The sequence below is a fragment of the Melozone crissalis genome, unplaced genomic scaffold (assembly GCF_028551555.1).
Source record: "Melozone crissalis strain CALT ecotype California unplaced genomic scaffold, PUWL_Pcris_2 ptg000027l_1, whole genome shotgun sequence".
Taxonomy (NCBI): Eukaryota; Metazoa; Chordata; class Aves; order Passeriformes; family Passerellidae; genus Melozone; species Melozone crissalis.
This window is the reverse complement of record NW_026535805.1, coordinates 79,870,470-79,942,558: the sequence shown is the minus strand read 5'-3', so window position 1 is coordinate 79,942,558 and position 72,089 is coordinate 79,870,470.

The following is a 72,089-nucleotide window of genomic DNA, read 5'->3' as shown; positions in this document are numbered from 1 at the left end:
TATTCCAATGAGGAGGAGGATGTGCAGTTAACTGCTTCCGTTTTGCACATATTTGGGCAATTTTACAGGTATTGACAATTAAAAAAACCCAGAAATGTATCTGCCAAACCAAATGTAATGGAAGTTGATGGTTCATTTTTAGGGGTTTTGTTTGGCTAGTTTGTTTTTGTCCTAGCACTGAATTTATTTTTACAGCTATTGCTTAATTATTTTTATTTCCAGCAATTGTATATGTAGGGCCAAGGGCCTTTGGCACCCTGAGCTCAGGGATGTGCATCATCAGGGATGTACATCCCTGGGCTACACCAGAGCTGTGACTGTGCTCAGCCTTGCTCTGGCCACTCTCAGGTTCTGAATGGCCTTTGTGAATGGGTACCACTCCTGACTCATTACCTTGCCTTGCTGGGACTGTGGTACACCACACCCAGGTCAGGGAGAGAGAGGGATTGGCCTCGGGTGCTTTTCCCTAGGCTGCATTGGGGGATCATGCTTGGCCCCTGGATTGTGTTTCCTTGTGGAGCAGCCACATTCTAGTATCTGCCTGATCCTTGTATAGGTTCTGATTCCGTTAGACAAAACTGACAGATTTCTGGATTATAAACTTATCACAAGACACACACAAACACATAAAGAAAAGAAATTCAAGACTCATGTCCCACTGATTTGTTAATTAGTCATTTATGAGTAAATAAAACAGATTGCAGCATCTTTCCAATCAAGTCACACATAGAATTATTTTTTTAATGATTACTGAGCAAAAAAAAATTGCCTTTTTTCTTATTCACATTTTCAGAAATTAAATGTTCTTCTTGATATAATGATGATATAAACCACAAAAAAAATTTTAGTATCACTAAGCAACAGAAAATTAAGTCGGTCATTCATGACTACAAAGCATATTCTGATAAACAGAGATTGACCAGAACGGTAATAAAGGAATTTTAATGTAGACAATTGCAAGTACAATACAACAATCTACCTCACAGCATTTCAGTCTTGTGCAAGCTAATCTAGATGACCTTGCTATGTACGGAAGGTTGAACCAGATCATTTCCAGAGGTCCTTCCGAATTCCTCCTTTCTGTGATTCTGCAATTCAAAAGTTTCATAACTTAATAATATAATAGTTCCATAAAAGTTTCATTCCTCATCCTTTTGGTTCTTCTAAAACCACCAACCTTTGACTATGCACGTTTTACTTTCACCTCGGCGTGTACCGTGATGGATAAGTGCGTGTATATCTTTAGGTTTCAGGTTCTCATAACAAGCATATGTAAAGAGCTCTCCCCACATCACAACCTGACACTCATGTCAGCTCTCTGCACCTGATGTGCTTCTTTCCTGTTTTATGTCCCTACCCCCTCACATATCATCTCACATTCAGGACCTAAACATACAATTCCACTCAAAGCAAGTAGTGTCACAAAAAACTAGTGCAACCAAAGATAGAAGTTCCATTTTAGGATTTTTGCTGAGCTACAGATTGCTAATGGCTCAGTTTCCATACTACAAACATGTCACAAAAGGTCTTCCTTGTCCTTGGAAACCTGTAATGCCTTGTGGGGCTTTTTTTCCTACAGATTAATGTAATTAAAAATTATATATTTATATTTCTCCATGAGTATATATCTATATCCCTCTGTATATGAATGCAAGAATTGGATTCTACTGCTAACAGAATGCTGTCAGGGGCTCCCCCTCCCCCTAGTAACATTAAAAGGAAACACCTACAGGAACATACAGTTAGAGAAAATTTTAGGAAAACTACTTCATAAATTCCAATTTCTTGCCTCTATTTTAATTTCTTTTAAAAAACAATTTTCCCAAAATAATTTTATTTAATCTAAAGTGATGAAGATTTTGTCACCCTTGTGAAGTATTTTGCTATGTACAGATGACAATAAGAGCTATTATAAAAGATAGTAAATTATGTATGTATGTAGGTTATATACTAGGAAAAGGCTCTTCACCAGAGGGTGGCTGGGCACTGGAACAGGCTCACCAGGGAAGGACTCACAGCACCAGCCTGACAGAGTTCCAGAGGCATTTGGATAATGCTCCCAGGCACATGTAGTGACTCCTGGGGTGTCCTGTGCTTGGCCAGGAGCTGGATTTCAGTGATCTTGATGAGTGCCTTCCAACTCATCATATTCTATGACTCCATGAAAATCTTACATCTAGAGACAGCACAATTGTTTATGGGATTGTGCTTACCCCGTCCAAAATACCACTCAACCCATCACTTTATATACCCCATCTAAAATGGAAGCATGCAGCAAATTCCATCCCACTAACAAAACATAGGGTTAGAAGATTGTTTGCAAATAATGGATTCAGACTCTGAGAATAGGATTTATTTTGCTTAACATCTATTTTCTATGTTAAATATCAGTGTTCTCATTGCACAGAAGAGAAGGCAAAACTTTCCAATGCATAAGCAATCTCACTTGAAACATTTGGTCTTGGATGGGAAGAATAACATGGTAAAAGAAACAAATTTTCCCTCCTAAATGTGAAAAGTCTAGCCAACTAAATTAAATATAGGTGTGAATCTTGTAGACTCTTGCGCCTGTTCAGGTAATAATAAAATTACAAAGTGGAAACAAAATTGAAATTAGATTTAAAATATTTTGCAAGTATTTGTAATTTACTAGAGTGTGCCCTCTAGTCTTCCTTAGTGACTGTAGCATTCGCTGATTTCCAGTAGAGATGATTATACCACCCTAGTACTACCCAGTACTGAAATGCTCTATAGAATTACACGAGATATTGCAGATGAATGACATAAACCTTCATTCACTTTTTATAGGAACCACGTTTGAGGTACTAATGTGAGTGACCAATTAATGAGATTGTGGCTGAGTTCTATGTGACCTCCCAGATTCACTAGTGTAGAGTGCCTTAAGGATGACATTTTGACACCCCAGTGAAAAGAACTTCTGACAGGAAAATGTCATTAGTAATTTGTAAACTCTGGGAAAATCAAAATATACTTCTAGCTGGAATAATTGGCATTTCATTATGAATGAAAGCAGCAAAAATGTAAGCATCTGAATACTTACTCATGTTGTTAAACCTGAAAGTGTAGGAGATCCAAAATTGTGGTTAGACATCTTAGGTTCCTATTTGTGTGATTCTAAATATGCCTTATATAGCTCATCTTGACTTCATAAAATTTAAATAAGCAGCTGTTAAGAATGCTTTTGTACATTCTATACACAAAGGAACATGATTTATTCCTGTTGTAGCTGTATTTCAAATTGTTGAAGTTGCACTGATCTGATATTTCAGTATTGTTCATTTTTGTAAGTCTGTCATTAGCATATAATATGATTTTAACAACTTCCTTAGTTTAATTTTAAATTTGAATATTCATGGAATGTATTATAAATTCTAATCAGAATGATGACTATTGATATACTTGTTCACATCCCCACATGACTATTTTCAGAATTTGCCTTCATACGACTTATGCGAGGGACTGAGTGTCTTCTGATTTCATGCTCTGGCTGTACATATTCTATCATTAAGCATCTGACACTCTCCATTTGTAGTACAAAGGAAGTAGGTGCCAGATTAGGGACTGTGAATTCCATATGTTTTCAGAGCCAGGTGTCCAAAATATATATTCATCAACTTTAAGATGGTGAAGTAATAGACCACACATTTATGGCACATGGAAAAGTCATTACTTGAAACATCCACCATGCTGAGGGTGAATATTTCAAATGGAGAGACCAGGCAAAGCAGGCAACTGTTTTGATGTCTGTACTCCTGGTGGCTACAACAAAAGTCAATTGAAGCCTTTGGGTCCTTGAAGTACTCTTTTCTGAGGGAACTTGGTTGGTTAACACCAGAGTAATTTCTAAATGTCCTAGTCCTGCCCAAACAGAACCCCTACAAAGCCTGGGAGAAGATAAAGCTCCTGTAGTGAGAGATTGGGAAAGGCAGTGTAGATTATTCCTCACTTGTTTAAAGGCAAACAGCTGTGGGATTGTCTTCACTCAAGGACCTGGGTGTACTTCGTAAATAATGCAGAAGGATGAGGAGATCCAGTGCCTGCTTTCTGGAGGGTTTTCTTCTTTGGGAAGAAATAACCCATGATGTGAGTTCATGTCATAGGAAGTAACATAGCAGAAACTACCTGAACTGATGAAATGGGGGCTTCACAACGAACTGGGTGAGTTTGGGCATTCAGCAATCAAACATATTGCTTTTGTTGTCCTGAGCAACCACCATGAGGCATGAGTCTCAGATCACAGTCTGTTCTTCTGGACATTTTGTGGAGTGACAGAGACTCATAGAGTGGGCAAATTAGGTCTCTCTGCTAAGGCATGGGATGGTTAATCAAAATCTATTAATCATAAAGACAGTTTAAGGATGCAGCATAATTTCTAAGTGCTGGTAAAGGGGAATTTTGGGAATAAGAAACATACAATTGAATAGTCAGAAGATATCTAAATTAATCAGATTATGTGGGACCCGAGCATTTTGCAAATGGTATGGAATATGGGCAAGAGATTTATTAGATTTGGCTGTGATGGAGTTAACTTTCCCCAGAGAATCCTATGTAGCACTTTGCTTTTAGTTGTAGTTGGAAGAATGTTGATAATATTTTGACTGTTGCTTAGCAATACTCCTACAGTATCAAGGCTATCTTTCCCAAACTCCCACACAATAGCCACTAGGCTGGGTCCAGGCAAGAGTTTGGAAGGACATACATCTGGGACAGATAACACAAACTGTCCAAAGGCATGTCTCATATTATATGACTTTGTGCTCAGCAATAAAAGCTGAGGGGAAAGAGGAGGAAGGGGAGCAGTGTTTGTTGTTAAGGTGATGCTCTGCAAAGCAACTGCCACACGTACTCAGACTCTACTTGCCCAGAAGTCACTGGATGTTACCTGGTGATGGGAAGTAGACAAAAAATGATGTTTTGTTTTGCTTCTCTGCACAATCTTTGCTTTCTTTGCTTCCTTTGCTTAAACTGCCTTTATCTCAGCCCACGAATCTTTCATCTTATTTTCTCCCGCTGCCTTATTGAGGTGGAGAAGTGAGAAAGCCACCAGCCAAGGTTAACCCACCACATTTACTTAAAAAGCAGGTCCAGTCTTTGGAGTGAAAATATACTCCAGTGACAAGTCTTCATGCCTTTTGTAGATCTGGAAAATCTGAGTAGTTAACAAAAGAAACTTAAAACTTGAAAATTGAGCTGAACATAGACACAGAATGAAACTAAAACAGAAAGAAGACAGAAAGAATTTCTGTAAGACAGAAATTATCTTTGCAATGACTGAAGGAATTGAATTTTCATTGACTTCTATGGGATAAAAATTTTGTGCTGGTTTGTTTTCTTAAGTTCCACCAAATAACTTGGGTTTTTTTCTGGAAATCACTGGTTCTAAATACTTTTATACATTCATAAAATAGATTGATATTTAATCTTTGGGTAAAATGCATCTGTTAACATTTTCTGCAAAGCATTAGTGAGAAGTATTTCTCAATTAAAGTCAGAAGTTTTCAGAGGATATAATGGAATCACCACAGATATTTTCCAAAGAGCAGATATCTCAGCAGGTGGAAAATGTTGGGTTTGTAATTAACAGCATGTAATTATTGTTAAGGAAGGTGATTTTTTTTTAAAGCTGACAATTTTACTTCTATGTTTCCATTTAAATTTTCTACCAGGAAAAAAATACTGAAGACCAAATATGAATGGTTAGATAAATAAAGATTTTTTTTTTCTCATCAAGTACATGCAGTTCTCCTTTCCTTACTCCAGTGATACTGAATGTCTGACATGTTTTGTTTTTTTATATCATGACCCATGTTATGTTGCTTCTTGTTCCCATCCCTTTCCACTATTTTTTCTCCACACAAGTACTTGCTTCATTTCTACTAGCCTGCTCCCAAACATGAAAATAAGCTTATTCTAGTAGAGTGTGAAAAAATATCCAAAGATAGCATATCAAAATTTCCAAACAATGTTATGTATCATCAGAAGATGGAATTAAAATAATCATTTCTCCCTCAGCAGCTCCAGACAACCAAGGAATTCTGAAACACACTTCTGTATTTTCACAGGAGTCAGGTATGGTTGCATTTTTTGACATTCAAATAATTCCTCAACACAGTCTCCTCACACATTGGTTTTAAAGTTTGGAAAGGCATTCATGGGCATGAGGCCTTTCCTTTCCTTTCCTTTCCTTTCCTTTCCTTTCCTTTCCTTTCCTTTCCTTTCCTTTCCTTTCCTTCCCTTCCCTTCCCTTCCCTTCCCTTCCCTCCCCTCCCCTCCCCTCCCCTTCCCCTTCCCCTTCCCCTTCCCCTTCCCCTTCCCCTTCCCTTCTCTTCGTTCTTTATTCTCTTTTTCTTTTTGCTAAGGATTTGTTTTGATAACTACTACCTATATAAAATTGTGGTTGTGGCACAAAAAGAGAAAAAAAGTAAATCAAACTAGCCACAGACATCTAGTCAATTTGAGAAACTGTTAAGTCAAGTAATGGGTAAATCAAATAGAGCCGATGAAATTCCCTTTCTTAATTGAATATTAACAGCCAATATCTACTGGATCACAATGACTTTTTGTCACATAACTCATTAAATGCATAAATTGTATGGCTTCATTTCCATATTTCTCTTTAAATATGTATAAGGGGTAAAAGATTAGCAACGCATTTAACTAAGTCTGAATACCCACAAACTGAGAGCTTTTCTTGAGGAACAATGGCATGTAATTCCTGTGAAAAGCCTCTTATAAACCTGTTTGTTTTTCTGTTTTTCTATAATTTGCCTTAAAAATGTTAACACAATTCATCCTTCAAGAAGGAATTCCACCTGATTTCAGAACCACATAATGTAGGTGTGATAAAATTGCAGTCATCACCTCAAAGATTTTCCTTATATGGATGATGGGGGCCAATCAGGGAGTCCTGGGTGGATTACAAAGAGTAGTTGTGCCTCTAAAGAGACCAGTTTTAATCTAAAACCTTCAACAAAATGAACAAGATTTTATATAGAAAATACAGAGTTCTAATTCTCTTTAGCTAGACAATGTACAACTAAATTTAGATAAAATTACATGTTTTAATCAAGCCATGAATAATTCTGTGCCTGGTATGGGGGTTTTTTTGTGGTTTTTTTTTTTTTTTGTCTGTTTGTTTGTTTAATGTTTATGTTTGGTTTTTTGTGGGTTTTTTTATGGTTTTATGGTGTCTCTTGCATACTGTCTCTACAGTCTTCTCGAATTTGGAATTTTATCAGCATATCCAAGGACATCCAAGGATGTTCCTTCACTGATATTCTCTCAACCATGCTGTAGTAAATGGGTTCTTATTCAAGTTGTTCTAAAATTGCAGTTGTGTACCTAGCCTTCATTTTGGTAGTGCTAATATAAATGTCTCAGGACACTCTAATGAGATCAGTCTCATGGAGGGTTTATATCTTTGGGTGATACTGTACTTTACACCACTGATACTGTAGTAGAAGTAATTAAATAACTGCATTCTCTCTTCTACTTTCCTTTTTTTCCTTTGTAGCCTATTTTCTTATTTCAGATTGGTCCCCTACCCCATGAAATGCCTTCTTAAAATGATAATATCAATAAAAAGAGGTGAAAATATAGTTTAAAATAAAAAAAAAATTCTCCAAGACTATTTTTTTAGTTAACCTTATTTTTTTATGCATAATTATTTCAGGTCCTAGACTCTTTGCTGGGAAAACAGCCCAGTCTGATTTACAGTGTGCTCAGTTTTTCTCTAGCACTTGAGCTTTCAAGAGACTGATAAGTTTTGATCTCACATCTCAGCATTTGCAGAACAATGCCCTCAGAGGATGGGAGCTAGAAGGATTCTTTTCATAGCCACAAGGTACACGGCCCATCACTTCACACTTTTCTTCTACTTTGTTGATAGTTTTTGCTGTTCTTGATTTAAACACATATGGGGCTTCCTTTGACTTATTTTTATGCTTTCAGACAGGCAGAAATACAAAACTGAGCAAAAAAGGTCACAGATAATAGTCATTAAAATTTAATACAGGCATTTTCTCAGCTCTTCACAGGGGATTTTTATAAGCATAAACAAGGAAATCTTCAATAAGAGTGTTCAGCTCTGCATTTCTTCCTATAGCAGTATATGAAATCCTAGAATGTTTAATAATTATCTGGTAGTTGAAAAGCTATGTATATTTTTAATTTGCTGGTTTAGTGTATATTGAGATACTGATAAATAGCAGGTTGTAGGTAGTTAGGTTTGTTAATCATTTTCCCCTAAAAGCATTGAAGCATTTTTTATGTAAAAAATGTGAGGAATGTTTTTCGACATAGGAAATAAACAGAAAAATGAAACATGTAAAATTGCCAAATATAATTGAAATAATAAAATATTCATGAACCAGATAATGCAAAGTAGCTTTTAATGAAGTGGTTTTAACATGCTAAGACCATCACGTAATTTGGGTAATATTTTATTTTGATAAATATACTTTACATCTTAAAATACTAACAAGTTTTGGTATGAGAGTACATAATGAAATTCAAAATTAACTCCTTTTTCAAACTGAAATTACTCCATGTGAGTAATAAAAGCACTTAACACAGAAACATAAGGTGGAAGAATATAGTATTAAATATGACTATAGAAGCCAAAATTTTAAAAGGCATCATCTCACTATTATCTGTGTGCTTGCAGAACATGCAAAAGGAAATATTAGAACTTTTGGAGATGGTAAAGTTATGAATTTATCTCTATAAATGAAGGGGCATGTATTCTTTAACAAAATGAAAATACATATCTGTTTACTTTAGTTAATGCACCTTTTCCTCAAACACTCATTTGCACCTTATTGCTGAGTAAGGCATATAAATACATGACTAGTTCTTGAAAAGTTAAATGAGAGTAACTTTGGGGTACTTACCTTTCTCAGTGAATCTAAACTATAAGCTTAGAAGAAAAATTGGGAACAGTGTCAGGCCTAGTGGAGACACAGAAAGCAGAACTGCATCATCTATGTAAAACAGGAAAATAATCCTAGATACTAAAGAACTGTAGATGGAAATAAAATCAGAAATACCTTATAACACTCTACTTATATGCCATTCAGTTTCTGTTTCTATGTAAATGATAAAAGCTGCATCAGGTACTTACAGATCTGGAAACATGCATCATTGAATAGTCTGTCAGGAATCAAATTTATAATAATATACCTAATGAGTTTCAACTTCCAAAATCTTCATGTTTTGGATCTTATAATTTACCACAGACAAAGTCCTGTCCTTATGGCAACCTTAAATTAAATATTCAGTATGATGTGGTAGGTTGGCCCTGGCTGGACACAAGGTGCTCCCAAACCCACTCTATTGGTCCCATTCTCAGCTGGTCAGAGGACAGAAAATAAAATGGAGGCTCTTGGGTCAAGAAAAGTGCAGGGAGAGATCACTCACCAGTTACTGTCATAGGCAAAACAGACCTGACTTGGAGAGTTAGTTTATTACCAAGCAAATCAGAGTAGGATAATGAGAAATAAAATAAAATGTTTAAAAAATTTCTTCTTCCAACACCCACCTTATTTCTGGGCTTAACTTCACTTACTAAATTCTCTGCCTCCTTGCCCCTGGCTGCACAGTAAATGTGGGTTGCAGTTAGCTCAGCACATGCTGTCTCTGCCACTTCTCTCTCTTCAGGGAGATGGCTCCTCATACTCTTCCCCTGATCAAATATGGCATCCCTCCCGTGGGAGACAATTTTCAGGGACTTCCTCCAAATCCATGCCATAGACTTCAATTCTTCATGAACTGCTTCAGCGTGGATGTCTTCCATGGAGTTGCAAATCCTGCCAGCCAACTTGCTCCAGTGTTCCTCTCTCCACAAGATCACAGGCCCAGCCAGGAGCCTGCTCCAGCATGGGCTTCCCACAGGGTCACAACCTCCACCTTTGGGCATCCAGAAGTACATCTGCTCATTTGTGCAATTCTCCAGGAGCTGCAAGGGGATCTCTGCTGCCCTGTGGACCTTTGTGGGCTGCAGAGTCACCATGGTCTTCACCAGGCTGCAGAGGAATCTCTTCTCCAGTGCCTGGATCCTGTCCGCCCACACATTCTGCACTGACCTTGCTGCCTGCAGAGCTGTCAATCTCAAAATTATCATTCTTCTCTTCAGTGGCCACAATGGGTTGCATGAAACATTTTGTTCCCCTTCTAAATTATGTTATCCCAGAGGCACTACCATCATCATTGGTGGGCTCATGATGCCTTGGCCAGAGTAATTGGAGATGTCTGGCATTGGATGTCGAGGAAACTTCTAGTAGTTTTTCTGAGAGTCCATCCCTGTATCCCCCTGCTACCAAAACCTGCCACATTGACTCGATACACACGATCCCAGTGTTCCCAGGTAAATTAAAACAGTTCTTTCCGACAGTACACACACACACATATACATGTTTATTTTGGAGTGCTTGTGTTCATGAGTATGTCATTTTTCCATTGGCCTCCAAAAGGACTGAAAAACAGATCTTAACTCCTTTAACAGTTTTTTTCTGCGATTTCATTCTTCAATGCATACATTCTTTAAAATATTATATGTGGCATTTACCCAAATACTTTATGAAGCTACCCATCTAAATTTCCCTTGCTTGTACTTTGATCCTTTTGTCCGTAAGCTGCTTTTTTTGCTGAAATTTTCTATTGTCTGCTTTTGATTTAAGTTACCTGACTTACATAGAAAAAAGACAACCTGAAAAAAAAATCAGGAAATCTCTAGATGTTTTGAGGACATAAGTGTGATGATCTCTACAGGGAGAAATTAAGCTTTGCTATCTTGTGAAGAATTTTCACTGAAGGTATAGAGACTCTAGACTCAGGTATTCCCCAGTAAGTACTGAAAAGAGAATGGACATTGCACGAGGGCGTTCACGGCCCTAAGTCCGGCTAGCTGAAGGGGTGAAGCGGCCGACGCCCCTGCGCATCTGAGGCCAGCCCCCCCTTGGCATCCTGGCCTCGGGCTGGGCTGGATTGCGGACTTGGGTTCGCGGTGGACGAGACGAGAGAGGAGGCGACCACTTGCTGGGGGTAAAACGTCGGTTTATTGAAGAGCCCACATGCAGCACAGGGCAAACCAACAGGTGGAAAAACCCACAGCAAAATGGCCCCAAACAAGGGGGGAGACAGAGTTTTACAGGGAAGGGGTGGAGACGGGAGGGGAAGCCCAGCTAACCAATAGGGGAACATGTGGGGAGGTACATAAGAAAACTGACACAAGAACTTATCCAATAAACATAGAACAAAGGAGGGGCCCTGGGACGCCAGCCAACTACGACCCCCAGAGAGAAGAATGTTCTCGAAAGCAGGGAGGAGTGGGGGGTGATTGACTGGGCTCAGGGAGGAGGAAAACTTTACTTATATGGTGGGATAAGGGAGGAGCAGTTATGTAACTTGGGAGATTGACAAATAACGGGGGCAGGGGTAACCGTGGTAACATAACTGCCAAAGACTCTGTGGCGGGAAAACTGGAGGGGGAAGAACCATCTTACAAAGAACAGGGGGGGAATAATACATAAAATGGGGGAACAAAACAAGAAATTTAAAAACACACTACAACAGGACATAATTTCAAAAAGTGAGAAAGAAGGAGTAAAAAGTAAGCAGCTATGATTTGTAGCATATCTTGTAATCATTGAAATATCCAAAACTAGAGATAACCATGAATAAATGGTCAAGACTGGTCAGTGGTGTAAAGTAAGACAGAGACTGTTTAGGAACACAGGGGTCCAAAGAGAACATGTCATAAAACAGTTCTGCTGAAATTGTTTTTAGGATTTTTGTGCTACATTTTTGCTCTATTTTTAGCTGTAATACAGAACTGTAGATTTTCCATCCTAACTTCCACACCATTTTTCACATTGTCGTCATTTCAGCCATTGTCATGACATGGAACCATACTGTGAACTGTCATGCTTTGCTCTTTCAGCGGTAACAGTTTCAGAAAGCATATGAATTATGTCTCACTCTACTGGAAGACAAAAAGTTAGGATTTCTTTATTCTTTTAATAACTCTTAAATTATTCATTAAGTGGCCTTCATAATGGTAGCAAGAGGTCTTTTTTTCTGCTGTTTATTTGGATAGAATACCTTCAATTTAAACTTAAGGGTAAAGACATTTTTTTGTGTAGCCTAGTAATTGCCAGAAAAGAAGTTACCATTATTTTTTTAGCTATCAGTAAAAAGTTGTTATGGTTTTTTTTAAATGATCTTCTTTACCGGTAAGCCTAAAAATTAGAACTAATTCATAGCTGTAGTGGGTTGACCTTGGCAAGCTGCCAGGTGCCCACCAAACTAATTGCTTTATCACTCACCTTCCTCAACATGATACAGAGAGAAAAAATTTCTGGGCTGAGATAAGGACAGGATGATCACACAGAAATTACAATCACAGGCCAAACAGATTCAACCTGGGGAAATTAATGTGATTTATTGCCAAATAAACAGAGTAGGATGATGAGAAATAACAAACCCTCAAACCCCCAAATCTTTTCTCCCACTCTTCCCTTCTTCCTAAGCTCTTCTTCATTCCCATCACTTCTGCTTCCTTCCATTAAATGGTGGATGGGGAACCGAGACTGCAATCTTCTCCCTTTCTTCTTCATGACCTTGGTGCTTACAGAGTTGTTTCTCTCACATCTTCTCACTCCGTCACACAGAAATTTTCAAATATGTAACAAAAAACAAAAAAAACCCCTCTTTTTAAAATTTGATATCAAAAAAGAGCTAACAGCTTCAATCAGCAAACAGTTGAGTGTCTCAGCTTTGACCAAGAGTATCCATCCTGGAGCTAGTTGAATTTAGCTGTGCCTGATAAGGTGACAACTTCTGAAAATTTCTCACAAAAAACCTTCTCTGACACTCCTTCCATCCCCTGCAACCAAATCTTGCCTCCCAATAAACCCAATAAAATAGTTCTGAATAAAACCTTCATAGAGTATTTTCTGATTTTTGAGATAAGTTCCCTAGGTGTTAAACTCTAACTCTCTCTGAGGCATTTTTCTTTACCTTGATAAATAATTTTAAAAATGTTAATTTCAAGAAAAGGTGCTAAAAATTGTTCACCGTGATTTTACATATTTGAAAATTAAAATTTGTGCAAGAAATAAGAATTCCACATTCCTACCCTTTTTACTTCTCACTTTCCTATTTTAAACTGTCAGTCCTTTCCCATTGTATCTTTGTATGTTGATTTGCAGAAACAACTGAGAGAAAAAAAGCCACAACCAGCATAATGAATATATCTAAGTACATTATGCATTTTTTAAAACCAGCTCAGTCCCAAATGAAAATTGTTTTCTTTGCAATCAGCTCATGCGAACACATAGACTATAATTACACAGATGTTACAAATATATCATGACAAACAATTCTTCATGAGTTTCAGCAGAGAAAAAATTAACCAAAAAAATCTAATGCACTTTGAAAAAAATGTGGATTTTACCTATTTTTTTTGTTTATTTGAATTAAATATTTCATTACACTGTGATATTTTTAGAGCATGAAAAAATTACCCAAAACTTGAAAAAAATGCTCAAACAAAAGAGGTATCAAGGTATCATGGCTTTGTTATCTCATATTTCATAGAATATTTTGTTAAAGCCATAAGAGTATCAATATTTTAGCATCCTTTTTCTAACTGTGTATAAACGTTCTTGCATATAAGTGTGAATAAGCAAGCTGTGTCTTTAAAGTACATGCCTCGAGAAAATATATTTTCCCTAATACAAGATTTGGGCAATGACTCTAAATTAAATATTGATAACCTTGTGAAATAAATAAACACATAAATAAATAATATATGATACAGTATTTACAGAATATATATAGCGATAGTATTTTAGTTTTAGGGCTATTGTCTCAAAGAATCAAATTAATAAACAATTAATGCTCCCATTTTCATTTCACCATGCTTTTTACTGATTACTTCAATGAAGCATTTTGGTGTCACTGACTTTTTTTAGCGACATTGGTTTTAGCTGGACCTTAGAACATTATTTCATGCACAAAACAGCACTTAGTAACAACCCACTCTGCTTCCTCCTTTTAAAATAATATAATAGCTGTAGTATTTAACTTAGAAAGCATAAGACAGAATGTAATTTCATTGTATCTGAGATGTAGATTGTTAGAGTGAATTACGAGATACTTGAGTTTATGTGTGAAGAGTGACATATTTATTAAATATTCAATGTTACTTCTAATCTTATCCAAATACTGATACATTTGCCCATAATGAAGGCTGTTAGTTCCTTGCAGCTTTCAAAAATTAATTTTAAAGCTAAAAGCCTATTGAATTGATTTTCTTCATGTATGTAAAATTAGATTTTAAAAGATATCTGAGGAGACCCTGGTATTTTATTCCTACTTCTGCATTGAATAAGAGCCACCTTACTTCTAAAAACTGTTTGGATCTTTAAAATGTTACTATACTCTATTAAAAGTCCTATTGTCAAAAGTCCAGAATACTAGGGGCCACTACCAAGGCCAAACAGATTCAGGTTTGCATAAGTTTTTCTTTAATTAGTTTTAAAATTATTAAAATTAAAAATTTTTAAATTTTGGAATATTTTAGGTTAGACTAGATTGTCCCACCCATTGCTGAAAGCTGACCCAGTTAAGCATGTTGCTAAAGAGCCATGTCCAGTTGAGTCTGAAATTTTATTAATGTTGTGAAATCTTCTGAGGATTGGCTATAAAAATTTCCTGTTTATACATTTGAGAATATTTTGAAATTGTTTGCATGCAGGAAATGCTGCTAAGACACGTATAATTTTCCTATTGTATTGCAGAATTTACATCACTAATATTACTTCATACCTACATATTTATATGAGGGACTATTTGAACTGACGGTGCTTAAAGTCTCAAATAAGAGAGACTAGTTCTCTCACATTTATTCTTTAAAATTTAAAGATCTCATGTTAGATACTGGACATTAACATAATGCTATTGACCACAGAATAGAGAAAAACAGTCACCTGCTCATCTACTGGACTCACATCACTCTCTCATTCTCATTGTTTCGAGACCAATCAGATGATACAGTTTAGTGGAAAACCAAAAAAAAAAAAAAAAAGAATTCTCAAAGAACCTGTATTTTAAATGAGCTCTTGTAAATATAATCTACAATAATACTGCCTTGCTTACTGTATGTATTTCAGCACTTCTTTTTTTTTCTTTCTAAGTATTTGCAAGTTTCCCTGAAACAAAGGGAAAAGCAACTTCAGCTGTCATTAAAACAGTTCCATAGCTGTTCTCATGCCACGAAATCCAGTGGTTTCCACTGCTGTCCAAAAAGTAGATACACTGTGAAAAACTCAAAAAATGCTATCAATGACAAAGACAGTCACAGAATCACAGAATCACAGAAATTCAAGGCTGGAAGAGATCTATAAGATCATCAAGTCCAACCCGTGTTCTAACTATTCAACTAGATCATGGCAGCAAGTGCCACATCCAGTCTTTTTTTGAACTCCTCGAGGGATGATGACTTCACCACCTCACTGGGGTGAGATGTCAATGACATAATCCAAGTATTATTATGTTAAAACTGTTTATCAGATATAAATTTGTATTTTTTAAGTGCAAAAGTTGGATCACTCAATCTAGATTTTTTCCTGCTATTTATTTTTAATTGAAAAAGTTCAATAAGGTAATGAAAATTATTTAGAGAATCGATAAGGTTAACATATTTGCTAGTCAGTTTTTCTGTCATTTTTTTTTTTATGCCAGTGTTTGTGAAAATCAGTTTATAAAACTAATAATGAGGTATCTAGTCTAAGTTTTTCATTCATGTCCCACATGTAGCTCGTGCACCTGAACAAACAGCCATCTGGTAGAACTTGTCACTTTGTAAGGCGGCAGAGCAAAGCCAGACAGACCTTTTTGCAGTTTGTACTACAAGACTTGCTTTTATATGACCAGATTTGTGAAAGATGACTACTGGGTTCAGGGTTTCTTCATTAAAAAAAAAAAAAAAAAGGACTAGGAGGTGTTGGCCTTTGAAAACAACTTAAAAAAAGTGTTTTATTAGAACTAACTGTACTGAATTGTTGAGATTAAACAGAAGATTAATTTATTAAAAAGTTTCCATGATCCTCAATACTTATTTTATGCTCAAACAGACACATATCCACAGCAAATGATTCCATAAGCAGAATGGCATGATGAGATTTCTATCAGCAGAAATATCCTTCAATTATGAAAAATTCCACAAAAGATCTTTTGAACATGAACTTATGATATTATACAAAAATATTGTATCAAAGAGCACAAATGTCGAAGTGTGACAATTATTGAACACCAAAAGGATACAGAAAACATTCCTATTGTGTTTACATAGACTAATTATAATGAACAATTTTTTTCTTTCGTTTTCCAGAAAATTTATTTATTTATGAAGGGCATTGACTAACACTGAAAAATATTAACATTATAGTAAATCTTCCCTAATGCACATACAGGAAAATCAGGCAGTAAATCATTGTTTGAGCGTTTGTGAGCAGTGATTTATACAACTAAAATAATTCAGTCTTCTGATCAGTCACTTCATCTAGTATGAGTATATATCTGATATATAGACTGGTATCACTGTCTTTAATTATTAAGTGGAAGGCTTTTAACTTCAAACAAAATTTAGCTTTTGTTAACTTGTAGCTTCTGACTGGAAAGGTCAAAGTCAGGACTGCAGGGTAGAAAACAGTATCCAAAATTTTTGCATTAGTGAGTCATAATAAAGTTGACATAAGAGCAGAGCATATTAAAACTAGTTCTCCCAAAAATAAACTCAAGAAAAGGGGAATGAATGAAACAGCCAAGAGAGAGAAGGAAACTGTAGAATAAAAATCAGATCATAAGGAAGCATTTTCACAGCATTAGTTCATTGACTTGGTAAAATTGCTGTTTTACTATCTTTTGTACAATTATGCTTATCAGAATCAGCTTTCCTGGAATCAATGCATTTACAGTAGTATCAGCTCAATGAGAAGTGACCAGAAAAGTCAATAACTCCCTTTGGTGTTCAAATATACATTACAAAGTAAATTTCAGCATCATTTTCCTGTGGGAAAGGTAGAATTGTTTCTTGTAATTTACTGCTTCACTTTTACAGCCCTATCCATAGCTGTCTGCCTGCCACATTGGAGTCCAGAAATTTCCAAGTATTATAATTAATACGCTTAACAATAGGGGGTAATATAAAATTAAATTTGTACTACTTAAAGATACTGGGGAGGAACAAGAGGTTTATGCTAGGCTGAAGAAAAATTGTTCTTAAACAAATTATGTAAAACTCAAACTTTGAAAAATTGGGTGGCTTTTTTGTTTTTAAGTCTAAAGATGAAACATTGGGCAGAAGTTTAAAGAAGCTTGCCTAACATCTCAACCAGGTCACAATGGCACCTGGCAAAAAAAATTAGTCTGATTTTATAAAAAATACTATAGTATGACTAGGATTTGAAATGATCTTGCTGAAAGATCTACTTTTAATTATGCTTATAACTATTGCCAATCATGAAGAGAAAGTAGAAAAAAAAATTTTAGGCAGCAAAACTTCAAAATATTAAATCAAACTTTAAAAATCTTCCATGCTATCCTATAAAGGGATGCCTTCCTCAGACAGTTATAATAAAAATTATTCCAGTCCACTAAGCTTGATATTTAACTAAATATTTTTAGAAACACAGCGAAAAGGTCAAAAAATGTATTATATTTTTTACTGCTACTTCAGTTCCAAACCTAGCCTCCAATATATTGTACATCATAATCAAACTTCCAATTTTCTACATAGTAAGCAGTTAAGTAGGTATGGGACATGCCCATTGATGCAACTGCAAAATTTTTGAAAAAGAGTGAAGAATAAAAAAACAATTACTCTGTCATTAAATAACTCAAATTACCTCTCAGTCAAAGTTCAGTGATATACTGTCACCAAGGAGCATCCTCCACTCCTTTTTTTTTTGTTTTTACTTTCTTTTGCTAAGGCAAATATAGCCTACCACTTGCAACAAAGCAGCATAAATATTAAGTTTCTCTATTGCCCTCTGCTGAAGTGCACTAAAGACCTGCACATTCATTCCAATGTCTGCCCTGCTGTCTGACCTATAACTTAGATCAAAGAAAAGTACATTATATAATAGAGGCTTTCCAAATAATACTTAGGTTAATATTGACCAAGTATTTGATCATCAGTGCTTGATATTCAACAAGACATTTATACAGGCATTTAAATTATATCTTCCAATAGATTTAAATATAGTATTCTGATAAAAAGAAATCTTTAGTTCTTTTAAGTCTAAATAAAAAGTGTAATTTTTTAAAAAGAAAACTATTTCAATCTAATTTCTAAATTTGATCTAACTGTGAATTTTTAATATTTATATTATGCACAAAGAATTTTCATCAAGGAATAAACACTGAAACATTCTAAAATAATGACTTTGTAAATACTAATCATTACAAAAGACATCTTTGTCCTCTAATCAAAAGTTTAAAAATTTCAGATCTGTTAAAAATCAAAATGGTTCAAGAAACTATTCCGTTGTGCATCTAAGTTGAAAAACAACCACCAATTCAAAGACTGAATTTACAGCTCACTTCTGTTGTGCTCCTTGAATAGTACTTCTTTGATCCTCTTCATTTTCAACCATGGCTGGTGAAATACTCTAAATATACATCTTAAATAGTGAATGCATTAACTCAGATGCACTTCATCCGAAGATATACTAGAAATCAAAAATGATGCAGTAATCTGCACTCTAATATAGAGCTAAGAAATCCCAAGTTCCAATCCATATTTAAATGTATAACTCCTGTGTGTTATAGCATAAATTATTCCATCCTAGATTCTTCCATTAGCTGAGTCACTGCCTCTTCTTAAGATGCATAGGAGCTGATGTTTCCTTTCCTACCTTTGAAATGAAGTAAAAAACCCAAAGTTCTGTAGTATAGGAAAAATACTTACCAAAAAAGTCTTTAAAATGATAGTGAGAGATTTAAAAACTACTAATAGATGCTTGTGTAACAACTAAAACATGGAGTTTCTTACCTTCTCCACTTCTCTAGCTTTCTGTGTGTCCTGCAACACATTTATTAGGGCCAGTTAACTATAAACCAGATTAAGTTTTCAGCTAATATGGATGAGTTTTATCAAAAATTAGGAACTAACCAAACTCAGTGGAATATATTCATCTGAAAGTTAACATATACAATTCACTTCATTTTTATTTCCCACAAGATTTTCTTTACAAGATCAAGGAAAAACTTTTTTCCTGAAAGGACTGTCTAACATTGGAACAGGCTGCCCAGGGAAAAGAATGAGTCTCCATCCCTGGGAATATTTAAAAGCTACAGATGTGGCATTTAGGGGCATTTGGACTCATTAATGTTAGCTCAAGAGTTGCATCAATAATCTTAAGAATCTCTTTCAACATAAATGATTCCATTATTCAGACTTACTGCTTTATATTATCCATGCCCACTTCTTTTCCTTTCTCTGCTTTGTTTCCATTCTTTTCTTAAATAACAGAATTTTATTCCTTTCTTTCTTTTTGTCTCTATCTCTTAAAAGAGACCTGAAAAATAATTTGCTTTTTTTTCTTTATATCCAGTGTCTTTGAGTGTAGTCTGTTAAGATTTTGTGTTATTTAGGGATCAGAGATAAAAAGTCAGAACTCAACTTCTAGATATCTTTTTTCCATTTCTTAACACACATTATCAGAGTGTATGATGAGCTGCATCAGGTAGATACAACTAGAGCCTTTTTTTTTACTTCTTCTCCAGTGCCTAGTTTTGTTTTCCTTCTCAATATACATATACCGTTAAATTGTTTTCTCTGTTTCTGCTTAAGAGTCAGTAAATTTAAATATTTCTGTTTCCATGCTGAAAACAAAGGCCAGAGCAATGTATGCAAGACTTGTGATTTATTTTTACTACCTGAACCTCTGGAAAACGAAGAGCAGTAGAAAAATTGCAGTTATCCACTTTGTTTACTTCCTAATTCTCCCAAGAAACAGGAACCGTTAACATTGAGGCAAATAACTGTAATTTTAGGACTAAATCTCCATAATACATAAAAGTTGACCTTGGGTACAAAAAACCCAGTTCAAACCCATATGAAATTAATATTTCTTTCCCATAAATTTAATATAAATTGACTATGTTTTTCCCTGGAAATTTGAAATTGCAAAGAATTTTTACAAAAAATACCAATGTTTTATTTTCACTTCTCAATTGATATACTGACTTTAAGGATAAATAAAAACCCAATTCTCTGAGTACTAAAAGCACCTATTAAAAAAGCCAATAAAAGCAATGAGTTATGGGAAAATGTCCAGCTGAAAATTAAGCCCTCCTTCTACCCCTTCAGGCAAGAGAGACAATAGGCAGAGATATTATGAGGTAGAGATATTGAGGTTTGAGATAACAATTTACTAGAAACAGCAATGAGATTAGAAAACAAGTAATAACAGCAACAATGTAAATAACAACAGTGTATAAAAGAGAGTGATTACATGCAAAATGCTCACCAAGTGTGACCTGATGTGACCACGGCCAGCCAAAGAGACAAAGGACACAATGGCCCCCGGACCCTCTGTGAATATTTTTCCCTAAGCCTGAGACATAGAAAAACAATTGCAGACAAACCCTGCAGTCAGGACCAGCATTACCCCATGGCTCCATTCACTGCTTGCTCCCTGGAAAAGGACAAAATGTCTCTGGAGCCCTTCTTCTCAGAGGTGAGAATGCCCTGCTTCTGTGCCCAGGAATGATGTATGCGGAATAGAATAACAGCATAGACACACCCACATGGCTTCAGAGTGTGCCCCCTCTCATCCTGGGCTGAAATTAGAACAAGAATTTGGAAATTATCTACTTGCAAATGTTCTTAAATAAGCAATAATTATTATCAGTAGGTCTTTAGTCTTCATTAATTTGACACTAAATGTTGAGTCTCCAAAGAGAAGCAAACATATTTCTAGCTTCAAATTGTAAGATTAACAGAATCAAAGAACCTTGTTAATTAAACATAGTCACCTTGTCAATTACAAAAGTAAGCATAAAACACCTTTGGAGAGTGAAAAAGAGAACAGGATCAGTAAGCTTAAAATATTCACAAAGAGCTCCAAACCAATCTGAATAAGCTTTTTACTAAATTTGAGGGGAAGGAAAAAAAGCAAACAATCACTAAGCTGTAGGGTTTCTATAATTTTCTTCCCATCCCTGTGACCCTGGAATTGTATGAAAATCATTCCAAATGTGGACTAGAATCAAACCTATGCAATAAAAATACATATGATGCATAGGCACAATGGAACCATTGAACACATTATAAATGTATTTAAATAATTGCAGTAACTCTTGCTAAATAGCGGACCTTACATTAAACACAGTACTGAAAGACAAGCACTGGTTTACACTGAGCTAAAAGAAAAAAAACTGAGGTTAATATTAATTAAAACTTATTCATGTTTATATTTCCAAGTGTGTGTTTAACAAAGTCAATAAAAATTCAGGAATGTATCCAGTATAAATGGTTTACTTCTATGTAACATGTTTTCTCCATATACACCAAGACAAAGTTGAATCAGTGTAATACAGGTGATTAATATAATAAAAGAAATATTAATATACTTACAGATAAAAAGAAAAGGCAAATAAGATATTTACACATGAGTTATGTTTAAAGAAGGAGGTCTGGTGGTTAGGGCATTATTACTGTTATGCTTCTAGATAAATATGATCCTGAGTGTTTAGTTATAAATAAATTTTTATATAGCTCTGGATAAAAAGGAAAAAATAATGCCATCAGGCTCACAAACAAAATCTTTTTAGGTAAAGAATTTACCTGGGTAATCCAGTGTGTCAAATTACAACATTCAGTATTGACACAGTGCTTTTATTTCCTGCCTAAAATATTGCACTCAAAATTATACTATGGGTAAAAGGGGATGGTGTCACATGAGTATCAATGAAGTTACTGTAAAACTAATGCTAATTATATAATGATTGAACTAATGTCCCTTTCAGCAGTTTATCACTGTTATAAAGCAAATCCCTTTTCCTCTATTTACCCTTATTTCTCAGCTGCTATATTCAATCTTACACTGCCTAAGTCCTGAGGCTGATGATACCCACCTTACTTCAGATGGATACTGGGGGTTCCAAAGGGTTGGTAGTGACAGATATTCTTCACTGAGAGACAGCAGGTTTGATGGAGAGAGATTTCTTCCTTCTGTGTCTTTGATCTACTTAGTGTGACTTTCATATATTTGCTAATGCAGTCTTGCTCTTTCTTCACTGATCCTCTGCACAGATTTGTTAAACATTTATCATATATCAGATTCATGAATATAACCAAACTCCCAAGACAATCATTACCCAATCGTTAAGCAATTATTATGACAGCTTAAACAACCTAAACTTAGCTCACGCCAAATCTACACAGTTCTTCAGGCTTCAATGGTGGAAAAAGCCTGGGTCTTTTATTACCCATATCAATGATGTATTTTTTGGGCTGCAGAGCTATAATTTCAAGTATTAATTAATCCTTTAATATGCCATTTTTGCTTAATCAATAACCTCTATGGGAAAAAATAAAAGACAGAACTAGATAGCCCACACTTGCAGAGCATTACTCTGAGAATTTTATGGGATTCTTTTTCATACAGATAGTGCAGAAGAGAAGCAGACCTTTGAAACAGCCTTATTTAAACCATTATTTGAGTGGATTTGGTGAATTAAGGACATATTAAGTACTTTGAATTGAAACTCTGTCTAACCAAACATGACCTTCCTCACAACTTGCCTTGAATTTTCAGGTTTCTGGTAACAGATATGTATGTGAGTTAAATGGAAGTTTTTGATATAGTCTTACAGTGCTGGGATCATATATTTAGATATGCAAATAGACATAAAATTTTTACTAACCAGACAGAATGATTTATCCATCCCATCTCCTCTTCCATGTCTTTTAATCTGTGGACTATAGTAAGAAATTAATCATTAGGGATAATAGTTTATCTTATTCTGTGCACAGAAAATTTATTGGGAAAGATGGAATTTGTATGCTGGCATCTCAGGAATAGTCATTTAGAGCTGAATTACACTTTATTTTCTGTCTCTTCCTTTTACAATCACAGTTTCAATTCTATGATTGTTATTAGTAATTTTTGTACTCTTGACAAATTATAGACCATATGAACTCTAATCTCCAAATAAGATTAAAAAAAACTTATATAACTTAAACTTTTTTTCCCTACAGTTATACATAATTACATTTTCATGATTGACTTCAAGAAACAAAATTTAACTCTGCCACAGAATAAAGTTGTCCTGAGAATATGAATAATTCGGGAATCAGCAGTTTATGTGTTTAAAAAAATCTAGATTTATATTTCCGATAATCTCAAGATTTTTTACCTTAGAATTTCCTCTTTTTAAGTTACATAGTCATGAATAATTTTCTTTTTTCCATACTTTATTTTTTCTGGATAATTAGGAGTACTAAGACATCTTAGGAGTTATAAAATAATTCAAATTCAATGTTTTATTCAGGAACAGCTCCTGTGTTGTGCTGCACTGTTCACTTGGAAAATTTCTAGGTGCACTTTTATTTTACAAATATGAACATAAATTATTCTGATGAGATTCTTATTTACAGCCTGTCCATATATCCTTTGTTTCAAATAATTTCAGAGATGAGGAATCTATTGCGACTGGGGACCTATGTAAATTCATTCTGGCATCAGTAAGGTGTGAACTATATGGACTTTCAGAGACTGTACATACTCAACCATCCTTTTAACCTTTAGGATCACAAAAGATAGCTGGCAGAGGTCTTAAGAAAACATATTATTAATTTAATTATTTTTGCCAGAAAGCTAGTATATTAAGAATTTGTATTCAGCAAGCTCTAAGATCAGACCCAGGAACTGAAAGCTAAGTGTTTGGAAAATGGTTGAACAGAACAGAGTAAAGAAAGAGTAGATATTTAGGACTTTATTTATCAGTACAAGACATAAGCTTTTTGTCTTAAAATGATATATCAGTTATGCGAGATATAAAGACTGCAGCACATCCAATGTTATGTCCATAGGGAACAATATAATATCTCTGACAATGACCACTGAGATCAGTTGGAGAATTCTATGAAAGGCAGAAATGTGATGATATTTCACCATAAAGTTTTCTCACCTTCAGCATTTAGTGGATTGTGAACATCCAAAAGATCTTTCTCTTCTGCTTATTTGTCCAGCACACTTTTCAGAGTTCTCTGAAACTGCCTGACATCTTTAGGGATTTTGTTGTTGTTGTTGTTACTTTCTTTATATATATATATATATACTTATTTACTTTTAAAAATATATATATATATTTAAAAGTAAATTAAATTAAAAATATGATTTTAGAATATCTGTTGTTATTGCAGTAGAACATCTCTCTATTAAAACATGCTGTGGCATTTCATGATGCTCATTATGGGCAGTACATTTGGATATTCCTTTGTTTCCTGTATTAAAATTGTGGTAGAACTAAGCTATTGAAAAAATGATATTTAAAGTGAAAAAAAAGAAATTCAATCATATACAAAACCAATTAAATTAGTGTTAAGTAAATGAACATGAGAAAGTTACACTGCAGAGCTGCTGGTTTGTGACTATAACTGAGTATATTTCCTTAATGTGTTTAGCTGTGCATTGGTGAGGTAAATGGCAGAAAGTGGAAACAATTCATGCTTTGGAAAATTGTTTCCTAAATCCTTCAGTGAAAATTTCTGCATCTATCTTGAATGATGGCCACACATAATTTTTCTTTATGGAAGCAGAGAGAAAAAAGGCACAGCAACACAGAATAAAAGAAGCCCAAGAAGTTCTATGGAGACTCTGTAGTTCAATACACTCATGCTAAAAATAGGGTCGACTAGAGCAGCTTGCTTAGTTGGTTTTTAAATATCTCCAAGGATGAGGACTCTGTGGCATGTTCCTGAGCAACCTGTTCCAGTGCTCAACCAATCTTACAGTGAAAATGTTCCCTCTTCATTCCAATGGACTTTCTTGTGTTTCAGTTTGTGCCCATCGCCTCTTGCCCTGTCACTGAATACCACTGAGAAGAGTTTGTCTCCACCTTCTTTACTCTCCAATCAGGTATTTATGCATATTTCTCTACGCTTCTCTAAATTCCTTACAAATTTTAAATAAAATTTTGGTACCTTGTTGACAGGTGGTATTTTGTTGTTATTTTATAAAAATACCATATGGTTAATTTAAGCAACTCTCTCCTTTTGAGCTTAGGGAGTGTTTATAATATTTAGCAAGTGTGATGAGAAAATTATAGTGGTCCCAGAATTAAATCCTATAGACTCTTCATTGACTGGTTTTTTATATACTTGTTATGTATTTATGTACATTTATTAATGTTTTGGTTGGTCAGATGTTTGTTTAATAGTAATACAAATAATAAGCATTTAAAGAAAGTTCTGTGAAAAGCCTCTACCATGTAATACTGAAAATCCCACATATAGTTTGAAACAACCATGTTTTTTCATTCATTTTGTAAGCATTTTTATATTTAATTATTTCAATTAAAGAGATAAACTTTAAAAAACAATACGGAGAAGATTAGTGAAAGCTTATAAAAATCTGCAGGTTTTTAAAAATTTATGTAATAATTTTTTGTGTTTGGCAAAGTTAAATAATCTATAAAATTGACTGTAGCCTTTTGAAGGTTCCTTTTTTAAATGTCACTTTGCAGTACTTAGCATTTCATTTGCCTGAAGTGCAATAGACTGTTTTTGTTGACATGTGTGATATAATCATTTATTTAAATGCATTAGGAAATGTACTCAAGTTTAATTCATATAGGCAGATTCTTACCTATCACTCTCTCTCCACAGAAGTTACTGTCTATTTGCATTTGTATGAATAAGAGCAAAAAATATTGTAAAACAAACAGGCTTATATTTAAACATATATAATATAATTTTATTACAGAAAAAAATAGCCAAATCTAATTTTTGTTTCTTCATCTAAAGCAAATAGACTACGTATTTTTTTCATGCAAGTGATAATTTTTCCAGACCCTCGTCTGTCTGGCACAATATGGTTAATTAAAATGTACAGCAAGATGAGTTAGAAATGTCTGTTTACCTTGCCTTACTTGCCAGATAGTCACTAGCAAATATTTTTAATTTTTTTAAAAGGGCATGTGGAGGAAGGGTTAGCCTTTCTAGCATTCATGGAAGGTAATGTACGCTTTAATGAGTCACAGTAAGGAATGAAATCCAACAGATTACATCCTGCCAGTAATTGCCTCCCACTTTAAAAGAGAAACACCAGCTCAGAAGTTGCCACTGGCATAGTCTGCAAGATTATATTCATGAGAGAGTGAGCAAAACAGAGGAGCTGAGACATAATAGGTATATTACAGGTTAACACAAAGACCCTGCATAGCCTGCAGAAGCTTTTTGAAAGCCATTACTTCTCAGAAAGTGATGTGATGTAGTCACAACATGAAAACTGCAGTTAACAAGCATGATCCACACAATGTATTGCTTCATTCGCTGAGTAGCCTCAAGGTGATGACCAATGTATATTTCATTACACCTATAACAAAGGAATAACAAGGACTTGAGAACATTGAACTGTGTCTCAAGTGAACAGGATACACTCTTCTTGTACACAGATGAGAATTTTGGGCTTAGCCAGAGTTACTTGGGGATGAAAGGGAAATCATGTGTACATCCTAGGGTATGAATTCATTATTTCTTTCAGCTAAAATAAAGGGGGGTTTTTTCCAAAACATCATCCTTAACTTTCTCAGCTACCGTTTTTGTTGCCTCCCTTCAGCCAATGCTAAAATCACGGGGCCCTACAGCAAGTCAAGATTAGCTATGATTGGAAACTAATTATGGGGGAAAACAATAACCAACACCAAAGATAAATGATCTGACTCCCCTGATTGCAAGTGCTGATACAAGAATGAGAACAGTGAAAAGTCCCTTTCAGCAGCAGGCAGAGTTAATTTAGTTTGTGCTAATTGTAAACCAACATCATTAAAAATCTATCAACTCTTCTTCCCATTTTTCTAAAACTATCCCCCACCATCTCTCCTTTACTTCAGAAGAGATTTATAGGTCTCTCAGAAGTTCATACAGGCTCAGGAAATAATTCATAAATACCTGAGCTAAGTTAAGTAAAGAATTATCTAAGAGATCTAAATATAAATACTGAAAAGTACACCTAAAAGGAGCACAGAAGCCTAATTCTTCAACAGAAAAATAGATAATCCCATATCAACATTAAATATATAAATTTAGATAGATATATGACAGGAATAAAAGAAAGAAAACAAAATGCAAAGATGCGTTCCTCTGTTTGTCCAATGATATCATGATTATGATGGCTACAGAACAAAAACAGACTGTAATTTTAAAATTATCCTTTGTAAAAGACACTTAAATTTCAATTTCCCACATTCTAGGAAATTGGACTAATCATCAGTGTTTTGGCCTACACTTCTTTAAACATTTTCTGAGGAAACCCTTTTTCCTGAAATATGTATTTATAAAACTTGAATGAATATATGCCCACACTAACTGCCCAACATCTATTGGTGACAGCCCTGAGCACTGAGCTGTGGCAGAGGTCAGTCAAACCTCTCTCTTACTCATTCTTCCCAAGCAGTGAAGAGAAGTTTGAACTCTGCTAGTACCAAGACCTCAGCAGATTTGCCTGCTTTCACTGACTTTGGTCCCCAGATCTGAGGTGCAGATGTGCTCTGCCATCTGACACCAGACAGCGAAGAATTGCATCCAGATGAATTCCTAGTCAAAGCCAACCTGTGCATGGTCAAAATAAATCCATCAATATCCATTTTTATCTGAGCAGCAAACTGGTATAATTTACACAAGCAAATGTAATGCTCACAACAACAATAAATTAACTATGCAAATTATTACATTATGTACACATATGAATTCACTTCGTAAACAACCAATCTATCATGCAAACCTTGAGTTCCTTAACTTTAATTGACCAGTCACAAGCCATTAAATCTGACACATGGAGAGTAGCAGAATGTCATGGATGGATCAGGCCATGAGTGCCTCTCTTCTCTAGGTAACTAATTTTCAGTGGGGTCTCAAACACAGCACTAAGGTCAAAAGATAGAATCTGAACAAATATAAACCCATAAATAAGCATCTAAACAGCTCTACTAATTTTCAAAGAAATTCCAGAGATTCTACAAGCTTGACTGAATTTTTTTTGAGTTTCTCATATAATGGCAGTCTCTGGAAGTCCTTTGCATTCAGAAATTTCCAAAATAAGGCTATTTCATGGTATAATGTGGGTCTGAAATACATATTTGCAGCAATGCTGCTCTTATTTTTCAATCAGCACATTCATTTTCAAAAGTCATTAAAAATAATTCTTAAATGGTTTATTTATTTTAATGGGTATATTTATTTTATCTGTATTCCATTTGTGTATTTTTAAATCCGTACTTAGTTTATCTGTTTTTCTGAGGAACCTGTACATGCCCAAGTCCATAAGACCTGAGGAGATGTATCCCAGGGTCTGGAGGGAGCTGGCTGGTACAGTTGCTATGCCGCTCACCACTGTATTCAAAGCAGCAGTCAGGAAGGTCACCAGTAACTGTAAAAAAGAAATATCATGCCCATTTTTAAAAAAAGAAAGGAGGACCCTGAATACTACTGACCAGTTAGATTCACCTCTTTGCCTGATAAGAACATTGGAAAGATCCTCCTGGAAGTATGTCAAAGCACATGAGGGACAGGAAAGTGATTAGAAATAGCCAACACAGCTTCAAAAAAGGCAAATTGTGCCTGACTAATCTGATCATCCGTCTATGATGCAGTGACTGCATTGGTCACCAAGCAACTAATGTTGTCTACCATGACTTCTGCAAGGCCTTAGACATGGTTCCCACACAACAATTGAGTTCCTAAATTGGAGTGATATGGGTTTGATGGATGGACTACTTGATGGATAAGAGTTGTCCGGATAACCATGTCCAAAGAGTAGCAGTCAATGGCTCAATATCAAAATGGATATCTGTAAAAAATGGTGTCCCTCATGACCTGTATGGGGAACTGGTACAATATAATTACTTCCAACTGAAAGCCTTGCTGATGTAGTAGGCAATGGGATTTATGGTAAGTATTTTGGTTCTTTCAAGAGTTTCCTCCATGATACTTCTCTGCAAAAGTATTTGTATTTACTGTATGTAATCTCTTATTCCTTTGCTTGAATATTTAGATTTGTACATTTTTTCTTCCACAAAAGCTATGAGCTGAACAGTTTTGGATGTTGCATCTCATTGAAATATATATTCCTCAGGGTGTGAAAATCTTTGTAGATTTCAGATATATGAAATTCTGAAAGACTTTAAAGTAGATAGACATTAGTTATAGAACTTCTTTCTAGGGAGAAAAAATATTTTATGAAGAAATAGGTGGTTCAGTAGAAAGAAATTCCAAATCACTCAGCTACCAGAGCTATTTCTTTTGAAATCCCAACAAATATATTTCTTTCAATCACTTCTAAATCCTCAAAATTTACTGTATGTTAGCAAGCACTGGAGTCTGAGTTTCTCTTGCTGTTTCAGATATCTGTATGTCTGTTAATTTATGTCAGATTTTGACTTTTTAGTGACAGCATTATATATTACAAAGAACTAGTCAGGCTTAAAAATCAAAATTTGGATTCTGTTTTTCATTTCACATAAAACTTGAGGGGAATCAGTATGAGGAGCAGCTGAGGTAACTTGGTCTGTTCAGTGTGGAGGAGACTGAGGGAGACCTCGCTGCACTTACAACTTCTCCATGAGGGGAAGAGGAGGGGCAGGCACTGATCTCTTCTCTCTGGTGACCAATGACAGGACCTGAGAAGGCTTGAAGTTGTGTCAGGGGAGGTTTAGGTTGGATTTTAGAAAAGGTTTAATCATTCAGAGGGTGGTTGGGCACTGCAACAGGCTCCCCAGGGAGGTGGTCACAACCTAGACTTAGAGAGTTCAAGAAGCATTTGAAAAACACACTCAGGCACATGGTGTGACTCTTGGGGCTGTGCAGGGACAGGAATGATCGTTGTGGGTTCCTTCCAACTCGGCACATTCTGTGATTCTGTGATTCTATGTCATAATGCATAAAGCTATCTAATTTCTTATCCCAATGAAATTATTATCATTTTTCTGTGTTTAGTAAAGAACATATATATGGAAAATCAGGCATTTTTGTCATGATCGGTTAATGCGGAAGAACCTGCTTATGCGACTCTTTGTGTAATACAGAAATAATAATAAGTTCTGCATTTAATCATCACAAAAACAGTATTCATAAAAGTGTAGTATGTCCTAAAATCACAAAAAGCTACAGTTTTAATATTTTTCTAATACAGTATTTTAAATAATTTAGCTTCAGTCCTCCTTTACATCTTTTGAATTACTAGATTTAAAGGTTTAATTTAAAATATATTTATTGCATGCACATAGCATATAGAGCATGAATAAATTATATTACTGCTTGTGCATTTTGAAAACATTTTGTTAATATGCAGGAATATTTCTTTGTAGAATCTTAGAATTACAGAATGGTTTGAATTGGAAAGCACCATAGATATCATCTAGTTCCAACCCCTCTGTTTTGGGCAGGAATACCATGCACTAGATCAGGTTGTTGAGAGTGCCATTCAACCTGGCCTTGAACACCCCAAGAACTTTTCTGTCAAATCCTGTGAGTTCAATGATTTCTGACTGACTTGTAGGATCAACACAGCATTACTCAGGTTTGTTTTCACTGTAAGAATAATTCCTTCTTCCTTCCTCCAAACATCTTTGCTGTCACCAAATTCCTCTTGAAGCGTTTGTCTTTGTCTCTTTCACCATCTCAGACTCTTGGACCCCTCGGATTACAAGTCTTTTTCACCACTCAGTGGTCTTGATTAAAGTTAAAAAAAAATATTCTTCCTTTACTGCCAATCCTGTAGCAATCAATTGAATGGACACTATCATTCTTCTGAGGTTATCATTGCTCTGATGATTTAAATGTCTCACCAACAAAAACTTTTTTTTACTGAGTATAATATAACCAAAAGACTATAATTTTTTCCTTTTTTTCCTATGGTATTTTACTTAAAAAGTGTTATTTCAAGCATATAATCAATGATCAATTTTTTTATTCCCTCCACTCATTTCTCCAGAATATCTTGCTATAACTTAGCTCACCATTAAATTAAGTGTGTGTACATATGAAAGTGAATTTGTAAATCTTCTGAATTATACTGGCTGAAAAAAGGCAAACACAAATTAAAGGTAGTCTCTAAAGATAAAGCTGACATTGAAAAACTAATGTTTGCAACTGAAATGGTATGAGGCCATTTAACACTGTACTGCACTACATGAAAACATACAACAGCAAGGATTGGTTTACAGCATTTTATACACAAAATGAAATGCCACAATATTATGAATAATCTGTTTGATACAATTGTTAATGCAATCTTCTACTCCACAGAAATATTTTTTTGCATACAATTATTAATCAATGCTTACTGTAATAAATTGGTAATAAACAGGGAAATTCATATGTATGCATCTTTAAAGCACAACAAATTTTCATTTCCCAGTAGATAAAATGAATATATACATTCATTTAATCAAACTTCTAGGAAGCTAACTACATAGACAATCAAGACAATAAAAAAATATAGATTATACCTTTTATTCATGACTCAGTGGAGCATTGTAAGTGCTAAAATCTATGCAAGAAGCCCTGGTTGAAAGGTCTAGGTCAAATTAATAATAGCATTGATTTGAAAACTCAGCAGTGGCATGAGCTCTATTGCTAAGGTTGGACATATAAATGAGACCCATGTACATATCTTAAGCAGCTACCAGGTACTGCCAATATAAATATCTAAATTTAATTGCTTTCTAGCAGTTGAATACCTGCAATTTAAAAAAAAAAAAAAAAAAAAAAAATCAAGCTCCTGGGTGATGATAGAGATATATACATCCCAAAAGAGATTCTTTCTCATGAAGACATCTAGAAGAATCTGAAAAAAATTTTGGTCAAAAGACATATCTTGTGTCCATTGTAATAATATGGAATCTCTTTTGTGGAAATTCTATCAACGTTATGTCATATTGGGGTAGGGAAACTGCCCTTTTCAAAGTAGTGATCACCAAGATCATTAGCAACTGTTTAACTTGTCTTTTCTAGAGGAACAAATGTCAGAGTACATATGTATGGATTTAATCACAGTCTGTACAGTATTTTTTGTGACACAACATTCAATCAGAAAACCTGAATGCAGAACTGGTCAGATAATATGGTGGTTTTTTCTGCAAGAGTTGTTGAAGGAGGTGAATCATTACTGAATTTTTATGAAGCTTTTTCCTTAGAATAAAGGACAATTTCTTCAGATCTATGAAACACAACCTGAACTGTCCCTCTATATGCATCAGGGATAAGAAACTGACCAAAGTTTTAAACAAGACACAGTAGCTTTTCCCTTGCTTACATCATCTACAATAAATCCATCTCCAACTATAGTTGTATCTGTGGGAAGTAATTGACTGAAAAATCTTGCAATCATCTTGGAAAGAAAAAAGACAAGCTTAAAATAAAACTTAAAAAAAGAAACTATAAAACAGCAGCTATGTCCCCACCAACCAACAAGAAGGAATCACAGGCTTTTCTAGGTGCTGTGGTTTTTTGGACACTGCATATTCCAGAGTACAGTCAGACTGTACAACTTTCCATCAAATGAACCAAAAGATGAATGATATTGAGCAGTGTCCTGAAAAACAACAAGCTTTTGAACAAATTAAGCAGGAGATAATTCGTGCAGTAGCCCTTGGGCCAATCAGTATAGGGCAAAATGCGAAATTGTGCTCTATGCTGCAGCTGGGAAGAATGGTCCTTCATGGAGCTTTTGGCAAAAAGTAGGGAGACTTGAGGATAGCTCCTGGCATTTTGGAGTCAGAGATACAAAGGATCTGCAGCCTGTTAACCTCCAACTTAAAAAAGAGGTACTGTCAGCTCACATGGTTTGAGTCACTTCAGGAGTGACTGGCACCAAAGCACAGCCTCCCCTGACACCTTGACTGCCAGTGCTGGTCTGGATGTCAAAAGGAAAAGTCCCCTCCACAAGTCATGCCACTGATGCTGCATGGAGCAAGTACCTCACTTGATCACACTGCAAGCTTGAAAGTAAACCCCAATTGCCCAGGAATCTTGGGAATTATCTTGAACTGGCCTGAAGGCAAAATATTTGGGCTATCATCAGTAGAAGAGGACATGCTGAGGAGGCTTCACCATATAATCAGCTGCCAGAAAATGAAAAGCGATATACTCTCTTTACTGCCAGTTGCAGCTATGTTGTAGGGCTACATACACTCTGTATAGAGTCCTACATGGTGAGTCTCAGGAGCTCTTGGGCACAAGGAGGCTGGCTTGTGGTGGGTGTGGGCTCTGTGACCAGTCAGGTCACAGAGCTGAAAGCCATCCAGCTGGCTTTAGATATCTCTGAATGAGAGAAATGGCCAGCACTTACCTCTACATTGACTCGTGGATGGTAACAAATGCTCTGTGGCCGTGGGCGGACCAGTGGAATAAGACCAATTGGCATCACAGAGGTAAAACCCTCTGGGCTGCTAAATTGTGGCAAGACATCACTTCCCAGGTAGAGAAGCTGGGTATAAAAGTGTGTCATGTCTCATGAGAAGAGTAGCACATGGATCTACGGGCTGGGCTACTGAACAGCACTGAAATAACAGACAGGTAGATCAGGCTCCCAAGATAAAACTGTTTCCCTGTCAACATCTGATCTTGACCTTTTCTGCCTTCAAGTCTCTCCCCAGTGCAATGCAGTGGGTTGGGGCAGGGTGGGTGCAGGGACAGAGAAAGCAGCACATGGTTTGGAGTGTTTCAGTGGAAGCACTAAACTGGGGAATGCCAGTGCTAAATCATGATAATGAGATGTGCTGACAAAAGGAGCATGGAATAAGAGCTGTAGGAATTTTTTTCCCTCTTTTCTAGCAGTATGTGGGTAGACTTTTTAAGCTAAATATTGCACTCTTGGGGTGAGCACTCTAGTCTGTACATGGAAAATTGGCAATATATGGATAAAAGAGAGGCAGTTCCAGCTTTTTGAGTTTCAACAAACACTAAGTTTTTCATGTAATTGTAGATGTTGGGAAGGTCTCCTGAGGGGGGAAGCTTCAGACTTTCTGCTCTTGGATGGAGTTTATTACAGTCTGTCTTGGGGAACACCATGCTCCCTTTATTTTACCAAACACCTAAAGGGGGGTCTAAAAGAAAGCTGGAGAGGGACTTTTTGCAAGGGCACATAGTGATAGGACAGGGAGGAGTGGCTTTAAACTGAAAGAATCATTTAAGGAAGCAGATCTTTACTGTGAGCTTTGTTAAACTCTAGAACAGGTTGCTCAGACAAGTTGTGCCCCACCCCTTTAAGTATTCAGGCTGGATAGGGCTTTGAGTAATGCAGTCTGGTGGAATATTTTCTGCCCAAGGCAGGGAGATTAGAATTGATGATTTTTACTTTCCCTTCCCCCACAAACTTTTCTATGATTCTATGAATTTACCCCTGGTGAAAAAGCCCAACTAAGTTCTGATGTTCTCAGATTTAGATGCCTAAGTTAGGACTAATTTTGACTGATGGAGCTGAAAGCTTTTATTTTTTATATATTTCAGACCTGAGCATTACTATCTTTTTTAATACAGTCTTCTGTATTAAGTGCCTTTTTAATGCCAATTTAATAGGCACTAGTTCCTGACATCAAATGGGAGGATGAGAGCAATGAACTTTCATCCTGTTCTCCCTGAGAAATAAAAAAAAGGTGAGGTGAGCCACTTTGCCTGTAAGGAAAAAGCCATAGGAGCCCTCCCTGTGAGTTTGCAGATAAAACTGTGCCTTGCTCTTCCATAGCACAGATAACTGCTTGTAGACAGCGAAGTTACAATTTGTACATTCTTATTTCTCGTCTTCTTAGTCTTTAAGTGCCAGTTTACTTAATAACTATCTTGATGTGTAAAATAAATGGATGGCATGTTAAAGGGTAAAGCAAATACCACTCTGCTAAATGGATGGTGTGGCAAAGGGTAAAGCAAATACCTGGTGAAATTCTTCTGTGCTGTAGTCAATTCCCAGTCACCTGTCAAATATTGCTCTCACATAGCTTGTTCATGTGTCAGACTGACTTCTCTGATAGTTGAAACAGAAAACTGTAGCTTTCAGTTATTGGATTTTTTTTTTTCCTCCATATTAGCTGGTTCCTCTTCTTTGCAGAATACATCATGATTTTGATTCCATGACTGTGTCTAAACACTATACAGTACTGTATGGACCTAACATATTTTCTGGTTAACACTTTGGGTTCAAAACCACTTGAGAAATAGGGACATTCCTAATGTCAGCAACAACCTCTACAAACAGCACAAGTTGTCCTGGCTCTTTTCAGCATCTTCTTAGCAGTGCAAACAGCAGTGAATATTCCTTGCCATCAGACAAAGTAAATAAATAAAGAAATCCAGCCAAAGGAACCTGGATTTGTTGTCAGTCCCACTTCCCAACAGATAAATCTGTTACCTTGGTGTCAAAGCTCCGGATGAAATCTGCCTTGATCTTGTCAGCATACTGCAAGTCCAAAGTTCCCCTAAGATTTGTGAAGCAAATTTCCTCTCAGGAGAATCACACTTTTCTTCACCTCATCACTATTAGCTGAGAGTTTGTAGTATCAATATAAAATGTCATTTTAGTCCAAATCCCAATGCACATAGAAGAATTGCAATTAGAACTCAAGCTTCAGACACAGAGGTTTAATTTCCCAGAACAAAATTACCTGTAACTCTGGATATTAAATGAATATTATTTATTCAACTAAGTGATAGGTTGTTTGAAACCTCAACTTTTCATCTACCCTTAATGGAAGCAAATATGTATCTGATGTTTTAAAAATGTACTATTATAATGCAGAATCTTATAGAATAGCAGTCCATAGAGTCTGGTTGAATTTAGCCTTCATAAATTTTGCCAATCATGTATAAGAGATGTAAAATATGTATTCTAGAGATATAAAATACAATAAAATAGAAATTCTAATTTAATTTTGGTTGAGAAAAATAAGAAAAAAAATTAAGAACATTTATCCTGAGACTTCTTTATGGATTTTAACTTTATGATTGACAATAGTTTTTAATCAAGAACAATTTTGACTAAACTGACTGCAGGTTTACATTTATATTATACAAAATGCTTAACCAAAAGAGAGTTTCACTATCAGTTTATCTGCTTCTGGAGTACTTTAAAGATAGACCCTAAGGACAGAGCTTCTTAGCTGGACAAGGACAGAAAACCACCTGTGAAGAGTTGATTTTATGCTTACCTTACCCATAAATGCTCTATATATCAGTATTTGAAGTCATATTTGTGTCTGATATGACTGTGCATGGAAAATAAATCTGTTGTTTATGCTAAATCAATTAGGACAGCATTAGAAAATAAAAATCAAACAAGAATACATTTCCATCAGATAACTACAGAGTGATGCTTTTCCCAGCTGTTTTCTAACACATTAATATTTTTTCCATCTAAGCAAGGTAATACCAAGGTATCCTTACTCTTCAGTGTTATTTTCTCAGTCATGCAAGGGTACAGAGGCAATCAGAACAAAGAGTACTAAATGTCCTTATCATGCATGTGATTCAAACCTATCAGAAGGTTGATTTTCCAGCACATGCACTTCCTCACCTGCAGGGCTGTTAACACCACAAGAAAGGATATCCCGATGAATCTACTGTGTTTTACTGCCCTCAGCCATGTAATGTCCATCATGCAAGCAGAGAAAACAATATTCCTATTTGTTTCCTGAACCCACTCCTCATTTTGAGCTGGTCAACACCCATATGAAGAGGTGACTGCTAGGAAAATAATTGATTCGTGGAGAATATCACAGCTGAATTCATCCTGGTCATCTTAAACTGCCTTTTGTATAAGAAAAATCATGGAATGAAAATAATAAGAAACCATATTCTGTCTTTATTTTCTTCTTCCTCATTACCTTTTTGAGGTAATTATTCCATATTACTTCTGGTTTATGTATTGAATTTGGCACCGTCTGCTAAGATATATCTCTCTATCTCTGTCCGAGTTTGAAGTTGTCCTGGGGTGATTTTATGATGTATGAAAGTATCCCCATTCTTCTGTATAGCCCAGAAATAAGTCTTGCGCCCTTAAGACTGGCTCCAAGAACAACACAGGGGGAGAAGAAGCACAGAGTTTGTTATCAGAAACTACATTTGCTGCTTTGCATCCTTCTCCTGGACTGTGTTGGTTTTATTGCTTAATATTGTTCACTTTTTGTGCTGATGAATGCTTTACCTGTTAAATAAACAGGTTTTTTTCCACTTTTCTCCAAGGAAATCTTTTCCCAAACCAGTTGTGTCAGGGGCTGTTTGAATGTGCTTTCCAGAGGAACTCATTTGGAAGTTTTCTCCCAGATTTGCCCTTAAACAAGATACAAGTTTAATGACTATTTCTGTGCTGTCACGACAATTTTGTGGTCTACGTAACTTTGCAGTGATGACTGCAAAATAGCTTAGGATTTGTCTTCAGCTGCCTGAATATCCTGAGGATAATATTTTCACCAAGAAAAGAAGACTGAGAAACCAAATAAATGCCACCAAACATAAAAATATTTGACTTTTTAGTTTATTAATGTAATTCCAAGAAACTCTCATTCCAAATAAATACCCTTATTAAAAACTCTTCAAAAGATTGCCCTCTGTCTGACCCCATAGCCATCATTGGAAAAAATCTGGTTGTTGAGGCACGACATCCTTTGGTTGCCCCATGCTAGCTGCTCTCATTCCATATAGACAATTCATGTCTTTTAGGAGTACTATGCCTTCGTTTTCACTCGGGACTCCTTCTTGGATCTACAGGACTATATAGTTTAATAGTTATGAATATATCCATCCCCTTTTAAAAGGAGATGTGTTTTCTGTGCCTCACTCTAAATCCCTGCTGAAGGACAGTGATGTAATTTGAATATAGAAGAGTTGTTTCAATAGCCTGGAATGTCACAGTCCAGACACAGGTATTAGGTAAACTAGACTTTCAAGACAGTATGATCAGGAGACACAATGAAAAATAAGTTTGTTTAGCTAGGATCAAAATGATATAAAAAGAAATAGAAGTTATTAAAGAGAACTTTATATTCCAATTTCCAGCATTTATAGAGGTAGCCCAACCTTCAAACAATTTTAACTCTGTGTTTATGTTAAGTAATAACAATTGTATCTTTAAATTTGAGACACTGAACTGAAGCACCCCTTTAAAGACAAAGAAATATGGCTGTCTCAGATATCGAGTAGAATGATTATATTAAAAGCATTAGTAAAATTCTGAGGCATGATTTCACTTAACCAGTCTATGAGACTACCTAGTTTATCTGGGATGAAAACTTTGCAAGGATATGGAAGAATGTGAAATTATTTTTGCAAACATACGTCAATTTCAAAGCAGTCCTTTATCTGAAGACATGCTATTTTTTCTCATATCTTCTTTTGCAATCTAAATTTACTAGTTTCCAGTTCAGTAACTATTTAACTTCTTTAGCAACATATATTTGAAGAGAAGATAAAGAGATAGAAACTTATATGTTGGAATAAGAACTGGAACTGTAAGTGGGTTTATAAATCAGAAAAATTATGTTACATTAGTTTGTGTTTTTTTTTCCTGTATCTCCATAGTTTTGTTCTGTATAGGAGCAAAGTATCTGCCCTGATCCCAATTGTAACAGGAACTGGGCTGCCCTTCCATAGTTACTGTGTTAATGCCTACAGGGTTGAATAAAATGACAATCATATATATTTTTCAAAACCAAATCAGAAGTGAAAACTCTACACACAAAATTGTCTTTACTAGGTATTTTGGGTTAAATAAATTAGGACTAAAAATTTAATATGGAGCTGATAAAATAGGAGGATAAACTGAAACTCCCAACCAGGATCCATTCAAAAGTTAAGAAATATAGACAACATCAAAAGGAGCATCTGCAGTACAAGTAGACTAACATAGAGAATTTAAAGATTATCAGGAACTTGGTTTTGTCACATTTTAGACAGGGTGTCAAGCAATTCATCATCACACTGCAGCACCTGTGAAGTTCTTGAGGAAGATGTAGGACTGCTGACTTATATATTCTGAGAGCTCTTTGGAGGACTCTGGTATAAATACTGGGCACACAGAGCTTGTGTAGCTCATGGTTCTCCCTGGCAAAACTTGTCAGATATCCACTGAACCAAATTCTATTCCAGTTACTTTATTGACAATATTTCTATGATGCACATCTATAAAGACACTGAAGTTTGTGACACTCTTTAGTTTTATCTCTCTCTTTTTGGTGGTTAGGTTCTTGAATGCCTGAAGGAGATCTGATATATGCATTACCAGAAAATAACAGCCTTTGAACAAGATGAGAACTCACTGCTTTACATTTTGCCAGCTTGCAACATATTCATGAACTTCTTATCAGAACTCAGTAAGCACAGTGTGAAACCTTGTATTTTTAAAAAATGATAAAATTTCGAACAAGGTCCTGCTCTATCCCCACCCCCTCAATGAAAGAAAAAAATGAATTGTCTTTTGATTAACAGATATTTCTTTCAGCCCATGCTATATGTACTATATATAGGGACTTCTGATTTGTCTTCCTTGGCAAAACTGCTCATTTAATGATATCATTGTTTATTTTGCTTTGAGAATTATTTCCTCCCTAGAATAAATATTGAGGTGTAAAATGCTGATGTCACTATAAAGCATGAAAGAGATACAGCAGATCTGGGAAAAAATCCAAAGTGCTTCAGACTGACTTTTCTGCCAACCTCAAGCTTTTTTACCCAACGTTCTCAGTCCTCAAAAACACAGAGACATCTTCAGAGATAATACAGGCGTAATCTGAAAATATTGGGCTGGTGTGATTGAAATGCAATATGTCAGCTCCTTTTATCACAGTAGAAAAAACCCCAAACTCTATCCAAAATTCTTTTCTAAAAGATTATGTAGCCATTTATTATAAATTTTAAAACCACAATTTTGTAGTTTATTTTTCCCCATCAGTACTAGATATTTATGTCTTTCCCAGCACTATGCATATTTCAAGGAACGTGTATATGGGGCCAAAAGAGGAACATATTTTTGTAACTGCTTTCTCTTTATAAAAGAGTTTCAAAGTGCAATCAGCAAAGCTACATGCAGAAAGCAGACATTTAAATTCCACCATTAGCAACAAAAGTGTTGTCAAGCAGGTGTCTTCTGAGAGAAACCTGAAATCTGTGGGATTCCAGTACTTTCACTGTAAGTTATGTAGCCAGAGAAAATTTCAGAGTTTAAGCTAACCTAGCTGACATAGAAAATGAGGAAAAGATTTGATTAATTCTAAAGCAAGGACTTATTTTTCTAGCTATATTGAACAAATGAAAGGAAACATGAATCTATACTTGTGAAATTAGGAAACGGCCCAATAAATGGACAGAATATAAATTCACAATTTCCATGAGGAAAACATAGGAAAAGAAATTTGAGACAAATATAATTCTGTAGAGCACAATTCTGCACTGTGGATTTATGAAAGTTTTGAAGTTGTTTGTAGTTCTCACTACCTTTTTTGTAAGGTCTCGTGCTAAGAGATGTTTTAGCAACCTACCAGGAGCTCTTGGAAGCACTGCTGAAATCTCTGCTCAGCTTTCCTTAGTAGTTACCCCTTGAAGCGGTAACATTTATTTAGTATGCAGCCAAGAGCCACTTTCTGGAAGATGTTTGTTGCTTCTGAAGATGAACATTTATTTTTAGTCAGAAAGGATTTTCTTTCTCGTGCAGTAGGCAGATAAGGTCAGGACATTGATTTAAGGCAAAATACACAGTGGCTTGTAGGGAGGGGACAGGGAGAAACTCAGGCCACCCTCTGCTAATGGAGGTGCTCCCACCACTCCAGCTTTTGTATTCAGAGGGATTTCATCCATATTTGGGAGGCACCTCTTGCTGGGACAAGATTGTACATGGTAAAATCCCATGTATGCAGTGAGCACCTGGTACATTCAAGTATATCTGTGTTCCTTGTATTTTGTGTTGACTGAGTTAAGTGGCTGAAAGTGTGGGCTCCTGAGACAGTCCCCTGAGAGAGCTCAGGGTCTTCCTTGTCCTGAATTGAGCTACCAAGGCCACTGCAAGAAGCTCACTAAACAATTGTGAGAAACTAAATCGGGTTGATTAGGACTGATTTATTTTCTGGTATTGCTAAACATGATACCTACTTTGTTTGGTCTTTGAACTCTCCAACCATAAAATCAAATGAGGTTTTCATCATCCTTACTGCAGTCACTGGCTGAAAAAACCTAGTCATCTGCGTATTTTTAAAGAGGTCTGGTTTAGTTCCAAAAACAAAAGTGTGAGCATTTCTTTGCACAGTGAAACTGAAAATAATAAATGAGTATTTAGGAAGGTGATATCTGAAGGAAAAATACTAGATTTGTTCTTTATTAGTTCCTTTATATTGAAGAACCGAAAAATACAGGCATTTTCTTACCTTCTATTTGACTTTTAAATTAGAAAATCATGGCTTTCATAGTTAGGCAACTACTGAAACAGTGAAGTAACAATGTCATAACAGCAAGAGAGTAAAGTTTGAATTACAAAGTAAAAATAATCAGTCAGGAATTTAAAATGCAGGGTTTTTTGTTTGTTTTCAGGTGCCCTTAAATAAATTTGGAGATAAAAAACTTGAAGAAAACATTTAGTACTCCAACTATTCCTTTAAACAGATGAAACTTTAAATTTACTATTCTGAAGCTCCTAAGAACTTCTAAGACAATGAAATAACAGAGATGATTTGCACATCTGATATGTTTTAAGTACTAAAAGCTGAAAAAACCCTAATATCTTCTTTTAAAATTTTGCGTTTTCCAAAATTGATGTAAAGAACTTTCAAAGGAAACAGAGCTACTTTCAGCCATAAACTTTGATAAGTCTACTTACATATTCTTTGTCTGGGAAATCAGATTGGGAAACTTCATTTAACAGATTGTCACCAGACAGACTGAAGTAACCAGACAGGTCAGACAAGCAGCCTGGTTATACCTGACTAGCCCTTTTTACACCCCAGCCCACTTGCCACTCTTTCTCCTGCCCACCTTTATCCCTGCCTTTCTCCACCATCATCTTTTCCAAAATACAGAAGCTACTCCTAGTTATTTGCTTGCCAATGGTCTTAGTTTTGGTACCAGAGAAAGCTGAATTTGGTATACCTATTGTGACTACCTAGGTAATATTTTCCTTTTACAGTTTTGCTAATAGATAATTCTGGTCTCATCAGATTCTCTTCTCCAATTTCATATTCTGTTAAATTATCTGTGAATTTTTGCCATCAGTCATAATCCTGCTGAACCATCTGTGAAATCACCCATACCTCATGGCACTATCTGCAACTTGCATGAACTTCTAACCCTAATATGGCCATCAGTTTCTTACTCCAAACCCAGTAGTTTCTCATGAACTTTACATTTGTCTGAACCTCAGCCCACTAACATGAAGATATCTAAACCAGGGAATGAAACCTCATGCCTAGCAGCTGATGGCTGGATTACCAATTTACTGTTTTGGTATGATAGAGTCTGCAGTGATTATAAAAGAGGACAATTGCTGACATCACCACTTGGACTCCTTCTCTCAAATTGAATCTTACCCCTTGCAACATTATTTGAAAATCTCCAACATCTTCAACACCTAGAAATACTGAGGGAGTGAACAAAATCAAAGTCCTGAAGGGCTTCATATACTACAGAGATACAAAAGGCCTTGAGCGGATTTAATTCTGAATCATACTGTATTTATATGAACCTCATCCCTTGAAGCCAATTTTCCACCAACCCATCTCAACTCACACTGTTCAGCTCTACATACAAAGTTTTTTTTTTTCACTTTCTCTAACCTCTGTCTCTTGAGATCAGTTTTCTCATAATCTATTTCTTCAAACCTTAAACTACAAGAACTCATGAACTAAAACCTCTTTTCCTCAAGTGGGCCACAGGCTACCTTTGCAGTAATAACTTATATGTTCCTTGCTGTGTCCCCAGACACAGAATGTAACTGGTAGAAAGCAACGTATACCTATGTTGGTAAAATGTTTTAGCCTCCAGAAGAGCATGGCTACATGCTAAGTGCATTGGAAATGGTCAGTAGAGTTTTGTAGCTCCTAAAACCTCATCCAGAAATAATTTTTGAGACCTCTAGTTTACACAGATTGAAAATATGAGACGTCCTTAGCAGTTTAGCTGCAGAGATGATTGAGTTTCAGCACCCAGGAGTATTTCAGGCACTGTTTAATCTACAAGTAGAACAACAGCCATATGGTCTCCAACAAGAAGTGCCTCATCATTCAGTCTCGTTAAACTGTAGAAGAAAATGTAAAAAAACCTGCTTACACTGACCAGGAAAACCTGGAGCTGTTTGCCCTCTTGTTTCAGAGGAGTCTCTGGAAGATTAGGATAATCTTCAGCACCTACACATGATTAGAGAGATCTAAAATGACAACACAAATGTAGCACAGGAAGAATGAAAAAGGGAAAAGGGAATTTTTTTTCTATGCATGATAAAAAACAATTCCTGAAAAATACTAAGAAAGCTGCTGAAGATATTTTTCCCTTTTCTTGTTCAACTGAGGTTTGATTAATTAGAGGAATACAAAAATTCTTTGAGCTCTAAACCTTACCAGCAATTTGTTTAGCTTTAATGGACATTCAAAACAGTGTATTGAAAATGAAAGATGAGCTTTCTATTTTTCAAAGGAAGAATGTGGCATATGTATCTGTATTTATTCTATGTACACCTAATCTAAGCCATTACATATGTGTCATCAGTTTGTCTGGGGATAAATTGATGGATAGGTGGAAATCAGCATCATAAGTTTGCTGACTGAAAGCCCCATACTAATGTGGTATTGATTTACAGTATTTAACAGAGCTTATTTCACTTTAAGCATGTTCTACACCTATAAAATAACTTGGTTTCTTGAGTTACTCCTGGCTCTCTGTTTGAAATGCATGCATTTTCATTTACAAAAATGATGACTTTTGCAACAATGCAGTGAGTTCCTTGGACAATGAAAATATTGTACGGTAGTGGGACAGTTAACACTTATTACAGAAGTACAGATATAATCTTGCCAACCTTCTCTCTGTCTGCTCTAATCTTCCAGCACAGGAGATGCAACACATATGTCTTTAGTAGTACTACAGAAGTACTACTCTTGCGAACATTAGTCTATTTCCACATTTTTCAGGTAAACCACTATACAGAATAGCAATCACATTTTGAGGAACAGCACACAGACTCCAGAAGAAACCTGGATGAAGTACTCTGCAGACAGTTCAGTAGAACACTAGATATTAGCCACATTTTAACACGTGGAGCCAGGAATCTCAAGGTATCAATCCACAGAATAAAAGTGCAGTCACAACATTGTGAAGTAAAATATAGACAGTTTACCTTCAGTGACAATGCAATATATTGTTCCTAATTATCTGCCAGGATGGCATTTATGGTCTAGCAAGACATCAGGTGTATTAATTTTTCCTATCTTTTTCAGCTGGAACAAGACATATATTTTAAATCACTGATTCCAATCTGCTTCTGCATTAAAACTCTGTATCTAAATGTAACCCTTTTTCTAAACACTCAAAAATGTATCTTAAAAAGCTCAATTACCATCCTGACAAATTAAAAAAACAATTTTTTTTTCATAAGATTGTGCAATTTTTTTTGGAAATTTATAAAAACAATACTCCCTTTTTTTTTTTTTTCTTTTTTTTGCTTTTTAGGTAATGCAGACATTATTTTGAAATAATAAGATCTATTTTTTCTATAAGACTGTATGCCTGAGATGAGTTTTGGGTTATTTTTTACCATTTTATAGGTTTTTACATGTTATTCATATAACATGAAATTAACATACACACTAACAATGCTACTCACTGAGAAAGTCTTGAACCCTACAGAAAAAACTATTTTTTTGGATGCTGAACATGAGGTGACAAATGACAGAAAAGGCAGTGTTTACTTTTTTGTCCCATTGAAAATCCAAGTTAATATAAGTTAGTAGACTTCCAATTATCTTACACTTTGAACAGTACAATGTCATTAAGTTATTTTCTTTTTGTTAGATATTTTTCCTGTGTAAAATCAAGCCTATCAAGGTTCAGCTCTCAACACATTTGTAATTGGAAGAGGAGAGGCAAACCCTAAACATTGCCATTGGCCTCCCTTGTTATCATCAAATACAAGTGATTTGTTTCGATAGTGCATTGGAAGCAGGAAGGAAGAAGGCTGTCATTGTTACTATGTTAGTTAGACCTCACATTTTTCTAACTTTTTCTAAAGGGACTTCAGATGTAGTTCAGCCTATGAAGGAAGAATGTTGAGAATTGCACTCTTCTCTCCTATACCCTGTCAGATCGTACACAACATTTTAACCTCAATCCAATTTTCTTACTAATTTATCTGGCAGCCAACCAATACCTTTTAATCTTTTTTTTTTCTTTTTTTTTTTTTTTTTATTGTGATACTCTTTTCAGTGAGAAAAAGTTTCTTGGGTGTTAGAAATTTTATACTTATATAAATAATGTTTACTTACTTTTAAGTAGCATAAGTGACACAGCTAAATGTTTCAGGCTACAAACCTCTCAGAAATAGAACTTTAGACATATGTCTTAAGCTTGAAGTGGATGACACAGATTCATAAAGTTGATCTTAAAAGAAGAGCAGAAATACTTCAGACATTATCTATAACAATAGGCACTGTAGAATCTGCTGCCTGCTTCAAATGATAAATTCCAAAGACAGATCATGGCATAGCATCCAAAGTATGAATGTGGAGTGACACTGCATTTGTATAGACTTCTGTTTATATTCTTAATTTGCATCAGAATATGTGAGAGATGAAGTTTCCTCACAGCTTTGCCTTTGAATAGAGGAGTAGAGATCAATTCTTGTAACAAGTGAAAGCAAAGTCATTCAAATGCCTATTGGCAGTTCTCAGATTGGAAAGGAGCAGATACGCCAAAATTTAAAGACAACTTCTTCTGATTAAAATTAATCTTAATATTCAAAGCCTATCTGATCTTCTTTATTAAAAGAAATCATTCCACACATTCCCAGTAATTTATTGTAGTGATGTACAGCCAGCTGATATGTGAAAACATTCCTCACAAAGATATTCTCTTTAAAACCCATGTGAGTGCTTCAGTGCAGCCTATGAAAATATTGTTGTCCTGTACCTTTCCCCACAGCTGTATATCCAGTGTAGTATAAACAGAGTCTGTGGGGAAGAATATTTTCATCAAGGTTGAGGAAAAGGCTGAAGTATGTCACGCCTTCTTTGCCTCAGCCTTTAACAGAAAGACTGGTTATCCTCAACCAGAAGATAGACCAGACCCTGAGCTGACAGACAGGGATGGGAAGCAGAATAGACCCCTGTAATCCAGGAGGAAGCAGTTAGTGACCTGCTGAGCCACTTAGACACCCATAAGTCTATGGGGCTGCAGAGGATTCACTCAAGGGCACAGAGGAAACTGGAGAAGAGCTCACTAAGCCTTTCTCCATCATTTGCCAGCAGTCTTGGTTAATCAAGGATGTCCCAGGTGACTGCAGGTCAGCCAGTGTGATGCCCATCTACAAGAAGTCTCAGAAGGAGAATGTGGGGAACCATAGCCCTGTCAGCCTGACCTTGGTGCCAGGGAAAGTTATAGAACAGATTTTCTGGAGTGCTGTCATGCAGGACAACCAGAGTATCAGGCCCAGCTATATCAGTTTAGGAAAGGCAGGTCTTTCTTCACCAGCCTGATCTCCTTTTATGACCAGGTGACTTGCCTAGAGATTGAAGGAAAGGCTGTGGATGTTGTCTACCTGGGCTTCAGTAAAGCCTTTGACACTGTCTCCCACAGCATTCTCCTGGAGATGCTGACAGCCCACAGCTTGGACAGGAGCACTCTTGGCTGGGTTAAAAACTGGCTGGATGGCTGGGCCCAGAGAGCGGTGTTGAACGAAGTCATATCCAGCTGGCAGATGGTCAGTACTGGGGTTCCCCAGGGCATAGTACTGGAGTGAGTCCTGTTTAATATCGTTTTTGATGATCTGGATGAGTGGATGAAGTTCAGCCTCAGAAAGGTAACAGACAACACTAAGTTGCGCTGCAATGTTGATCTGATGGAGGGCGGGAAAGCTGTGCAGAGGCATCGGGACAGGTTGGATTGATGACTAGCTGCCAATGGTATAAGGTTCAACAAGGCCAAGTGCCAGGTCCTCCACTTGGGCCACAACAAGCCCAGGCAGCACTACAGTTAGGGGACAAAGTGCCTAGAAAAGGGCTCAGGGGAAAAGCCATGGGGTTCCTGGGTTGACAGCTGGCTGAATGTGAGCCAGGGTGTGCCAAGGTGTCCAAGAAAGCCAATGGCATCGTGGCCTGTGTTAGCAACAGTGTGGCCAGCAGGAGCAGGGCAGGGATTGCCCCTCTGTGCTTGGCACTGGTGAGGCCACACCTCAAAGTGCTGCGTTCAGTTCTGGGCCCCTCATTGCAAGAAGGACACTGAGGGGCTGGAGTGAGTCCAGAGAAGGACAGTGAACCTGGTGAAGAGTCTGGAGAAAAAGCCATATGAGGAGACGCTGAGGGAACTGGGGATGCTTGGCCTGGAGAAAAGGATACTCAGGGTAGACCTTACTACTGTTTATAACTACCTGAAGGGATCTTGTAGCAAGGTGGAGGTCAACCTCTTCTCTCTGGCAACCAGCAACAGGACAAGGGCAAACAAGCTGCACCAGGGGAGGTTCAGGTTGGTCAGCAGCAAGAATCTTTCCACTGAAAGAGTGGTTAAGCATTGGAATAGGGTGCCCAGGGAAGTTGGAGTCACAATACTTGGAAGTGCACAAGCAATGAACAGGTGTGGCACTTAGTGCTATGATTTAGTTGTTTTTGGTGGTGATGTGGTGTTTGCTTAATAACCTTGGAGGTCTTTTCCTGTCTTAATGATTCTATCATTCAATGTCTTCTTTTACCCTATCTCATTGAAACTTTAGTTTTCTTTTGGAAGAAATATTTTTTGTGTGAGTGTTAAACAATGTCTGTTTTGACACTTTATTGTACATTGTGGCTTCAGCCTAATTTGAAAATTTTAACTACACAATCAAAGTATCAAATAGCTTTGTAACACTTCTTTGTTGTTATACCATACCTAATATTCCTGGCACTTAGACAAAGATGCATAGTTTCATTCTGCAATGTCTTTTTCTTCCTGGCAAATATTTTTTTCCTTAATATGTTAAACTACAATGTATTTGATTGTCTCATAGTCTTTAAAATAAAAATCAGCCCCCCCCCATCAAAATAGACAGAGATGTTAGGTAAAAGAGAGTAGACATATTTTTAAAGTCTTTTACTAACAAAATTTATGAAGATTATTAATTTTGACTCTGACATACATCTGTGGGTTCACAATCAGCCTTTTTACTGTCTTCATAACTATATATAAATGATTGAATCATCTACCAATATACCTCAAGAGAGATGGCAGAGAATAGACATGGCAGTCATGCTGACATCAGCACAACATCTGGGATAAATGTGTTGATACCTGTGAAATTATAAAGTTACCAATGTGAAGCAGCAGCTTTGTCTCCTTGTGCATGGGTGGTCCTCAAAGGAAAATCTGCAAGTTGAATCTCTGGGCATTTTCCTAATTCTCTCATCGCTGTTTTGTAACACCGGGGGAAAAAAATGTGTCCAGTAGCTTGGCATTATCCATCATCCGGACAGTGTACAGTTGGGAATGACATAGATCTGGTGCCCAAAAGCACTGTCTGACTAAAATAGAACCTGGTTTCCATTCATCAAACTCTTAAAGCATTATCTCCCACTTACTGAGCAGGTGGATGAAGTACAGAAAAACCATAGCACAGTTTCTGTGGTAGTTGTATTTTTTGTTGTATTATAAATCCATATAAATAATTTTCATCTCTCAGTGTGTCAGGAACAGGTGATAGTGAGACAGGTTGCCAGCACAGCTATTTGAACTTAAATTCCAGTTTAACTACCATTCAATAGGCACTATAGGAGACAGAAAAAAAAAAAAAAAACAAAGCAAGAGGGGAGAACAGATATAGGAAACTGCAACTTATGAATATTTGTCTTCCAAGTAGCAGAAAATTATTAGCACACTTTTTGTTGATAAAGAAATTCTCCAAACCAGTAACACCAATATTTACTGACAACATTTAATCTCTTCTTGGTTGGAAAATCCAAGATGGATGCTATTCTAAGTGGAAATATATTATTATTTGCTTGTAGAGACGGTAATTTGTAAAACTCACACTTTTAAGGATTTTTGTGGTTTTTTTGTTGTTGTTTTTTTGTGGATTTTTTGGTTTTTTTCTTTTTTTGCCTGTGTAATCACTTTTCAGCTCCAGCTGCTTGTTTGCATCCTGTAAAACAGTAACTTCCTCCATGGGCCAAGTGATTTCAGTAACACTTCAGGCCTTGTCACCTGTCCACAAAATAACAGAATGACAGATCTGCTGAGGTCAGAAGCTACCTCTGGAGTTCAAGTAGTCCAACACATCTCTGCAAGCTGGGCCATCTACAGCAGGTTGCTCAGGACATGTCCTGCTGGGTTTTGAATAGCTCAAATACATGTACACATCCTCTCTGGAAAACCTATGCTGGTATTTAACCATCCTCATCAGAGTGTTCTTCTAATGTTTAAATGGCATTTTCTATATTTCTGTTAAACCCATTGTTTTTTGTCCTTTCATGAGGAATGACTGCAAAAAGTCTGGCCCTATCTCCCTTAGTGACTCCATCAGGTATTTATGTACACTGATAAGATGCTCCATGAGCCTTCTCGAGCTTAAACAATCTCAGGTCTGTCAATCTTTGCTCATATGAGAAGGGTTATAACCACTTTACCATCTTTGCTGGACTTGCTCCAGTACGTCTGCACCTCTCCCATACTGGGCAACCAAGACTTGCACCTGATACTCCAGACATGTCTCACCAGGGTTGACCCAGAAGGGAAGAATGATCTCACTTGAGGTGCTGGCAGTGTTCTGCCTAATGCAGCCCAGGATGCTGCATGGTTGCTGGCTTACATTTAATCTGTTGTCCATGAAGACCACCAGGTCTCTTTTTTTAAAGGCTGCTCTCCCATAGTCAGTCACCAGCTTATCCTGGTGCATGGGGTTATTTCCCCTCAGGTGCAGAACTCAGCACTTTCACCTGCTGAAGTCCATAATGTTCCTATCAGTCAATTTCTCCAGCCTATTCAGCTTCCTCTGATGGGCAGCACAACACACCTTTGGTGTTATCGACCACCCCTCAAGGGTTTTTATTAGATGAAAATTTTAAAGCTAATTTCTGTAAGTATTCCTGCATGCAACTTTTTTTTTTCATGAACAGTCACAATCATAAAACTGAATAGCATTCATTCCCCCCAGCGGGCAAAACTAAAGGAACATTGTGCAACAAATTTTTAAACATTCTGACAGACAGCCACAATGGAAACTGCCTTGTTCTCCTGTTTTAACTATTAATCATCGAGCTGTGAGATGCTCTTGCTTGGATTTTTCCCTCTGTCCTCCATTCAGCAGGAGTATTTGCATCAGCTATACAGTTTTCCCATTCTGGATGAATTCGCTCCAGTTTCTATAAATATCCCTAGTGCACTTGGCACGTTCTAGTGATACAGAACTGCATAAAGCCTCTATCCAAGCATATTAAATAACATAAAAATTGATCACATTTGAACATATTTTCTTCATTTTATACTAAATAGAAGGTTATAAAATCAAAAGCCACTTGATTTACATTTCATATTGCATTTGATTAGAAGTCACTTATACACAAAGAATTACCTCCAGACATAGGAACAAGTTCTATACAAGCCCTATAATTGAATTTTGCCAAGCAAGGCTCTTGACATGTCTCATCCATTGGGTATTTCTGCATTGCCTTCTTGGTGGTGGTTCTGTGCTCCCTTTAGGGATAATCTGGCTTTCTCACCACTTCCACAGCATAGAGGAGACATAATTGCAGGGATTTCAGTGGAGATACTTCTGATTTATCCTGCCACCAAATTACTGCTGTTAAGTGTCCTGGTTCTGGCCCAGATCAGTGGGAGAGGACAGGACCAATATATCGTGTTACTTCATACCCCATTATATCATTGAAGGGGTGGGGGAGGGAGGAGTGACTCTGTCTCACTTCTGGGAAGGATGGCAACCCTTTCTGGTGGAACAAAGTGTGGCAGGGTGGGGAACCCATTGCCCATTGTTCATTGTCTGGGGTACTGCAGTGAGCATTTTTGGATGTGAATAATTCCCTCTTTTTTCAATGTTTTTGTTATTAATATTGTTTTCACTGCTCATTTTCTTGTCTCATTGCTGTTTCCATGAAATTATTCTTCTCTCAACCCATGATCTTTGCTTCTTGCAACTCCAATTCTCATCTCTGGCTACTGGTGGAGAGGGAGGGAAAAGCGGGGTGGGGTGGGTGATGAGTGAGTGATCAGCAGTGTAACTTGGAAGGTCTTGGTGAAAGAACTAAATTGGGAGTACTATTCCAAATCCATGACATTAAGTCCCAAATTTCTCTCACAAATAAACAATTTCCATGAGGTTTTAATCTACCCCTAGCTAAAAGCAAATTGCTGTACAGAAAAGGGTAGACAGTGTTTTTAAATGATTTTATATTTTTTCCTTTCTTTTTCTTTCCAGAAATGGATTTGAACGGTTGTTACTGTAGCAAGGAAATAGCAAGTAGAAGAATAGAAGGTAAACATTTTCCAAAATAAAAGTGCTGTAGGCTTTTTTTCTCAGTAAGCATCTTTAATGTAATAAATGTATGTATTTTTGCCACCTAAGTACGTAAAATGATGGTACATTAGTTTATAAATTCTCTCTAAGTTTTTCAGTTTTTCTGCCTCATAGTTAGGACTTGCCATTTGCATTTTGAATTGAAAAGTACCATTTACATATCTAGCAATACCATATATATCTGCTGGCACTGAATGCTATTAGAGAAGTGGGCATATAGAGACCCAACAGATTTATTGCTAATAGTTTGCTGATAATTTAGCAGAGCTTGAGCCTCAATAAATTCTAATAAGTGTCTAATTTTGAGAATCTGAGAAATCATATGCTTAATATTAAGCATATGTATGAGAGAATTTTTGGAGCTGGATATCACACCATCTCTAGTCATAGTCTGAAAGTAATTAGAACTACTTTTTCCAGTTGTGTTTCTTTCCAGAAAAAGAAAACAAACCACATCTGTCTCTATTCAATAATCAATTACACCTGTGCATATTTAGTATGCTGGATCTATATATACAAAACTATAATTATTTTTTAAAAAGTTACCTATAAATGTGGAAGCCATTAGATACTCCTAGAAATTGCATTTTGCTAGAAGTAGACATTGGAAAGTTTGTCTCTGGTAACCTTCTAATAATATTTTTTTTACATCTTTCTTGTGTATCTAAAGAAATCAACCACTCTAAGCTGAATTTAAGAAAACATAAATGTATTTCTTTCAAATGTTATTGTCAACTATAATGCTTTACAACTTGGGTTTTACCCTGAAGCATGTCCTAGACATCAAAGGGTGAACTGACAATGTGAAGTGTGGGAAAGCATCTCACTATTCCCATTAACAGCAATAGCAGCAGCACTTTTAATTCTTCATTGATCACACTGACTATTTCCCCCTCAAGAGTCATGAAAGCCAAGAAACTTACTGTGAGAGGTGAAACCCTTGTAATGGACTACTTAACTAGATTTTGATACCTGAAGAGAAAAGAAAATGAAATTTCAGGAGCTGTATTTAACTGATAACATACTACATTCCAAAGAAGGCTATACGAGGATAAGCAGCAATGTTAGAAAAATGGTCCTGGAAGCAGTAGTTGTACAGGAAGATAAAATATAAAAGATAAAAGCAACAGGTTGTTACCCCTGGGACTGGAAAGAAGCATTAAATTGCTGATGGCTAAACATAAGAGTGGTTATTCTTGGATTCCTACTCATAACAGAAGGGTCTCCTAAAGGAGCTTACATTTTAAAAGCCAAGGAAAAGATAGAAAGCCAGGCAAGGAGGTACAGCAGCCTTTAATGATGATCCAGAAAAAGGAGAAAGATAAAGTGTTCCTGCCAATCTATTATAGGTGTATGTAGGAGGGATAAAGGTAAGTGTCAGTGAAGGACCTTACCTGCCTGTAAATGTGTGAGGATGGGTAATGGGAACTCTGCTTTTGCAGAGTTTGGATAGAATGCTAGTCCTGTGTTATTGAAAAGACAGTTCTGCCGGCAGAATTTAATCCCAAAATTTCATCTATGTCTTTTGTCTACATGCTCACTGCATATTCAGCCTGCACATTCTCAGCCATGTCAGCACAAGAGCCTCTCCTTTGCAAAACTTGTCATTTAATGCATCACTTCTACCTTATTGCAATAATTTAGTGATCTTTCCTCATTTAAAAAGGTACTGGAAATATTTTTTCTTTAGTCATTAGTGGTCTTTTCTGTTTAATTTATATTGGTTGATATTTACTGTTGATACCTATCCTCTTGAAGTTTTTTATGTATGGCCATATGAAAGTCACTATCAAAATACGTATAGATGTTCACATGTACATATTGACATAATTTATTCAAATCTAAATGTAAATTTAAGGTCCAAGACCCATGTTTAACCTAATAAAATATGTTCTTACTTTAAATCTTGAAGATCTTGGAATTAATGGTAAGATTTAATAAGGGTCTTAATGACCAGATTAAAGGTCATTTAAAATAAAAACGGCCTGAAATTGAAATTATGTATTCCATTAAAACAAAATAAGAATGTCAAGTTGTGCGTGTAGAAAATTCTGAATAGCACTTGGCTAATTTTGAAGCTAGAGAAATGAGACCGATACCATACTTGTTTTATTTTGAAGTTTCTTCTGATATATGGATTTAAGTTTCTGGTATGCTGTATCTAGTGTTCAATCAGTAAAAAATACAGATGCATACTTCCCTGTTGTTTCTCAGCAAGATAATCACATCCTGAAATGTAAGACATCTAATTTAGCTGCTTGGAGTCACCTACTGACTCTGTAAGAACCAAGGATTTCTTTCAGATATTCTTCTTCACGCTCTAATGAAACACCTGAAGTGAGTGATAAAAACAACTTCCCTCTTTGGCTTGATTCAGACAATTTCAAAAAGTCAGTGACATACCACCAGAAGCACTCAAGAACATAACTGGTTTGCTTCAACCACACTTGCTTATTCTGTGACAAAATTTGCCCTTTGAATTTTCCTAATTGTGAAAATATATGAAAGTATCTGTGTTGTGAGGGTTTTTTGTTTGATTTGTTTTGGGGTTTTTTGGTTTTTATTTTTTCGGGGCGGAACTCTTTGGGTTTTTTAAAGGTAAAATCCAGTAAAACGGTATTATATTCCTGAGAATATCCTATTCTTTGCCACTTTTTTAACAGCAAAAAAATTGCTTTTTCCCTAAGGGTGTGCAGTTCTTCCAAGTTTTACCAAAGGCAAGTGTCTGACTTGAGGACAAGATGGATTAGTTTATTTCCAGTTTTAGGTGAAAAGTTCCTTTTTTTAATATATATTTTTCTGAATAAAATAATGTTTCCACTGAATTCTGATGATTTCAGCTCATTGATTGCACCTTCTGTGCTTAAAACATGTGTCGAGCTTTGCTCTCAGTTCAAGAGTCAATACTTCCAGTTGATTCCTCTGGGATGAAGATGGAGCTCAATAGCTCAATATCTAATTCTTTCCCTGATAGTAAAACACATTACTCAGACAATGGAGTTTTCATCATCAAACCATAAACAATTCAACTGAGTCACACAGGAATAAAAATGTTATTTTTTATTTTGGCACATACTGTACAAACAGTTCCACTGTTTTTGTCACAGATACAGGAAAGGATCCCTGAATGGACACAAAATAAATAATCTCTATTAGGTAATCAAGATGGGAAACTGATACTGTTCTTGTTTTAATCAATCCATGAAATGAAAGCGATTATAAAGCACACCAGCACAATGTATCCCCATGAGCCTCTTGTAATTGGGATGATCATTTAATTGGCACATTCTGTTTCCACTGGGATATGCTGTTTAAGAGGGATCTAGTTTACTCAGCAGTTGCAGGGCTTGTTATATGATCTCCTCAGCTGAAATTACTTGTATTGTGATGAAAAATGAAAAAGATGTATAGACTTTTCGTCTTTATTTTGTCAACTGCTCAAACTACAGGAGCTTTATTTCTCATATTGAGCTGAGGGAAAAAAAAAAGGCAATTATGCTGCTCGGAAGGAAGGTACATTTCTCCACTGTTAAAAGGATCAAAGAAAAATTCTTCAGTAACTGTATTGTTATGCAGTACAACCAACATAGCTATACAGCAGAGGGATGAACAGTGAGAAAGACAAAGAAAGGGTAATAAAAGGGGGAAAATGACTGAAAAATAAATCATTGAAGGTAAGTAGTGATTCTTGCAAATAGATTTGGATTTACTTATTTATTAAAAGTACAAATGAAAATTTAAATTTATGGAAATAGCAGAATCTATTTTAAATACATTTCAATATTATGTCAAAGGCTTAGTATTGCATTACTTGTTCTTTTTTCTCCTAGCAAGGTGGGTAAGGAGGTATTAGCATAAACAAACTCACATGTTCATTGCAGAGGGGTGGGACCAGATGACCTTGAAAGGTGCCTTCCAAGTCATCAGCTTTCAAATCCCAGCTGAGGGATAAACCCTTGTATAGCTACTGTAACTACAGGTATTCACTCTACCTTGCAAGAAGCCTTCAGTTAACAAATCAAAGAAGTATCCCACATGCATTTTCTGTTCTCTAGCTCACAGATTCATTCCAATATAGATTTAAAAAATATAAACAAAACCCAAAACCTTGCCAACAAAAACAAACAAAATTCTATTTGTGATGAAAAGAAATTACAACTAATAAGGGCTAGAATTTGGCTTATACAAAAGGTATTTTACAAATAAGTGAAATAATCACACATCTGTCTGCGAGTCCCTGAAGATAACTTTTCATACTCCTTCAAAGGTTTCATTTTCAATTAGTATTTCCTAAACTTTAATTTTGAAAATTAAAGTACAAAATAATCCTGAGCTACATTGTGAAAGAAATCTGTTTATTTCTGCAATCTGGAAGACCTGTTTTCAGAAATACTACTTGAAAATAGCTTAGAGAAAGGAAAAAAAATTTAAATATTCTTATTTGACTGGGTAAAAGAGTTGAAGTCTACTCTGGAAGGAACAGAAACTTGATAGAACTAATTTGGTATTGGCAAAACAACAGAAGTTTGTGATAAAATAAACCAGACTGCTGTTACTTCCACTCTTCCCACACCTCTAGTAGCATCCTCTGCCCTGCCTACATCTCTAAGCCAAGAGGAAAAACCTTGTATTTCAGTTGTCACTTCTGGCTTCTACCTACATACCAGTAACCCAGAGGATTTCCATATTCCTTCTCCACTACAGGTACAACCCATTGTACCTATTTTGTATTATAGCAGCTTAGGACTGTAGGTGTCATGTTAAAGTGGAGGCAGGTGATATCTTATCAGCCTGCCTTTAGTAGATGTTATTCACATGATTTTCACCTTCTTTGTGTAATTAATACTTAACTGCAGGGTGCACCACATGTCCCTCTACAACCTTAATTGTCACTCTCACCTTCTCTCATTTCAGCTTCTCTCTGCCATTTGCTGTTTGGATACACTCACTCTGGGTTTCTGCTTTGTGTTTTCTTTCATTTAACTTGTTTCACTACACATATGCTTTCCCAACTATCAGTCATTTTGCCTGCTCCTGACATCTCTTAGTAGAGAAGATGTATCTATGAAGGCCACACTTGCACAATATATCCAATCTAAAATTCCTAGTAGTTTAACAAGAATGTCATTTCAGAAATGTTGAAAAGCAACACTGAAGTAAATAGCATCTATGTCTACTCAGTAGCTAAAAATCAAGTACTGGAGGCAGATTTATGAGAATAACTCTGTGTGTATGGCCTTGTAAACAAAGAAATGAACAAGAACAGAAAAATGCGAGATGAAGGCACAGGGAAAATAAAACGATAATTGTTCTGTCATACTTGTTCTCAAAGTTATGCTACATTTTTGTTTTTCAATTTTTTAAAAAATAATCTTTAACTTTTCCAGGAAAATGATGACATTAGTTGCTGTTTGCAGAAAGGTAGTTTGCTGCCAAATTAATATCAATATCAATATTATTAACAAATAGACACATAGAAAACCCTGAACTGGTCGTATGAAATCCTTGGCTTTTCAGAGATAGCAAGTACAAAATATTTTATCAGTGAAATTATATTAAAACAAGAAATACTTTCTATTACTTTAATCAGGTACACCAAGATTTCATGAAACATTCAAAAAAATTCTTTTAAACTTGAACCTTATTTCAGCTATAGTTAGCTCAGATTCAGAGTAATTAAGTGGAGTCATGGTGGTAAATACCTAGAGCTATTGATTTAGGAATGAAGTTCATGCCTTTACTGTGAAGAACAGTATTTTCTTTGTGTTTGCATCTGTTTCAAGGTATGTTGTTTGTTAGCAAATAACTATTTTTCTTATTTCATGTGGATACATGTAATGTTTACTATTTATGATTTTTTAGCACAGAACATACATTTATATCTGTACAAAAATATTTGTATACTTAGACTTTATTTAAATCTATATTCAATTTTATTAAGATATTTTTTACCCAAAGTTACTTTGACTGGACCTGATGATTTCTCCCACATGCTGTCAATTGTGTTTTTTCACTCAAAATCACTCTTCAACTACTCATGTAATTTAATTAATTTATTTACATATATACTTAGCAAATAATGTCGGTTAGACTACACAATACTTTAAATGTCAGTGCACAATGTCTGTATTTTGCAGTCACTACCACATTTTCTTTAAGATACAAAAGAGTAACTCTCTCAGGATCTACAGATTTTCAGGTCTCTGGTGAACTGATCAATACAAAGTATTATCTTCAAAAGCAGTTCCATCCTCCCTCATTTTCACGTGCTTCCCTCATTTTAAATTCAATCACATTGAAAAAGAAATGAGTGACCAAGAAGGGTCACTGTGGCTTATAGTTTTAATTGCAAAATGTCATAGTGTTGGTGTTCTGCTCCCTTATTATACACAAATGCACCAGTAGCTTTGCTTTTCACTGCAGCAATTTCCAGAAGGGATTTAATAGTTTTTTTGACATCAGAATATTTAGGGTTTGGGTAGACACCTGCTCTGAAGCTGAAATGCAGGGAAGCTTGCTAAGTATTTGCTTGTTAAAGCATTTTTCTAGCCATCCCTTTTGTGTTTGAAAATCAAGTAGCAGCTGAGAATTATCCTTGACTAAAAAAGAAAAAATTAAAAAAAAAAATCTTTCCCAACTTTAAGACAAGTCATGAGGAAAGAACAGGGAAGCTGTAAGTTACAATCAGTGTTTTTAAACTCCATCTGAAGTAATTAAACCTTGCAAAAGCTCTGTCTATATTTTATTTTATGCTTGTCCTTTTAGAAGCCATGGTTTATTAGCCCCCAAATATGAGCAAATAGTGATGTTTAGTTTGCTTCTCCATGGGATCTAAGTTGGACATTGCTTTAAAGCAAACACCAGAGACAGTAGAACTCCATAAATACATATTTATAAGTACAAACTTTTGCCCTGTTAAAATTCAGAGCTTCATTAGGCTTTCACACCATGGAATAACAGTAAGAGAGGGTCTAAATTTCATACTGAAGAATTTTCTGTGTGTCATTAGATTAATTTGCAGACATGCATCACTTTCACATTCCACTAATAAAGCTTCTTTCTTGCTCTTTGGCCTTGTCCCTAATATTTTTCTTTCTGAAGTCCTTCTGATTACTCTTTAATGGGAAAGGACACTTCTATCCATGGCAGCTTTGGCTTAGGTCATACACAGAGGGGAAAAGGAAGAATTAGCACTCATAAAGTCTTCACTTTTCAACACTTCTCATTTATTAAGTTCCATAAGTAAATGGCTTGTCTTGCAATTCTTAAGCATGAGCTCATAAAAAAATGGGAGGAAGTGGCATCTCTCCACCATTTATTTTTTTAAATAATTAAGAAATCGCCTGACATAGATAACTAGTTTCAAGAAAGGTTTTTCACAGAACTGTGGACCTCTTTATCCCTTAACAGAGTGTTTCTCACCAGTTTGGTAGCTAGAGCTTGTAGAGGTGTGGTACTTAAAACCAGCCATCTCCTTGATGTTTCCAATTTGTTAATTAATATAAAACTGAGGCGTGGCTGACCCACCAGAGGGCTGTTCTGATATGAGATGGGACCTTGACAGGCTGGAGAAATAGGCTGATAGGAAGTTCAAGAAGTTCAGCAAAGGGGAATTGTATAGTCTTGCACCTGAGGAGGAAGCATTCCAGACACAATATATGTTGGGGGTCAACTGTCTGGAAATACCTTTTCAGACAAAGGATCCAGTGATCCACAAGCCAGCAATGTGCTCCTGCTGCAAAAAACACTATCCTGAGATGCATTAGGAGGAGTTTTACTGGCAGGCTGAGGGAGCTGATCCTTCCCTTCTACTCAGAGTTGGTGAGGCTGGAGTGCTGGTGACATCTGGAGTGCTGTCACCAGTTCTGGACTCCACAGCACAAGAAAGATGCAGCCATACTGAACCGAGTTCAACAAAGGACCACTAAAATGAGGAAGGCACTGGGGCATGTCTCTGTGACAAGACTGAGAAAGCTGGAAGTGTTGAACCTGGAGAAAAGAAATTTCAGTGGGAATTTAATCAACAGATATAAATACCTGAAGGAATGATGCAAAGAAGACAGAGCCAGGCTTTTCTCAATAGCACCCACTGACAAAGGCAATGGACATAAAGTGAAATGCAGAAAGTTCTACCTTTTCATCAAGCAACACTTTTTTCACTGTGAGGGTGACTGAGCACTGGAACAAGTTGCCAAGGGAGGTTGTAATGTCTGTGTATCTCTGTGTACATACTCAAAATCCATTTGCACATTATCCTGGGCTCAAGGTGAGCCTGTAGGAGGAGGGTTAGACCAGATGACCTCCAGACATTCCTTCCAACCTCAACCAGGTTTTATGATTCTAGGATTACAAGGCTCTCTAATAAATTTACTGGACCCATTATTGCTTTAGTATGGACCCAGCTCTTTCCATGCACGGTATATGGAATTTCAAAATATATATATTCACCATGGTGGAGAATATGAAAGGAAGATCTGGTTTTCCAGGAGTTACCACCTTCTACTTGCTTATGACAGATCAAGAAATTCATGCTTTTCCATCATATCCGTGTGATACCTTTTGACTGACCATTCTGGTTCTCAGATGCAGTGGACTGATTATGTTCTAACAAAATATGTAATCAAAAATGAAATACAAACTGTTCCACTGAGGAAAATCAAATAAGGACATGAAAGACTGTCTTGGAAGGCAGTGACTAAGAGACCAAACAATCTCAGCATAAGTTTCTACTTTAAAGTTATGAGGAATAATGAGTTTCCTGGATACAGAAAAGTAGGAGTAAAATGAGCTCCTAATTTCATCATTTTGTGCCACAGAAATTGCACCAATGTACCCAATTTTTAAGTATATTCTTTAAATTTAATATGGAATATCAGATTTATAGGGTCCTTGGGCTGAAAAGTAATCCTTGTATGTCTTAAAATGTAAAATCTTACCAAACAGATGCTCAGTGCACAACTCAATCCCTAAAAAAAGGAACAGGTGGCAAAAAAATTATTAGTGAACAGGAGTTCTTCACAGCTGATGACAAACATGTAACAAGTTCCAGGGGCTGAAAACTACAATTAGACAAATTCAACCTTGAAATAGGATGTAATTTCCTAGCTGTGAGGTAATTAGATATTAAATAGAGTGCTTGGAACTGGTCTTACTTTCAGCTGATATTGTCCAAGGAGACTAGATTTCTTTATTTACACATAAGCTTCACTGCCATTTGGGAATTAAATATTTAAAGGTCAAAAGGATTTGGATCCTTGGTTGTGATCAGCCTCTTTTCTTCAGTTGTGTATCTTTGTACTGATGAATCCGATATTCACTGATTTGCATAAATATACTTATTGTAAAAAAATTTCCTGTTTAAAGGCTCTCTCTACCTGCCTGTAAGTTTGAGAAATATTTTTTCTCCTGTTGAAAAGTTGGTCAAATAGGTCTTATTTAATGTTGTTTTCTCCATCCTCTGTACTATCAGGGACTAGTCACAATCAGAGAGAAAATATTTGTCAGAGGTATCTAACACATTATATCATCTGGACAATCCAGTTTCTCAGAAACCGAATCTTGCTTACATACTAAGGCTCACATTAATCAGTTAATTTGTGGTTCTGAAGTAATCTTTTAGTTGTGATTAAGTTTTCTGCAACAGAGAATGTGTTCATTTTGGCATATCTCATACAAAAAAGCCCCCTAAAGTAGAAAGATTTTGGGCGATTGGTGCAACCTTGATCTTTCATTTGGTTGATCTACAGCATATTGCTGATTCTTTTGTTTTCTAAAAGGAACATAAAGTAAAGTGTTTGATAAATGTGAACAGGTTACGGACCTTTGTATACAGGAGGTCAATGGGACTTTGATATACAGAACATCAGCTTAGGTGATCTAAAAATGCTTTGTAATGAATTTTTATAAACCATGAACACATAGCTTAAAATTTACATTCAATGTGATATATAAACTGCTCATCCTGAATGGATTAAAAATTAAAAATATAAATTGGCTGAAGATGCAACATTAGAACAATGATTACATATGTTGTGCACTGAAAGAATAAAAATGCATATATTTTTGAGAGAAAAATTATGTAAGGCAACAATGAAAAAATATCCAACTACATTGATTAAAATATTTTTTTAATTTTATTTTAGGTATTAGTGAAGGATAGAAACAAGAATTGGGAAAAAAAAGAACAGAAATGAAATCTTTTTGTCCTAGATTTAAGCACGATTTTTTAAATTCATTAATAATTTCTTTTGAAATGAACTTTCAAGTCTTAAAAGACTGAATAATTATGCCAGGAATATTTTACTAGATTTGATCTAAAATGTAGTGATGCCTTTACAAATGTCTTATGTATTGACATTGACTTTTAATGGTTCACCAAAGTTTTAAATGATGGCAAGCATGCACTTCACAGTGTGCTAATTTTAGTTCACAAGCTTGCTGCCACTAGGCCCTCAGGCTTACTCTTCATGGAGTTTGAAGTGTTCTCTTAGCACTGTTACAAATAATCTGAAAAATGTAAAAAACATCAAAGCAGTCAAGTGAAAATAGAAAATAGAGCTGGATAAAATTGCTGCTCATATATATTATCAATGAGAGATCTTTTAAAATGAGGGTTCTTTTATATATATACATGGGGCTGTTGAAGCAAATGTGCATATTATTACTTAGGGAACGGTGCAAAAGAAGAGGAAATGGTGCACATGGATCGATACAGAACTGTATCACTTCACCTCATGAAGCTGTTAGGCAGAAAATCTGGAATTACTCTATACAGAAAATGCAGGCATTACTTCAAGCTCAGCATTTAAACCCAGTAATCTAAACTGTAATTTACACACAGTTTCTAGATTGCAATAGTGAAGAGCATAGTGAATTATTTTATCAAGAACTGCAAACTCCATTTCAGACCCCCTAGAAGGAAAAAAAAAAGAATTGAAATTAATCCCTCTGATTTAGAGTATAAATTTAAGAGAAGTACCCTGAAAAAGATTGAGAACTATCTAACAAAGAGATTAACAAATACTTGAATTTAAAAGCACAGAGAAGTAGGAAAATGCTAATTTCAACCTGGAAGAATTAACCAATATTACAATATCTTGATGTGATGAAGATAGTGTATCCCAAATGAGATATTCTTATTCTGAGAAATAAACAAGGATGAAAAGTGAGGATCAAAGAATTTGTTCAAATTCCAGACATTCACTACTGGGTAAGTGTACTGTAGTAGCAGAAGGAGGACTGGGCTTATTTCTAATTCCTCAAAAGATCTTCGAAGGTCAAAAATGTTCGGAATCCTAAACACAAATTTTATGGTACATCTCCCAGGATTTAAAAGTTTAGAATTCCCTCTCTTTCCTTCTCTGCCCCCATCAGAATGACATCTTCAGTTTAGTGCATTGACAGTAACAGCTACAGAATGGCAAAAGTTACCTAATCAAAAGCAACAAGGGAGAAATGTACCTGGCCCAAAGGTATTAGACAGCCAAGAGACTGCAAGAAGTCTAGAGCTAACAACAAAAACAGCACAGCCTGTGAACACAGGCGATAAAACTCAACAGTGGTGTAACAACATTCACAGCAAGGACGATGAAAGGAGTACCAAGTGGAAATATATCCCAGCTCTGGTAGCACCTGTGTGGGCACACAGCCAGAGGGGGAACACAAGGCACATCACTTAGAGGTGCTCACCCTTACAGATACTTAGCCCTTCCTTCCCCTTTGGAAATCCCTGGTCCTATCCTGCTGAAACAAATTGCACCTTATCTGCAACTAAGTATAAGAAGATGTCTACAAACTTCCCTACATTTATGGGGATGGACCCAGAACTGACTGGAAAAGGAATTCCTTTCAAACCAGCCTATAAAGGTAAGGTTATTTCACAATCAAGGTATTGACAGCTCAAAGAAACACCACCCAACAGCTGAGGACTCAGCTGTGCTTTGTGACCTTAGGATTGTGAGGAAAGGTTGTGTTTCTCCAAAGAGAAATGGTAATAGAGTTGCTCTCAGGAGGAAGCTGATAAAAGTGTGCTAGAGAACTAATAAAGTAGTGCTGTGCAGAGACTTTCTGAGGTTGAAATCATCCTTAAAAAATCCTTTTTTTGGAAAGGCTGAAGAGAATATAGCTATGTAGTCTCATTGCAATAATTTCATGAAAGGAAAATGTAGGGTGGGTCTCAAGGGCTATTCAATCATGACTTTTTTATATGCACTGAAATTGTCACACTTGGTGTAAGCTCATAAAATAATATATACAATTGGGAATGATGGTATATTGTACTTGCGATGTAGGTTATTTGCCTGTATCTCGGAGGGATCAGATGGTGATTAAGGAATCCCTTGAGTATCAAATCATCTCTGACAGCCTGGAACTTCCTCTTAAATTTTATTTATACACAATGAGCAGTTCAAGTGTGAATTATTTACAGAGGTAAGGAAACAACAGGAAGGATATACAAGAAAGGAGTGTTTGCATACATTGATTCTTGAACTGCACCGGGAGACCTTACCAGGAAGAGTATATTTGAGTTAGTTATCATGAAGATGACAGAAAATGGATCAAACAGGTGAGCATCCTCTTACAAAGGCCAGTTGTTGTAAGTCTGAGGTCAAATAGCTGCTGATAGTAAGCTCCATAGGAAGTCTGAGAAATTAAATTGGGCAGCAGGTAGACACTGCTGCAATGAGACCTCATTTTAGCTGACTGTTTAAATGCTGTCTTCAAAAATTAGTCTTCCCAAGGCAAATACCTATTCACCCTAAGGAATCAGTCTTATCAATGGTAGAACATATATGGTCTGTCTTCCCCAATAACTGATGTCTATATTGACATCCCTAAGGAAAACTTCATTGGTAAATACCTTTATAGACTGGGTCCCTGGAGAATTAGCATCATGCTTTAAATTTAAAACCCCTCTCTCTGTTTTTATGTGCATTTCAGCCAGCTATAAATTGCTTCAAGGTCTCTGAAGTCATTATTTACAAAAGAGATTTTCTGGTTAAGCAAACATTTCTCAGCATCCATGTAAAACCAATTTGCAAGAAACACTTCTGCTTTTCCTTTGAAGGAAGGTAATGACATTTAAATTGTACATTTGTCCCATGGGTCTTAACTGCTAGAAGCTGGTACACCAACAGAGGCAAGGCTACCACAGCTCCATGTCCCCAGGTCTAGTTAGGAATGAAGCTGACTGTGTGTTCCCAACAGGCACACACACACAGTACATATACACCTGCTTGGCTGCATAGGTCAACAGAGATTGAAAACACAGCCCTTGCTCAAATTTAGACACCACCAAGAACCTCACCTGTTCCCTTCTCTCTGCATAAAAGGCCATTAGCAGAAGATACATACATACATACACACACACACACACACACATATATGCATATATATAAATATATACAATGTGCATGCCACCCAGCTGCAGGCACACATGTAATAAGTCTTTCTGTTGCCTGGCTCAGACCTATGGCCACACCAGGAGTGAACCTCAGATCCTGTGGACTCTGCAGTCACTGGAATAAACCTCCTGGTCCCTTCTGGTCTCCACAGCACCCTGCACATATTCAGAGAACTTCCTATGTAATTCTCTCAATACAGGAACTGAGAGAATAGATCATCTCAAAGGTTCAGCAGCAAGCTGAATCACAGACCTATTGAATTACAAAATAATTTAAGATTATTGAGTCCTACCTTTGGCTGAACAACACCACATTAACTGGACGATAGCACTAAATGCCATGTCAAGTAATTTGTCAAGTGTTCAAGTTCAATTTCTTAAACACTTCCAGGCATTGTGAAGCCAACATTTCCCTGGGCAGCCTGTTCCAGTGCTAACCACCCTTTTAGGGAAGAAATTCTTCCTGAAGCCCAACCTGAACCTCACGTGGTACAGCTTGAGGCCATTTCTTCTTGTCCTGTCTCTGGTTGCATAACAAAAGGGGACAGCCTCCACCTTACTGTAACTTCCTTTCAGGTAGTTGTAGAAAGCAATAAGGTTTGCCCTGAGTGTCCTTTTCTCCAGGCTAAACAACCCCAGGTCACTCAGACATTCCTCACAGGACTTACTCTCTAGACCTTTGACCAGCCCCAATACTGAGCCCCAGGAAATCCCACTACTGACCGGCCACCAGATGGATGTGGCATCGTTCACCACACTCTCTGGGCTCAGCCCGCCAGCCAGCTCTTAACCCAGTGAAGAGTGCACCTGCCTAAGCCATGGGCTGCCAGCTTTTCCAGAAGAATGCTGTGGGAGGCAGTATCAAAGGATTTGCTAAAGTCCAGGTAGACTACATTCACAGCCTTTCCTGCATCCACACGGCAGTGTGTTGAGTTTCCAGCTCTATCTGGCAAGTTAGTCTCCCACAAGAACAAGGGCTTGCTACAGTGAAATCTCAGACAGCTACTCTTAGAATACATCTGCCTCCTCACCCTGGTTGGGTAGTCTACAACAGACTTCCACCGCACCAAGCCTTATTAAGCTTTCCCCTGATTCTTAGCCATAGGCACTCAACCTCATCGTCATTGTCCTGGAGCTCTGCACAGTCAAAACACCCCCAGTCTCTCCCACCTCACCAGTCCCTTCAGAAGAGCTCAGAGCCATTCATTGCAGCACTCCAGTTCCTGTAATGGTGACTATGTCATAATTTTCTTGCTGCACAATGGCTTCCAGCTCCCCCTGTTTGTTCTCCATACTGCATTCATTGGTGCAGGTGCACTTCAGCTGGGCTGTTTATTTCACCTCCCAACACCAGCATGCCATCCCCAGGCTCCTCTCTAGCAAGCCTTGTCTTAACCTTGTCCTGCTCTAAACCTAGATAAAAGCTCTTTCAATCAGCCCTGTCAACCATGGCCTGGAGTCTTTTCCCCCTTTTAGACAGGTGAAACCAATCTGTCTCCAGCATGCTTGGTGCCCTATAAACCACCCCATGACTGACAAAAACAAAATTCCACCAGTCTTTAAGACACATGTTGATCATGCAGGTTCTCCTGTTCCTTTTGGCATTCTTCCCTGCTACCAAATGGATTGAGGTGGTCACCAGTACAGACTACTCCAAAGGAAGTTGCAAGAAAGTAAAATTATTACTTACAGAATAATATGTTTCCAGGAAAGTTTAACATAATCTCCAAAGTTTACATAAATATGAAGTCTAAAATATAAGCAAAACATTCAACATTACTCACATTTTTGTTGTTTGAAAAAGAAATTAAAATTAAAATTAAATTAGAAATAGGTTTACCCAAGTATTTAATTGACAAGTTTAAATAGTACCTTTTTTTTCCTATCACTGGGTGAGAGTAGACAGGAAGACTGAGTCCAGCGCAAAAATGTCAATATATATGTTTATTTCTGCAAGCCCAGCAAGTGCAAGTTGCAGCTACTTGTGTATTAAGTTCAGCAAAATCTTTGCATGCAATAGACTGAAACACATTTTTTAGATCTTATCTGCATTAAATAATGATTTGTGCAGTTCATATTAAAGATGCGGAATTTCTGCCAGCTGAGAGGATTCAAAAGAGGGTATTAAAAAAAATACTTCAGGATAAGACTTCGCTCTTTTTGTAGGATCATGGAAAATCTGAACAACACCATTACCGCTTAAGCCTTCCCTTAAATCACTACTACCTTTCTTTCCAACATTTATAGCACAGTATCAATTAACAATAGATTGAATTAGGAATTGTTCTTTGGCTTCATTATCAAGCTGAGGCAATTGTTAATTCGGTTTGTATTTCTCTGTTGCATGGCAAAGACTTTTAAAAGGTTCACAATAAACTCTTTAAGATAATGAACCTGAAGTAGTGAAGCAGCTCTTGCCTGTAATCATTACCATGATACTTGGAAGTAGAAGTTCTTAAAAACTGCCTGGATTTTGTGTTTTGATTGTCCCTTAGTATAACACAGAATTCACCAATAAGACATTATTTTGTTGTTACCATGGAAGTACTATAGTCACTTTTTGTTCATGAGCTGCAAAAGGAAAAAAAACCACAAAAATCCCTGAAAAACCTCCCCCAAAAAAGCCAGCCACAGTGACAACTTAAATGTTACAAGAATTAAGGTGAGGAAATGTTGGCCTTTTTAAAAGTGATTGTAAAGTTGACATTTAAAACAGTACTTACTAGCAGCCACAAGTCCATACTGAATTGGACCCCATGAGTGGTACTGTGCAAGGGCACTTTAAAGAGTGTCATGAGACACCTTACTCCTAGCACTTCCCAAAGCAGCAGTAAGAACTAAAAAAGCATTTTCTGTTCACTACCATTTACTAATATTCATCCAATAAGCACCGACAACTGATTTCTTCTTTTTCAATATATGATACTCACTTATCCTAATGATCAGCAGCACAATGTCATCAACCAAATTCATTTTTATTGTATAATTATTAAGTAACAATTGCTAGTTCCTGATTTTTAAAATACTTTTTTTATCCATCATGCCTTTGTTTTTTTTAATTCTCAATTTTTTTGGACAACATGCACAAAATGTTTTTCCTCTTCCAGGCCATCTTGTTTGTGGACAACTCTAGCTATTCCTGGTGAGGATTCTGGAAGACAGCATGTGGGGCGTGGGACTCTTAGCTAGAAGATGAAACAACACCTTGGCCATTTTCCTTATCAGGGCAGCCAGTGGGCTGTGCCACAGAATTAATCAATACATATTTAATGCTGTGCACACCCCACACTGGGCTATGGGCAGTGTGAGCCTGAGGTGCAAGACGATAACTTGGCATATTTCCGCTTTGCTCCCATGTTAGTCTGTCAGCCCTCTTATTCAAGAAGAGATTCTAATAAATTATACTACTACTGACAGCTGCTTCTGCCTACTGCTAGGCATGTCAGACTCTGTTATATCATTGACAGATGAAAGAACTCTACAGTTTTCGAAATAGTTTCCTCCAAATAGAAACCAACCACCACCACCCAGTCATCTTTCCTGAGTTCTTGTCACCCTCCCTTTTGCAAGCGAGGCAAGTGGGCAGAAATGCAAGGCAATGCAATGACAGCTATGTTGAACCAAGCCCTCTCCTGAGTCATTTAGTGCTGTGGGGGAAAAGAAAATGTGTTGTTCTTATAAAATTGTGGGGTTTGGAACAAGACTGGCTGTCATTTAAGCCTCTGGAAGAGCATTCAAGAGTGTACATGAGCATTTATGTGCACATGGCTTTGTTTGTGCATGTGTGAGTCAGAGAGAAAAAGAGGCCACAACACAAACACCAGAGGAAAAATACCACATTTTACAAAACATAACTCTTCAGGAGGAAAAACATATTTGTCAAAAAATTACTTCAGTGAAAAAAGGAGAAAAATCATATTTCTTTGCACAAAATTTTTCAAAGACATAATAATACAATACTGCAGTTGATAACTTCTTGTCTTCATTCTTTGGCCATCTCAAAATATTTTTATCATAAAGTGAATGGAGCAGCTAATACTTAAGGTGTCTGTTTTTCTTATATAATCCTAGCCAGGTATTCCCCAAATGAAGACATTTTTCACTGGAAAACATTGATTTGAAACAGAAATGTGGAGTGAGAATGCTCTGGAGCCCACTGACTTCTGTAAAAACAAAAAATATAAAATAACCTATCCTGCTCTCTTTGATTTTTTCCAAGCAGATTTCTTGGGATGCTAAGCTTTGAGAATCATAGTTTTTTCATCTTCTTTCTACAACTATCTCCCAGGTCCTCTGTCCCTTGGCAAGCCATCCTGAGAATTTTCTAGCCCAGGGAAAGGTGGGTGGATAGGGGCGCCACAGTCACAAGAGATCCAGAGGAAGGTGTTGGATGCTGTGGAACAGACCTGCAGCAACTGGACCGTGCTGAAGTCACAAGATTCCTTCTGTTTCAGTGGCACTGCTTCATGGTCCTATTCACTTACCCCATGGCACCAATGGTGGTTTGGTAAATATTGTCTTTAATTATTAGTTGCTTTATGAAGTTGTCTTTTTTTGTGGGTTTGTTTGTTTGTTTGTTTGTTTGTTTGTTCTCCCAATTCTTCTTCTTGAACTTCTGGCTATCCTGGTATTCCTTCATTCAGTTAAATGCAAAACAGATGGTTGGACCAATTATTTTTTTATTTCCATGTATATGTTGCTCTTATAATCCAGATTCCTTGCATTGCTTGAGAGGAAGGTAGATGTTAAAAAAAAAACCAATTCAGTCAATGAATTTTGGCTTGATTTTTAGTTTCACATACATTTTGACAAAGTGATCCATCTCCTAGGAGACAGTGAGCACTAGTGAGGAAACTAAGTGTACCTTTTGAAAGCCAGTACTAGAAAACTGTTATTTATTTTGTTTATATTAACAGTGTCTGCAAAGATCTACCCCATTTTCTTTTCATCACCTAAAAAAAAAGATGTCATTTCTTGCGAGAAATTATAATATCAAACATTAGTGAATTGAATCAGACATTGTCTTTTCATTATTTTTTTCTAAATTAACATCTTGTGTTAGTGAAAACACTAGTGTCGTAAATTAACACCAAGTTGTGCTAAATACAAAATTTTCAAAAATTTTTGATAATAGTTTTAAAAAAAAGCACAAAAATATCGAAAATGTAGAAAATTAAAAAAGAGATTATTTATTACATGCTTTGGGGGAAAAATCTGAAATAGATATTTTTATTAATATATATATACTTTATTAAAAATCATACAATTGCTATTAATATTAATGGATTTTTAAATTTCTTTAAAACTCCATTAGGTATCCTACTATGAAAACATAAAGTTATACATCATTGCTTACTTCTCTTTTTCTTTCAGTAACTGGCCAGGGGGTATTGGCCACAACCCTCACTGATAAGGAGTTTCTTTATAATTACCTATTCGGACAATATTTTGATTAGGAATTCCACAAAACATTTACACTCCTACAATATTCATGCTTCTGTAAATAAGAAATGACGGTTTCACTGCTTGTGAAGAAATTAGCAGCTGAAAAAATGCTCCCAAATTTTGTCACCGCAAAACCTATTTTAACTTTGTGGATCACTGTTCAGTGATTTTTGTTACACAAACAACAGGGTAATGAATAAAAATTACAGAAAAATACTTTGAGATAGGGAAAAAACCCTCCCACATTCTCTTAATAGGCCTGGTTGGTGTGAGAAAATGTCGCACAGTGCTGTCTTGTTCATGCTTTGAACATTTAAATATTTTCGGAGGAGATTTTAACCAGAAACACAAGTCAGCTACAAAGTTTTTCACAGAGCAGATTCACTGTCAAATGTAGAAAATATATAATGATGTGATATAGCATATTCAGAGCTATGGGATGAGTTCTCTACTGGTTTCCATCTACAACCTCATGATTTCAGAATAAACATGACTAGTAATAAACACAGTAATCTACAACTTTCAGAACAAACTTGTATAAATGGTTGCAGAAAATGGAAAAGTTTTTTACAGGGGGAATGTTAAGATTTTGGCAGTGTTCACAAGCACTGCTGACAATAGCAAAACATGAGATAGTATAAATAAAAATACTATCCCAATCATTCCCATTTTAAATAGTTTGATATTTCCATTATATGAATTTACAGTTCTGCATAACACAGGTTGAAGAATTCTTTTCTTTGAACAATACAAAAGAATATCAAAACTTGATTTAGAAAATTAGAAATACGAATAATATTTTGTGGGCACCAATTTTACTGGCTCTTGTACCCACTGTTTAAAATATCACTTTATTTATCATCTGAGATGATGATTTCTACTTGCAAATCTTCAGTCTTGGTGAGATGGACTGTATGACTTCTCAGCTGAGAATTTTATCATTTTCTAAACACTGATAACAGGTGCCAGGTTGTGCCAAGTCAGCAGGGAATGAATGAGCCTGTTTAGCAGGGAAATGATTCCAGATTGCACCATTTCTGAGATGTCATTAGAGAGGGATTCACAGCAAGGAGTGAGAGTCTGTAGCTCACAGGAAGCCCAAAAGACACTGAGATGCAGGGAGAAACCAGCTAGGTTTCTTCCTAAGGACCAGAGGTGTTACAGAGATTTTTTTTCCCTCTTTCCAACCAATCAGGCAAGCAAGGGACTGTTTCAGAACCATCTGCAGAAGCTTTAAAGGAGCTGACGAAGCAGGT